Source organism: Microcaecilia unicolor, chromosome 12, assembly GCF_901765095.1.
Source record: "Microcaecilia unicolor chromosome 12, aMicUni1.1, whole genome shotgun sequence".
NCBI lineage: Eukaryota > Metazoa > Chordata > Amphibia > Gymnophiona > Siphonopidae > Microcaecilia > Microcaecilia unicolor.
The window spans coordinates 73,956,595-74,028,683 of NC_044042.1; the positions used below are offsets into that span (position 1 = coordinate 73,956,595).

The 72,089-nt window shown below is 44.9% G+C and overlaps 1 protein-coding gene across 1 annotated transcript; it reads right to left on the reverse strand.

The window, feature by feature from the left end:
• Window positions 1–2,110: 2,110 nt before the first annotated feature.
• Window positions 2,111–23,169, reverse strand: LOC115481612 (keratin, type I cytoskeletal 20-like). The gene is made up of 8 exons (XM_030220889.1): window positions 22,697–23,169; window positions 14,987–15,069; window positions 14,020–14,176; window positions 11,674–11,835; window positions 11,168–11,293; window positions 10,504–10,724; window positions 7,874–7,908; window positions 2,111–2,363 (listed from the first exon to the last, which is right to left on the reverse strand). Exons 1-8 carry the CDS (start codon window positions 23,096–23,098, stop codon window positions 2,266–2,268), a joined length of 1,284 nt encoding a protein of 427 aa, XP_030076749.1. The 5' UTR covers window positions 23,099–23,169; the 3' UTR covers window positions 2,111–2,265.
• Between the last annotated feature and the right edge of the window lie 48,920 nt (window positions 23,170–72,089).

Genomic DNA, 72,089 nt, shown 5'->3' on the forward strand with positions numbered 1-72,089 from the left:
ACTTTTAAGATGGTTAGGCAATTTATTCCACATCAATGGTCCCTCTGTAGAAACTGTTCCTCTTCTAGTTTGCTCCAAGTACACTCGATTTAAAGCAGGCACTGATTTCTCACTTTCATAGGGTCCAGATTCTCAGGTGGTCCGGATTTCTGGCATCTGGATTCTTGGACTTGTACTGTATCTAGAAGGAGCAATATGAGAATGCAGAGGAACCAGAAAAGTAACTGTTGAAGAGTAAATGATACACAGGAGCCAATGAACAGTGATCAAAGAGTGCAGAGAAACACAGGAGCTTAAGGAGTATATGTGTATGAAGAAGTCATCAGTTGAGCCACTGTGAAGGATGGGTCCCATCAGTGGTATATCATGGTGTCTCCAGCACCCAGGGGCCAATGTAAGCTGGTTCTGTTGGGAGGACCTAAGCGTGACCAAGAGGCAGTAAGGGGTCAAAAGACGAGATAGATATGCTGCTTTGCCTGCCGTATGGACCTTGTATAAAACAAACAGCAGAAGAGAGGGTCCAGACCCAACTATCAGACTGACTGTTCACGTGTCCTTTAGATTGTAAGCTCTTTGAGCAGGGACTGTCCTTCTATGTTAAATTGTACAGCGCTGCGTAACCCTAGTAGCGCTTTAGAAATGTTAAGTAGTAGTAGTAGAAGTACGCAATTCCAATAGAAGCAAAACAAAGCACAAAAGGCCCTCCAAGGCTGGAACAATGGTGCAAACTTTAATAAAAGAGACCCGACACGGTCCGTGTTTCAGTGCTCCAGGCAGTTTAGTCGATTAGCTACTATGTTCAGAATCACTCTTGATGGTTTGCCGGAGCGAGTCTACAAAGAACGCAATTTGAAATGACTGTTTTGCATTCAGGACGTGCTTTTTTGACCCCTGAGGCAGGCGCCCAGAGCACCGAAACACAGCCCATGTCGGGTCTCTTTTATTAAAGTTTGTACCATTGTTCCAACCTTGGAGGCCATTTTGTGCTTTGTTTTGCTTCGTATGGACCTTGTATACCAGAAGCAGTAGTTTGTAGGTTATTTGATGGGTCAGCAGGAGCCAGTGTGCTGCTTTTAATAGTGGGGTAACAAGATCAACATTTTAATGAGTAGTAATTAAATTAATAGCTGTATTTTGGACCAATTGCAAATGCCGGAGATCTGTGACATGGAGTCCTTTGTATAAGGCATTACAGTAATCAAGTTGACTGACTACTAAAGAGTGATTGAGGGCATTTAAGGCTGAGGGATTTTAAGAGGGTTCTTATGGAGCGAATAGTATAAAGTTTATAGAAAAAGTGTTTTATTACTGTTCTCTCTCATTGGGATGTACTTGCTACGGGTGTGCATTCATTGGTGTGCTTTAGGTTCATTAATGAGCCTTAAATATTTTAGTGCACGCAAGACTAATTTAACACATCTGTGAGCATTAAAGAGTTCAAATGCATGTTTTTAAAAAAAAAGTTATTAAACTATATATGTGAAATGGACCAAACTCCCCTAAAAATTGGGAACAAAAGCCAAAAGTACAGAAAAGAAGAAACCCAAACGTTTTGGCCAGTGCACATTCCTGGTACTTGCTATGCTGTTGCATTTCTTTCATAAAGTCTTCAGCACTGCACTGATGTGACCAGCCCTTAGAGCTAGATTCAATAAATGACACTCACATGGCGCCAATATGCAAACTCCAAAAAACAGCTTTATAATATGTGCCAAGTGTGGCAACTACTTACTGGGAGGTCCTTTTACAAAGCGTCGGTAAGCCCAACGTAGGCTTACCACACGCTAACCTGGAACTACCGTTGGTGCAACGTGGCCGCTAGCGGTAGTTTCTCCTTGAGCGCACGCCATTTCTGATACTCCAGGGAAAAATGGTTATTTTATAGCACAGCACTAACTCGGTGGTAATCGGGCATCGCTGCGAGCTGCCCAGTTACTGCTGGGTGGCGGTAAGTGCTCCCTCCCACATGGCCAAACAGCAAGCGTCATCTTACCACATACCATTGGTACCATTCCATACCATTGGACAGCATCATCTAGACTCTCACATGTAATAAACTGGGTCAGCAGAAGCATGTGGGGTTAACCATAAAGAAATAAGAGGCACGGGCAACAATTAGCAGCTTTTATTATCAGCGCTGAAAGAAAAAAGGCTGCATTGTTTCTGCGGGGAAAGCATTTTGGAAAGACACCGCATCGATTTCCCCTCTTCAGCAGAGACCGCGCTCTGACTGAGGTTTATACATCTTTATTCCCTTTCTGTTGGCTACATCTTCTCTTCAACCTCCCGGACCTGGGACGAGACGATTTTACCATCAACCACCTCTTCAATAATTGTCTTGATCTTCCTGCTTTTACTCTGTTCTGGAAGAGAAATGGCACATGAAGTTAATGTTGAGAGATGTCGTAACTAATTCAACAAAAAAGTTTAGCTAGATCTAGTTGTCTTCCCAGTTCCAGGGAACCTTCCCATGATTGGGCTGTTTACTGTTATCATCCGATAGTGTTTATTGGACTCTGATCCAAGATCTGATTCAAAAGGTTTCTCACCAGCAAAGCCACTATCAAAACAACAGGAAACTAAATAAATAGGAGTCAATATTTAGCCAGCTGCGCTCAGCGCTTTGCTGATCACCGCTGGTGCTAAACCTGGAAATTCAATGCCGGGCCGTGTCCAAGCACCAGCATCTAACACGTGGAGGGGCATAATCGAACGAAAACGTCTATCTCCATGGGCGTTTATCTCCCAGAACGGGTCCGTGAAGGGGCGGACCGAACCGTATTTTAGGAAAAAATAGACGTCCATGTGTTATTCGACAATTTGTGGGCGTTTTTGTTTTTCAGCCATAATGGAAAATGAAAGCGCCCAGCTCAAAAACGAATAAATCCAAGGCATTTGTTTGTGGGAGGGGCCAGGAGTCGTAGTGCACTGGTCCCCCTCACATGCCAGGACACCAACTGGGCACCCTAGGGGGCACTTTTACAAAAACAAAAAAAAAAGGTAAAAGACCTCCCAGGTGCATAGCACCCTTCCCTTGTGTGTTGAGCCCCCCCAAATCCCCCTCAAAACCCACTGCCCACAAGTCTACACCATTACCATAGCCCTAAGGGGTGAAGGGGGGCACCTACATGTGGTTACAGTGGGTTTGGGGGGGGTTGGACGACTAAGCATTAAGCAGCACAATTGTAACAGGTAGGGGGGGGATGGGCCTGGGTCTACCTGCCTGACGTCCACTGCACCCCCTAATAACTGCTCCAGTGACCTGCATACTGCTGCCAGGGAGGTGGGTATGACATTTGAGGGTGAACATAAAAAGTTGTGAAACGGCATATTTTTGTGGTGGGAGGGGGTTTGTGACCACTGGGGGAGTCAGGGGAGGTCATCCCCGATTCCCTCCAGTGGTCAACTGGTCATTTAGGGCACTTTTTGGGGCCTTATTCATGGAAAAACAGGGTCCAGGAAAAGTGCCCTAAATTCTCGCTAAAAACGCATATTTTTTTTCCATTATCGGCGAAAGGCGCCCATCTCTGATCGGCAGATAACCACGCCCCAGTTCCGCCTTCACCACGCCTTCGACACGCCCCCATCAACTTTGTCCGCATCCGCGACGGAGTGCAGTTGAAAACGTCCAAATTCGGCTTTCGATTATACCGCTTTATTCGTTTTTGTGAGATAAACGTCTATCTCCCGATTTGGGTCGCAATATAGGCGTTTTTCTTTTTCAATTATAAGCTGGATAGCCAGTTAAATGTGATATCCAGCACTTAACCGACTATGGGTTACTGCACAAAGATAGAACTGACTTTTATGTGATCCTATTTATGCAGTTAACCTGGATGGTTAAGTTCTAAATGTGATGACTCCACCCCCCCCCCCCCCCCAAATGTCCCCAAAATAGCCAATTTTGAGTTTGGCTCTAACTGGTTATGTTCAGCGGCGTGAACCAGTTAAGTACTGCTGAAAACGACCAGTTAGTAAAATGGGGCCTGTGTGCGAGTCAAAAACACGCGACGATGCCAACACAGGCCCTCTTTTGCTGAAGCTTCATAAAAGGACCCCTTATTTATCCAAAAACAGACAAACAAATAGCATCCTCAAAATGTATCATGTTTTATTATTCATGGGCTCAATATTCAAAGTGATTTAACCAGCCAGAAACAGCTCCAGGCCGGTTAAATCACTTTGAATATTGAGCCCATGAATAATAAAACATGATACATTTTGAGGATGCTATTTGTTTGTCTGTTTTTGGATAAATAAGGGGTCCTTTTATGAAGCTTCAGCAAAAGAGGGCCTGTGTTGGCATCGTCGCGTGTTTTTGACTCGCACACAGGCCCCATTTTACCGCAACAGGTAAAAGGCAGGTCTTTGTTTTTTTCAGGAAATGGCCGTGAAGCCATTTTGAGGGAGAGCACTTACCGCCACCCATTGAGGTGGCAGTAAGGGCTTCTGCACTAACCTGGCAGTAATTGGGCAGCCCACAGCACACATTGGCGGTTAGCTTGGCAGAGTTTTAAAAGGGGTTGGACGGTTTCCTAAAGGACAAGTCCATAGACCTACTAAATGGAGTTGGGAAAAATCCACAATTTTGGGAATAACATGTATAAAATGTTTGTACGTTTGGGAAGCTTGCCAGGTGCCCTTGACCTAGATTGGCCACTGTCAGGGACAGGATGCTGGATTCAATGGACCTTTGGTCTTTTCCCAGTGTGGCATTACTTATGTACTAAAAATAAAACTATTTTAGTAGCACCAGATATGACCCGTGCTGGGGGTGGGAACTACCATCGGGCTGTTGGGGTACCCCGGTGGTACTTCCCTTTTAGCAAAGCGGTAAGCCCGCGTTGGGCTTACCGCTGCTTTGTAAAAGGACCCCTTAATGTGGGTGCTCAGCTGTCCAGTTGAATGCACAGAAGCAAAAGTCAAGAAAATAAATGAAGCAACATGTTTTTATTGGACTAATTGAATTCATTTCTTGACTATCTTTAAAGTGCTTTACTCTCTTCGTCAGGCCAAAACAGGGGTTCTCTGTTGACTTATTTCCTAAATTTTTAAAAAAGATCTTTCAAATTTTTAAGCCTGATTTCACGTTGTGTTCCACTAAACCCCATTTGATAGTAAATAACCAGGTTTTACAGACATGATGATGTAGAAAACAAATTTTAACAAGCCCCGCACATGAATTAGTGACACTAGTCACCCAAACCTAACTTGTGGGTTAGAAGTGGGTTCTTTAAAAGAAGCACAAATTGTCAGATTAGTAGTGCTATAGAACTACTAAGTATTAGGAGAAGGGGCTAAAGTGATGGATGCATCCTCTCTTCTTTGCATTGAATGGAAAGGTATTTCATAACTGTTAGAAATTAGAAGCTGACCCATATTTATCCTATTCGGGAGACAGCGAAAGTGACACGATAAGACGATCAGGGCTGGTCCTAGGGTCTCTGGCGCCCCCCTGCAGACTATGAGTTGGCGCCCCCCCCCCCCAGCATCTCCTTTCTCTCTTCTCCCACCCTGCCCCTGTCCAGCGATTGTCCTTCGCCCCCATCCCCCTCCCATTTATGGCCACCTGCCAGCCCTCTTCTCCCCCCAACACCCCCCTTTTTCTTCTTGCCACCCTGCGTGGTTTGTCTTTTTTAATTTACCTCCGTCCCAGCGGCCGCATCATTTCAAAGCCCTGCCCGTCTCTAGCCATCCCTCCATGAGTTCGTTCCCTCAGAGTCCCGCCCTCGAGGAAATGACGTCAGAAGGCGGGACTCTGCGGAACTAACTCATGAAGGGAGGGAAGGCTAGAGACGGGCAGGGCTTTGAAATAACGCGGCCGCTGGGACGGAGGTAAATTAAAGATTTAAACCCCCAAGGGCAGTGCGGTATGGCGGCGCAGCGCTGCAGCGGCGCCTTTGAAGGCAGGCGGCCCCCTGCTGTGCTTACCCCGCTTACCAGGTTTGACTGGCCCTGAAGACGATGATGCTGTATGGTCTAGCAGATTTATTAAACAGCACTACATCTTGACTCGACACGGCCATGTTTCGGCCCAGTGACCTGCCTCAGGAGTCTTTCTGTGTTGTGTAGATAAGTTTGTCTGTGTCTCTTGTAATGATGGAATGTGTCAGATACCTGTTGTGGTAGTAAGGAAATGAAAAGGGTGGCAGGAAACGCTACTAATGGCACCAAACGCTCACTACAAACATGCTACAAGAACTTCTCAAGACTTGTGACGCATGGAGGAGCATAATCGAACGGGGTGCCTGAGTTTTCCTGAGGGCTTCCTCGCAGGACGTCCCCGCGAAGGGGCGGGGAAACCCGTATTATTGAAACAAGATAGGCGGCCATCTTTTGTTTCGATAATATGGTCGGGGATGCCCAAATCTCAACATTTAGGTCGACCATAGAGATGGTCGACCTAAATGTTGAGATGGTCAACCTTAGAGATGGTCGTCCCTGGTTTTCGGCGATAATGGAAACCAAGGACGCCCATCTCAAAAACGACCAAATCCAACTCATTTGGTCATGGGAGGAGCCAGTATTTGTAGTGCACTGGTCCCCCTGACATGCCAGGACACCAACCGGGCACCCTAGGGGGCACTGCAGTGGACTAACTGATGCACTAACTGAACGGAAAAAGCCCTTCCCTTACTGATCCCTTAGCGATTCGGAAAGGAACGGGCATGCATGAAGGAAATTGCATGCAAATGAGCTGCTCATTGTTAGCTCATTTGCACACAATTTCCTTCCTAAGGAGGGGAAGCCAGTGTAGAGCAGCCAAGTGTTATGCGTGGCTGCTCTGCGCATGCCAAAGATGGCTTCATACACGCAGACAAGCTGTGTGTATAATAGTCGTCTACAACCTTAAAAAAATACAAGTCCAGGTGAAAACGTCCAAGTGCTTGTTAGGGACGTCTTTTTTTTTTTTTTGAGTATGGGTGAAGGACGTCCAAGTGTTGGGTGCCTTTGCTATGCCTCCGTCCCTGCAATGGGCGTCCAAAATGTGGATGTTTCTGTGAGAAGGATGTCCATGCCTTTACTATGCCTCCAACACCCCCTTTATTTATTTATTTGGATTTTGGCTCACAAGTAGCAGAGTGGGATTTGAACTGGTCACCTCGGGATTGCAAGACCAGTGTTCTAACCACTAGGCCACTACTCCACTCCACTCCCTTGAAATTTGGCCATCCCTGTGGGGGGGGGGGGGGGCAGTTCAGGACGTCCAAAATGTTTGAAAGAAGGACGTCCATGCCTTCATTGTGCCTTCGCTGACACACACATATCCCCCCCCCCCCCCCCCCCCAGGGACCTGCATACTGCTGCGATGGACCTGAGTATGATATTTGAGGCTGGCAAAAAAAGTTTTTAAAGTTGTTTTTTCAGGGTGGGAGGGGGTTAGTCACCACTGGGGGAGTCAGGGGAGGTCATCCCTGTTTCCCTCCGGTGGTCATCTGGTCAGTTCGGGCACCTTTTTGAGGCTTGGTCATAAGAAAAAATGGACCAAGTAAAGTCGGGCAAGTGCTCGCCAGGGATGCCCTTCTTTTTTACATCATCGCTCGAGGACACCCATCTGTTAGGCACGCCCCAGTCCTGCCTTCGCTATACCTCTGACATGCCCCTGGGAACTTTGGTCGTCCCCGCTACGGAAAGCAGTTGGGGATGCCCAAAATCGCTTTCGATTTTGCCGATTTGGGCGACCCTGAGAGAAGGACGTCCATCTCCCGATTTGTGTCGAAAGATGGGCGCCCTTCTCTTTCGAAAATAAGCCTGTTAGTTTACAATCTAAAGAATGGCAAAAAAGACCCATGTTTATCTGCACAATAGTGCAAAAGAACAAAGAATGAGAACGTAATTCTTCAAAAAATGTTCAGTAAGAACTACTTTTTACCTTTCAATGCATCTTCTAATTCCAGGGCCTCTGATCTGTAAAAAGAATAATTGAAGTATAACAGTAAACAAATTCTATAGTTAAAAATGGGTTCTTACTTCATTCTACAATATGAGCTTCATAGCTCTATTTTAGGTTTTAACACATTTTAGGAAAATACAATTAAAAATTCACCTATGTTTTCAATTTTGTCTGTTCATCCATCTGTGAAACTGCCATCACAGGTAGACCACCAGAAAATGAAAACAAAGATTTAGGAGCTGCTGGTAAAGACCCAAAGAAGAATGCCTGGCAGAGATCTGCAGGTGCCACCAGCCAAATTCCTGGAGGAGCTAGCAGTTTTTTTTTTTTTTTACATTGTCTGTCTCAGTACTCCATCTTTCCCTGCCAACTGCAGCGTCTGTTGTTCCAGTGGCAGCATGGAGGTAGGGAAAGGGAATGGGACTTGATATACCACCTTTCTGTGGTTTATGCAACTACATTCAAAGCAGTTTACATAGTATATACAGGTACTTATTTGTACCTGGGGCAATGGAGGGTTAAGTGACTTAGCATATTTTCAAAGCTAAGTGCTTTGAAAATATGCCTCTTTACTTACTACTAGGCTACCCCTCCAATAGGCCACGATTAGAGCATAGAGGAAGAGAAGGAGGAGAAGGGAACAGAGAAGGGAGGAAAAGTGAGGGAAGTATGAGGAAAGAGCCAGTGGCGTACCAAGGGCGGGGCGGTGGGGGCGGTCCGCCCCAGGTGCATGCTGCTGGAGGGGTGCAGAGAGCAGCCGCGCACCTGTCGGCTCTGCTGGTTCCCTGCTCCCTCTGCCCCAGAACAGGTTACTTCCTGTTCCGGGGCAGAGGGAGCCGACAGCCGCGCGGCTACTCCCAACACCCCTCCAACAGCGTGTGTTAATACAGGGTATGCTGATGCGTCGGGGAAGGGGGGTGTTGATGCGGGGGGGGGGGTGTTGATGCGCCGGGGGGTGTCGTGCTGCACCGGGGGGGGGGGGTGCACAGCGGCGATCCGCCCCGTGTGGCAACCGACCTAGGAACGCCACTGGAAAGAGCATAAGAACATAACAGTTGTCATACTGAGACAGACCGAATGTTCATCAAGCCCAGTATTCTGTTTCCAACAGTACCTGACAATATACCAAAAGAGTAAAACAGATTTTACGCTGCTTATCCTAGAAATATGCAATGGATTTTCCCAGGTCCATCTTAATAATGGCTTATGGACATTTCTTTTAGGAATGTATCCAATCCTTTTTTAAACACTGCTAAGCTAACTGCTTTTACCATATTCTCTGGCAACGAATTCCAGAATATAATTACCCGTTGAGAGAAGAAATATTCTCCAATTTGTTCTAAATTTACTACTTAGTCCTTGTATTTTTGGAAAGAGTAAACAAGTAATTTATGTCTACCTGTTCCACTCCACTCAGTATTTTCCAGACCTCTATCATATCGTCCCTCAACCGTCTCTTCTCCAAGCTGAAGGGCCCCAGCCTTTTTAGCCATTCCTCATAATAAAGTTGTCCCATCTCCTTTAGCATTTTCATCACCCTTCTCTGTACCTTTTCTAATTCCACTATATCTTTTTTGAAATGCTATGACCAGAATTGCACATAGTATTCAAGGTGTGGTCGCATCATGGGGAGATACAAAGGCATTATAACATTCTCATTTTGTTTCCATTTCTTTCCTAATTATTCCTAACATTCTATTTGCTTTCTTAGCTGCCGCTGCGCACTGAGCAGAGTTTTTCAAAGTATTATCAACTATAACACCGAGATCCTTTCCCTGGGCGATTACAACTAATGTGGAACCTTGCATCACGTAGCTATAGTCTGGGTTCCTCTTTCTCACATGCATCACATTGCACTTGCTCACACTTTCACTTGCATTTGCATGGGGAGTAAAGGTGTGAGAGCACAAGGATTGTAGTTGGGGTGGGGGAAGACAGCATAGGTAAGTGAACTATGGAGGAGGTTGAGAACATGGGGATAGAGTGTGGATGGGAGAGAGAGTTCATGGAGGGAAAATACATTATGGTAGTGGCTTTGGAGTGGAGAGGGTGCAAAAAAGTGTTGGGCCTTCTATAACACTCATCCTCCCACCCCTCAGCTTCTCAACCCTTCCATATATTCCCACACACACTCCTCACCCCTTCAACATCTTTCCACATGCACCACTCAGCATTCTTCAACACACCTTGACTTTCCTCACCCACTGCAAGACACACACACCTTTCTGGAACAACTGTAATGCATACATGCAGGTCATGGAGACCTAAAATGCACTCTTGGAAGTTGAATGCTTCTAATCTGTGTTTTAGTATTCATCAGTCACCTCTAATTCCCATTACAGTGACATTTTCTGCACCAGGGCTCAAATGATATCCCAACTCAAGCTCTAATAAGAACCTACCAAGTGCATTTTTTAAAGTTTGCAAAACCCTGACTCAGCCTGCATTGCTTTTTTTCAGCTGTTTCATCCTACGGAAATCCCTGACACAGCATGTTCTGGATGCATCTCAATGGACTGACGTACTGTGGATCTAATTGTTTGAAATGGAATAGTTGAAGATGTGAATGGATACATTGCATTCTCAGTAGCCCCTGAGTTGTTTCTTACCTATTATCTTCTCCATCCAGCAGACGGCGGTACGTGGCAATCTCCATTTCCAGCCGGATCTTAACGTCCATTAGTAACATGTGCTCTTTGCTCTGGCTCTGAGCATCAGTTCGCAGTCGTGCCAGCTGTGCTTCCAGGCTTGTAATGATGGTCTGAATCTGGGCAAGCTGCATGCCATAGCGAGCTTCTGTTTCCGATAAGGTATTCTCCAAAGCCGCTTTCTATCCGTAAAAGAAAAGCATGGAATTAATTTAAAGGAGAGTCTTTCATTTTATTAATGGTTTTGTATATATGTGCTGGCACACTATTAACCAATCAGAATGCTAGTTGAATATCTACTGACTGGCTTAAAGGCTCCCTTGTACTGAGTTGAAGAAGAAAACACAGAGAATTGAGTGGCTGAGGAGGAGAGAAATTGATTAAAAATGGGAAGAAATCCTACAGATTTATGAATGAAAGTTTACATCATGGTCCTGATGCCCAATTACAGTACGTTATGATTTAGCTAGAAGGGACACAAGGAAGCAGCTAAGCTCAAAATAAATAAATAAATAAATAAATAAATAAATAAATAAATATGCATAATGAAACTGAAACAAGGGCATAACCACTGAACACTTCTGACTCTCTGGACTATGAATAATGTGTACAGTAGCATTTGTACCTTGCTGATGTCAGACTGGAGCTGGATTTCCAACTCCTGAGCTGTATGTCTTGCACTGGTGATCTCATTCTTGCTGGTTTTCGTCTCTGCCGTGCTCACCATAACCTGCGCGTTCAGCTCTTCAGTCTGAAGCACAGGATGTGAAAGGAAGACATAAGCCCAATTTTTCACAAAGCTCATCTTTAAATATTTTACATGGTAACATGGTAAATGACAGCACATAAAGACCACCATCTAGTCTGCCCAGTAAGGTAGCAGGATTGTACCTGCCATTCTGTGCAGGTTGGCCTTTCCAGGCCTTTGTTTAGGGTTCTATCTGCCTACCATACTATGCAAGCTACTCCCTCCTTTGTTTGGGTTTGAAGTTCTCTTTTATTAAGAGAGAAATGAGGACCATGTATCAAATAATGTTTATGGATGACATGAATGTTATAAAATAAGGACTGGCTAATAATGTCCTGATGAATAATGAATGTTCAGTTCAACTTACTATATTCAAACTTTACCTGTTTGTCAAACCAATCTTTGACCTCTTGACGTTTCTTCTTGGTTAACTCTTCATACTGCAATCTCATGTCAGCCAGAAGCTTTCCAAGATCTTTGCCAGGAGCAGCATCCAGCTCCACATTCACATTGCCACCTAATTGTTTACGCAGCTCAACAACCTCCTGCAAAGACCAAATAAATAAATAACAGACACTAGGATCTGAACACAACGAAGGAAATCTAAACAACTGGGAATCAACTAAGGTCCCAACCTAAGCAAATACTTCAGTGAGAGTCCTCCACAGACCCTCTCTGTCTCATTGAACTCCTACCCCCGAGACATATTGTAACCGCTCCATTGTTCCATGTAAGCCACATTGAACCTACCAACAGGTGGGAAAATGTGGAATAGAAATACAATAAATAAATAAACCCATAGAAAGTGGAAGCATTTAGGATTTTCTTTGTTTGTTTCCAGTAGTTGCATTCATTAATATCTGAAGACTTGATCACCTTAGAAACATAGAAAAAATGAAGGCAGAAAAAACCATATGGCCTATCCAGTCTGCCCATTCATGCCTTCCTCTCCCTTAGAAATCCTATGTACTTGTCCCATGCTTGCTTGAATTCAGATAGACTTCATCTCCGCCACCTTCACCAGGAGCCTCTTCCACGAATTCACCACTATTTTCCTGAAGAAGTATTCCCTTAGGTTACTCCTGAGTCTGTCCCCTTTCACCTCATTCCAGAGCTTCCTTTCAATTAGAAGAGACCTGCCTCCTCTGCATTTATGCTACAGAGGTATTTATCTCACCTCTCCTGCCTTTCTTTCGTACATATTGAGATCTTAAGTCTATTAGTGGTTCATGCCACTACGCCATATGCACAATACTTGTGCTACTTACACTGGTGTTGCTCAAACAGCTAGTCTCAATAACAGATATGTCTAGTCAGCCTGGTAGAACCATCTTTTAAAGAAGAACATATATGACCATCTCGGGAAAAAGTGAGTAAAGTCATCAGAAACAAAAAATGAGGCTATAATGAATTCTGTTACAGCAAAAAAATTTATAGAACAAGTCCAAACCCCATCCTTTTATGTGAAAAATTAAAAAAGTTACAAAAGTATGTGGCTTTTTTCAAGTGCTTATGGACTCATGATATAAAAAATCAGCCATTCTCCTTCATTTTCAATCCACTACTTTAGTTACCTTTGGATTTCTGTTTAAGGGAAAAAAAACATTGCTAATTTAGAATGGGAAAGCCCTCAAAAATAAACAAATCAATAATCAGTTTAGCTGTAGATTCATAGATGACTGTGTTAGATATTGGATATTCCAATCATCATTGTTGTGTCACTAGCATAAGCTTGGTTAAGTGACTCCTTTCAAATTGCAAAGTAGAGGGTTTTTTTCTCTTGCTAAAACCTTTACTTTCTCCTTTAAGATTAAGAGATAGAAGACGAGGTAACGGGACACTGCCTTTATAGGGGTGAATGCCCCTGCTACAAACTAGCGCATTACAGAGGTTGTGCATACTATACCTATGAAGCTGCCTCTCCAGATCACAGAGATATAATACCTATGTATTAAGAAGCAAAGACTTTGGCTACATGCCCAACCAAGCCTGCTAAAGAAACATCTGTGACCATGTTAATGTTGCAAGTTGGCTGATGCAAGACAATGAAATATGTAAGGCTCTCAGTCACATTGACCCCCAAGACTGTACAGAGGCCTGAGTTCCATGAAAGCATCCAGAGTGACGTTAAAAGACATTCTTGTGGTTTTTCAAACCATAACATAATGGGCACAGCCAATCAACTATCATGAAGAGATGTAATTATCAGAAACATTGCTGTTATCTTGATAATATATAAGAACACCCACCCTGTCAAGAGACTATCTGCTAATTTCATCTCATCTTATCATCTGAGGTCTTCATCACACCGACTAGACAGTATTGGAACATCTACAGCCATTCCCAAGGGGAAAGAGACTCACATAGCTGTCCAGGTTGTATGAGACACACTCTGTAATCACTGTCCTTTGAGTAACAACAGTAGACAACTTACCATCAGGGTGTGTGTGTTTATTCCAATAAAGAGCTGTAATTCTAATTTTATTCTGCTTCTGCAAGCATTTATATATGTCCATTATTTTCTGATTATTTTTGTATTTACTCTTGTAAATAAATTCATTGCTTTTATTATAGTTACGTGGTTTATGATCTATCAGTACTTTCTATCAGTACTTATACTGAGGGTGTAGTTAGACAGCTGCTTAGATGTGGTCTATTAATTATCCACATCATCCTACCACACCTGTGGTGAATTACTGACATACCCTAATATTACTACACTTTCTTACCTCTTCATGGTTCTTCTTGAGGTACATCAGTTCCTCCTGGAGGCCTTCAATTTGCAATTCCAAGTCGGCCTTTGTCATGGTGAGCTCATCTAGGACTCGATGCATCCCCTGAATGTCACATTCCACTCCATGGTGGATTGCAAGTTCTTTCTCATACCTCAAGAAGAAAAGCAATAATTTAAATCCCATTTCTACAAGTACAGTGATGAAGTAGGATTCTTATTATTTTGGGAGCTTGATATTTAGTCAGTGGATAAAGTTAAGATCTAGCACCAGTGCTCAGTAAATTGGATTATTGCAATGCATTGTACCTGGGGGTTTCCACTGCTTGCTGTAAGGCTTTGCAGGTCATTCAAAATGTTGCAGCACGTTTGATTACTGGAACCTCTAGGCACATGCACGTAACTCCAATATTGAAGCAGCTTCATTGGCTGCCAGAGTCTAGCAGGACTCTCATATACCAGGCACTTAATGAGACAGCTCCCTGGAATTTTCCCTGATTTTTAAAGGTGTATCAACCGGTGTGTACTTTGTGTTCAGTAGACACAAAATATTTGGAAATTGTAAATCTGGGCAGCTGCATTTTCTATTGTGGGGACCATGTTTGTGAAATAGTTTGCCAGGGTATTTACGTCTGGCCACGACTGTGACCGAATTTAAAGAAGATGTTGAAAATCTATTTGTTTCTGTTAGCATATCCTCTGGTATAATGGGAGTGCAGGTATAGTATGGAACAACTTTTCAGTTACTTTTGGTTTCATGTTGAATTTTACTGGTGTGTATGTGTAAAGTTTTTATGGATGTTTTATTGTGATCCACCTAGTATTTAGGCAGAATATACATTAATAAAAAATAATGCCACTCATGAGCCCTTCTTTGTAACTAGGGCTGGATTGCAGTGGTGCAGTCTGGATGCTCCATATGGATCGGATCACCTCTTATGATAACCATTGAACACAGGTCTTACTTTATCCTGAAGTCATCACAGATCAGTTTGGCATTATCAATCTGGAGCAGCGTCTTGGCGTTGTCTAGCCTGATGTCATGTATCTAGAAAATAAAACGCCATGAACCAGTGCTTAAGAAGCTGATCTGCTGAAAGGATCTCCCTAGCAGAGAATTTGGATTCAGTAACAATAATTATTACAAAGACGGAGCTAAGAATTTGCTGTAGAGTCTTTGAAGGAGAAAATATTAACCCTTTAGAACTTGAAGCTTTGTGAATTTCTCTTTGGCAATTGCCGTTTTCATTTGCCAGAAGGATAGCATGCTCATTTTTAGTAACAGTAACAACTGAACGTTAAGGAAGAAAGTTATCAAGGTGCAGTAAAAGGTGAGTTTTTACCGCACTTTGATTTACCATGAGACTCATCAACCTGCGGTATAATAGTCCCACAGGTTGCTGATTACTGTGGTAAATGAAAAATGCTGCTTGTGAGTCACCTCGCAAGCACCGTAATTCCAGTGGCCTGGGAGAATCAGGCCTCAAAGCTGCGGACTGATGCTCCTAACCCAGAGCTTGCAGGGACTGATCCCCTCCTCCAAACAACAAAAAACTTCTACAATCCCCCGGATCGCACTACCCCACCCACCCTAAAGGGTCCCCACCATCATAGAGGGCCTACCATAATTTCCCTGGTGGTTCCATGGTCTTCTGACAGGAGCAATCCCCAGTTGTTCCTGCCCTGATGGCACCATCTCAAAAATGGCACCCCTAGGGGTAGTCTTGCTTTGAGGCCTGATGCTTCAGGCACAGTAAAATAACCCCAGCTTTTGGCTGTCATTATTTTACTGGGATTTTTTTTTTTTGTCCATAACTCAATATGTGGTGTGCACTCAGTACACACCACAAGTTGTGTTTTGGATTTTACATAGTAATGAGCTGCTTTACGTGCCTTTGCAAGTTTTGCATCTCATTACTATGTAATCTGCGGAGATCTAAATATCACAGTAGGGAAGCACAAGCTGCATTAGAGCCCTTCAAGTCATATTAAGGGACAAATAACATGACTTAAGGCCCTAACACAGCTTGAGCATGGAAAAGTACAATATCCTATTGTATTATTTCACCTTCTTATTCAGAACCACAGAAATGTGCTTCCTATGTTGTTCAATGCTCTCTTTACCCAAATCAAGTAGCCACATTCCCCCGGATTCTATATAGAGCACCTAGAGATCCACACTGATATCCAAGCGTATTCTGTAACAATGTGCGTAACTTAATTGGCTTAACAAGCCAATCAGCGTTGATAACAGCTCTTCACAAGCAATAATGAGCTCTAATTGGGAATAATTAGAATTTACACGCACAACTCGCTAAGCATATTCTGTAACGTAGTGTAGTTATAGAATATGGCCCAGTGTGCCTAAATCTACGTGCCGGGATTTAAACCATGTTTTTGTTGGTGTAAATGGAAGTGTGTAGTTTTAGGCGCTGGAATATCAACTGAGCGAATTCTACATACCGTGCCTAAATCTAGGTGCCGCTTATAGAAGACGCTTAGGCAAAAATGATTTTTGTGTGAATTTTTTTAGGTGCCATATATAGAATCCCCCCATTATGTAGTAGGGATCCTATGTCATTGCATGCCAATTCTAGAAAGGTCTTTTCATGCTAAGCAACCTTTATTGAATAGTGCTTAGCATGAATTCATGCACCCAGCTTTGGGCACAAGGACTAACACCTGCCAAAAGTTGGTGTAAATCCTCACGGCCAACTGCCAAAAGTTAGGCACATAACTTTAGTATTCTATAACACTGTGCCTATAATTTTGGAATGCCCCTGACCTGCCCATCAAGGCAGCAGAGAGGGGGGGGGGGGGAGATTCCCCAGGCCCGGCCTCCAAGGGGGGCCCGGCACCAGGGTCTGTCTTTCTCTTGCTCCTGTGTTTCAGGACCTGGGTGATTGCATTAACGCGATAACCCGGGTCCCGGCAACCAGGAGCAGGAGAGTGACAGACTGAAGGAGGAGCAGATGCAGGAAGGTACGGGGGTGGCGGCCCGAGTTGGGGGAGTGAGGGGCAGCAGCAGCCCGAGTGGGAGGAGATGGTGGTGGTGGCTACAGCGGCCCTGCTACCCATGCCTCTCCCCTGGCCACACCCTTCGCCCAGTGTTATAGATTAGCACATAGGCAGATCTGTGTGGAAGTCCTAGGGGTCCTTTTACAAAGGTGCACTAGTATTTTTAGCACGCGCTAAACACTAGAGACACCCATAGGAATATATGGGCGTCTCTAGCGTTTAGCGCGTGCTTATTTTTTAGCGCACACTAGAAACGCTAGCGCACCTTTGTAAAAGTACCCCCTAATTAGTGCCAATTAATGTCAATAAGTGTTAAAAGCTCATTAACTAATTAGTTTGCATGTGGACCTGGGATCTGCACCCAAATTTAGGTGACCTTTATAGAATCTGGGGGTATGTGCATAAGTACATAAGTATTGCCACACTGGGACAGACCAAAAGGTCAATCAAGCCCAGCATCCTGTTTCCAACAGTGGCCAATCCAGGTCACAAATACCTGGTAAGATCCCGAAAAAGCTCAATACATTTTATGCTGCTTATCCCAGAAATAAGCAGTGGATTTTCCCAAGTCAATTTAATAATGGTCTATGGACTTTTCCTTTAGGAAAAAGGGCACACTATTTCAGAAAGAGTGAATACTTTTTCCTGGTAGTTTCACCACCAAGCATGTGTGAACTACAGTACCGTACATCAGTGGCGTAGCCACAGGTGGGCCTGGGTGGGCCAGGGTCCACCCACTTAGGGTTCAGGCCCACCCAAGAGTAGCACATGTTTAGCAGTAGCTGGTGGGGATCCCAAGCTCTGCCAGCTGAAGACTTCCCCCTGATGGTAATGAAAACGCTACTCTCCATGATACCGGCATCTGCACATGCTCAGTTTTCAGCACATGCCTGCTGCAGACTGCCAAGGAGGAAAGAAGCGTTTTCCCGCCAGCTGAGATATTTTTTTGGTGGGGGAGGGGGAGAACACTTGGTGCCCACCCACTTCTTGCCTAGGCCCACCTAAAATCTGTTGTCTGGCTACGCCCCTGCCGTACATGCACAATCTTGTGCACCCAGGTTTCTCCATCAGGAAAAGAGTGTGCCATCTTTCTGAAATAGTACACCCTCTTTCCACATAGTGCATATTATTTCCGAAGAGTTTGCACTATTATTGGAAACTGACAAACCAACAAAATGGCCAGAAAAACCTGAACAAAACAAATATTTCCATAAGTGACATGGAATTGACATGAACAAAAAAATTTCTGACTGTCCATCCCTACCGTGCAGCAGGACAGTAGTATGTGAGAGATGAGGACAAAGTGGTCCTCATGGGGGCAGGGGGGCCTCAGCCCCCTCATTATAGGCTCAGGCCAAAATTGTGGCACCTGTGGAGTGACTAGTGGGGATGCCCAAGCCCCACCAGCTGAAGTAGTCTGCTTTCCAACGACTTGCTTCAGACGCTGATGCCAGCACTCCCATGCATAGGAGCTGGCTTTGTGGGCGCTGTGGGTGCACGGGTACCCCCAATACTGAGAAAATTCCTTGTATGTGTCCAGGGAAGGGTTATTTCCATTGGGCTTAGCACCCCCAATAATTTTGAAAAGTTGGCTCCTATGCTCCCATGCGTGCTTAGTTCAGCAGCATGAACGGAGCATATGCAGAAGTGCCAGTATCAGTGGCTGAAGCACACCACCGACTTCTTTGCTGCTCAGGCAGCACAGGAGTGGGCTTGGCCAGCAGACTGCTTTGCAAATGTAGGATTTAATGCCACCAGGGTGGTTGGGGGAGAAGAAATGGACTTCTGCCTACTCTTCTGCAAACGGGAGAAACATAGGCAAAAGTATGAGAAAGGTGCAGGAGGAACTTGCTTCTATCTATAATCTCAGAGCAGTTTCTGTAACCACAATCCTTCTGTAATGTTTTCTCTTCAAGGATTTAAAATTCTATTTTTGAGCACCTTTAAGGGTAGGCTGAAAACCTACTCCATCAAATTTATCAAAGTGTCATGTATATTCACTGCTATACAGTTTCAATATTGTCTGATGTGCAGCACCTGGGATCTGTTTTATGAGCACAGACAATATTCACAATGGAAACTGCAATTAACGTGATATGAATAAATTAAAGTGTTCCACCTCACGGGTTACAGTTGGAGACAGAATCACCAGTTCATTCCTCCCACCAGTTCAAAACTACTCTCTTTTCATCTCATTTGGAAAATGACCATAAGCAGGAAAACAGGTGAAAATTTGCCATCAGTCAGCGCAAGTTACTAAGATTCTGTTTACTAGTTATTTAATATTGACAATGGGGTGTGAAGCAGAATAAGAGATTAGATTGTTTTGCAAAGGAAGGAACAGAAAGCCCAACCTGTAGTGCAGTATCACCAGAATGTTTAAAAGAAAGGGCCGTGTTTTGTTTCTGATTAGAAAGTGCCAGAAAGGTCTGAAAGTATCACAAAGGTGGCTGGGAAATATGCTGAGAAAACTGAGGCGTGTTCATGGCTGTCTTGATTTGATCATTTTGGATTCGTGGTCCAATGTTTGATATTATTTCAGTTGGACTACTATAATGTGGTGTATGTGGGCTGCCAGGAGACCTTGCACAAGAAATTGCAAACTGGACAAAATATTGCAGCCTGTTTGCTGTGCTTGGCACAAAAGTTTGAAAGAGTTACTCTAGATTTTACAGGGATGCCCCCCTCCCCCCCCCCCCCCCCCCCATACATGTATGATATTATTATAACATCTGGTTGGTGTGATGTACACTCCCTTAAATTTGGTTTAAATGTTCATTTTTCAACCTTTAAGGGATAAGTCTATGCAGTGTGTTTCTTCTAGCAAAAAAGGTGCCGGTACTCAAATGCCAGGCCACCCTTCAGGGATGGGTTGATCACTGAGGGACCCACCCCACAATAGCCAGACCCCCTGCAACCAGTCACAGAATCTATGACAAGGCAGAATTGGTGTGTAGAGCCTGAGCTCTTTCATTAAAACTTGGGGACCATGGGCCAATTCAGCACACAATGGAAAAGGTGCCGGTACTCAGTACCCCCAAGTACCCCCTCAAAAAAAAACCCTGAGTCTATGTTAACTTTATCATTTTCTTATCAAGCAGCTAAATTGTAGGATGAGTTGCCGATTGAAATTAAATAATCATCTCATAATAGATGGTTACAGAAAGTTTTGAATATGTTTTTATTTCAGAAATTTGTATTGCGTAAGTCTTAATAGTTTATACTAAGGTTGTTAATTCCTAGTATTCCTCGCATCTTTTTTGTAACCCACATTGAACTTTTTAGGTATATGCGGTATATAAGGGGTAAATATCCAGCCGGTGGCACTGAGCATTCTGCTGACTGCTATCGTTATTATTCTTGGATATTCAATGCCAAGTCGTGTCCAGGATTCGGTATTGAATATCCAGGTTTTGCGGTCGGTAGGTGAAGGACTCCCGCTCAGCTCAGAGGGAACAGTGCTTGATACCACAAATGGGGTTCTGTCGTCAGTCAATGGATCACAGATTCAGTGTTGTGTCTCTTCCCTCTGGACTTCCATTATGATTGTTGAGTGATGGTGTAAGGTTCTTGTTGTATATTTATTATTCTGTATATTTTTGTTTTGTTTTATAATGAATGTTTTTATAGAAACCACCTAGTTATACAGTGGGGGAAATAAGTATTTGATCCCTTGCTGATTTTGTAAGTTTGCCCACTGACAAAGACATGAGCAGCCCATAATTGAAGGGTAGGTTATTGGTAACAGTGAGAGATAGCACATCACAAATTAAATCCGGAAAATCACATTGTGGAAAGTATATGAATTTATTTGCATTCTGCAGAGGGAAATAAGTATTTAATCCCTCTGGCAAACAAGACCTAATACTTGGTGGCAAAACCCTTGTTGGCAAGCACAGCGGTCAGACGTCTTCTGTAGTTGATGATGAGGTTTGCACACATGTCAGGAGGAATTTTGGTCCACTCCTCTTTGCAGATCATCTCTAAATCATTAAGAGTTCTGGGCTGTCACTTAGCAACTCGCAGCTTCAGCTCCCTCCATAAGTTTTCAATGGGATTAAGGTCTGGTGACTGGCTAGGCCACTCCATGACCCTAATGTGCTTCTTCCTGAGCCACTCCTTTGTTGCCTTGGCTGTATGTTTTGGGTCATTGTCGTGCTGGAAGACCCAGCCACGACCCATTTTTAAGGCCCTGGCGGAGGGAAGGAGGTTGTCACTCAGAATTGTACGGTACATGGCCCCATCCATTCTCCCATTGATGCGGTGAAGTAGTCCTGTGCCCTTAGCAGAGAAACACCCCCAAAACATAACATTTCCACCTCCATGCTTGACAGTGGGGACGGTGTTCTTTGGGTCATAGGCAGCATTTCTCTTCCTCCAAACACGGCGAGTTGAGTTCATGCCAAAGAGCTCAATTTTTGTCTCATCTGACCACAGCACCTTCTCCCAATCACTCTCGGCATCATCCAGGTGTTCACTGGCAAACTTCAGACGGGCCGTCACATGTGCCTTCCGGAGCAGGGGGACCTTGCGGGCACTGCAGGATTGCAATCCGTTATGTCATAATGTGTTACCAATGGTTTTCGTGGTGACAGTGGTCCCAGCTGCCTTGAGATCATTGACAAGTTCCCCCCTTGTAGTTGTAGGCTGATTTCTAACCTTCCTCATGATCAAGGATACCCCACGAGGTGAGATTTTGCGTGGAGCCCCAGATCTTTGTCGATTGACAGTCATTTTGTACTTCTTCCATTTTCTTACTATGGCACCAACAGTTGTCTCCTTCTCGCCCAGCGTCTTACTGATGGTTTTGTAGCCCATTCCAGCCTTGTGCAGGTGTATGATCTTGTCCCTGACATCCTTAGACAGCTCCTTGCTCTTGGCCATTTTGTAGAGGTTAGAGTCTGACTGATTCACTGAGTCTGTGGACAGGTGTCTTTCATACAGGTGACCATTGCCGACAGCTGTCTGTCATGCAGGTAACGAGTTGATTTGGAGCATCTACCTGGTCTGTAGGGGCCAGATCTCTTACTGGTTGGTGGGGGATCAAATACTTATTTCCCTCTGCAGAATGCAAATAAATTCATATACTTTCCACAATGTGATTTTCCGGATTTAATTTGTGATGTGCTATCTCTCACTGTTACCAATAACCTACCCTTCAATTATGGGCTGCTCATGTCTTTGTCAGTGGGCAAACTTACAAAATCAGCAAGGGATCAAATACTTATTTCCCCCACTGTAGGTGGTATACACATTTTTAAAATAAATAAATACCCAGTAGTGGCAGTCAGCATGGGTCTGTGAATCAGTGCATGTCGTTAACAAATAAAAATGAAGAGATAATAGTGCACACTCTTTTGAAAGAGCAGACACTTTTCCCCCAATAGTTTGCCTATTGGAACCACTATATATGCGCAAACCATCACGTATGTGTTAACCATTATGCACGAGCACACTATCGGGGGGAAAAAGTGTGCCTTCTTTTCAACTAGGGCACACTCCTTTGACAGAACATCACTCGTGAGAACAAAATGGCCAAATGAACACAAGCATGATGAAAACTCCCAGAAAAGACACACAACGAAAATGGTTTGGCTGCCCATCTCTGCAAAAGAGCAAAGAGCTTCCCATCATGAGGAAACAGGAAGCCCTCCTACCTTAGTCCGGAGCTCTTCAATCACTTGGTAATACTGGCTATAGTCACCACCGGCAACAGGAGCTCTCTTCTCATACCACTCTTTGATCTGGAGTTCCAGTTTGGAGTTTGCCTTCTCCAGGGAATGCACCTTGCTTAAGTAACTGGCCAAGCGCTCATTCAGATTCTGCATGGTCGACTTCTCATTCCCACTGAATGGTAAGTCCTTAGCACTGGTGCTAAACTGAAAACTGCCATCGGCACCACCAGTAAAGACAAGTCCAGTGTTATAACTAGGGACGGAGATCCGAGTACCGAAGCCACCAGCTCCTCCATAGGCACTAGGTGGACGGTGCCTAGATCCTGACATCTGACTGCTGTAGGTCACACTGCCTAAACTCGGGATCCGTCCAGAGAGTGCCATGCTGTTTGAGGTAAAAGACTGAAGGAGCACACGGTGGATTGTCCAGCTGGAATGTAGGAAGCTTGGCAAGTTATGTTTCTTTATATGTTTTAGTAGTGAGAGGCCACGGTATCAACTCCACCCATGTGTTTCAATTCCTTGATATCTTATTCTTAAACAGTTGATAACTAAATACACAGGAACTGCCTTTCTAGTCATTTTTAGGAACAGGGAGATCTCTTCGGGCATGTAGTTCCCTTTGCACGTCAAACTTGGAGAAACTGACTGAGAAAGTGAAATATTTTAGGTTTATGGAGTTTCTGGATGTCAAGAGAAGCATCCATGAGTTTCAATCAGGCTTTCATAAGGGATATGGAATGGAAACAATCTTCTTATCTTTGTTTAATGATATACATATGTTCCCCAAGAGGGGTGAATATTCCTTGTTGTTAATTTTAGATCCATCTGACACTTTTCATACAGTGAATCATGTTATGTTACTGCATTGCTTAACCAACACAAATCCAAATATGCAGCTACCCACCAGTACAAAATAAGATAACAAGTATCAATTCTATGGCCCTGCAACAGAGATTTCACTGAACCAGCCTGCACTTCAGAAAACAGCAGTGGCGTAGCCACAGGTGGGCCTGGGTGGGCCGGGGCCCACCCACTTAGGGCTCAGGCCCATCCAACAGTAGCACATGGTAATGAAAATGCTGCTCTCCTCAATACTGGCAACTTTGCATGCTCAGTTTTCAGCGCATGCCTGCTGCAGACTACCAAGGTGCAGACTGGAGAGAAGCATTTTCCCACCAGCTGAGATATTTTTTTGATGTAGGGGGTGGGGGAGAGAACATTTGGTGCCCACCCACGTCTTGCCTAGGCCCACCCAAAATCTGCTGTCTGGCTACGCCCCTGGAAAACAGGAAGTTACATCAGATGGGGGTGGGACAGTTCAGAGAGAAAGCCACAGTGCAGGATGCAGGCATAGTAACATAGTAAGTGACGGCAGAAAAAAGACCTGTAATACGGTCCATCCAGTCTGCCCAACAAGATAAACTCATATGTGCCACTTTATATGTATACCTGGCCTTGATTTGTATCTGCCATTTTCAGGGTACAGACCTTAGAAATCTGCCAGCCTATGAGAGCTGCTGCCATTGACACTGCCTGGGAAAAGGCTGGAGGTGATTTTAAAGCACAGGGGGACTGGGGGGAGGGAGGGAATCTCAAGATCTTTGCAGAGCCAGGAAGGGAAGGGAAACATGTAGTGGGAGGAACTGACAGGGGTTGAGTACACAATACACTCACTTTGAATGGATATGCCACTGGTGCAGCCCCTTCCCGTTGGCCATGAAAAGTGATGATCCCACAATAAAAAGATGAAAGCAGATTAGACATTTATGGCATTTACAATAAAGGGCTAAGTAGGTAACCTTTGGTGTAATCAGCTGGCCTAAGGCAATGGTAAAGAATAAAACCAGCCCTGACAAATGCTGTTCGCCTTGCTTACTATATCTAATCTCCTTTCAGCCCAAATCAAATATGACACTTCTCTTTTCTCAGTGGGCCAAGAGAGGCACCATTTTCCATGACATATTGCCTTCTTCTTTTTGTACCATGCCCAAGTTTTCAGGTCTTGCAGAATATAATAAAGTAGTCTGACAGCACATATTAATCCCATCAAAAGTGCTGGGAGAGATGGACAATCCAACCTAAGCTGAAGACCAGCCATGGGTTGTGGCTTCACTTTGTGCATCACAGAGCAGGAGTCAAGAAAGGACAGAGACAAGGAAAGGAGGACTTGTGCTAAAAGAGTACAAGTTAGTGATAAAATAGCACATCTTGGGGGAAAATTGATCGTTGTGACTGGGCCGTTGGGCTTTTTGGAACTGCGTCGCCTGGTAGCTGCATCCATTGTCTGAGGAGCTGGAGCAGACAGTTGAGGAGCAGCTTTCAACTTCTTCTGCAGCCTGCTTTTTCGACTTGGCCTGTTCGGTCGCTCTCATCTCATCCTGCCACGGTTGGGTGGCCGGTTGCCACTGTTCAATCCAACTGAATTAAAACCTTCTCTACCATCAGAGACTGGCACAGGCAGCAAAAGGGGGCTCAGCCTATACCTCGGCCTCAAAATATCACCTGAAGTCCTTCCTGCCAACATATTTATGGATCATTTTGGACTTTTTTCACCTTTCCTTATTGTCTATTTTTCTCTGTTTCTATCTAATCAATTGCTGATTTCATTGTACTTGTATCTCCTCTGATCTGGCCAAAGCCTTTCAGTGCATTTTTTTTGTTACATTTGTACCCTGTGCTTTCCCACTCATGGCAGGCTCAATGTGGCTTATATGGGGCAATGGAGGGTTAAGTGACTTGCCCAGAGTCACAAGGAGCTGCCTGTGCCAGGAATTGAACTCAATTCCTCAGGACCAAAGTCCACCACCCTAACCACTAGGCCACTCCTCCACTCCAAAGTTTTTCCTTCCCTTCCCTTCTTCCTCTGATCCTTCTACCCTCTCTACTGTCATTGTAATTGTTTCCTCAGTTTATTGTAAGCCGCTTTGAGGTTGCTTTAAGTGGTATAAAGCGGGGTATAAATGTTCTGAATAAATGTCGACTACCGTGTTATTTCACAATTAACCCCACTTACTTGTAACTAGTTCTCATTGCATAAAATGGGACCTTTGCTAAAACAGCACGAGTTGGTGGTAAACTAACACATCTTGACGGTGGCCCATGTTGACGACTTCCCTCTCCCCTCAAACACCTTGTTCCTGGTGCAGGTCTCCTTATTGTCTTGGCTGCTTAGTTGGGAAAGCTATAGAGAATACAGAATTTTATTTATTTTTATTTATTGGGATTTTATTAACCGCCTATATGAAGAAAGTCACCCAGTGTAGTGGACATTTAGCCCATGGCAGTAAGTGGCTGGTAAGCAGCTTCTAGCGGTAGGCTGAACTAACTCCACATGACTTATTCTTGCAGAACACCAGCTTGAGTGAATTCCTTCAAAAAGGTGGTAAATAAATCCTAATAAATAATAATAATAAATATTCAATGTCAGGGCATGAATGGCTCCCAGCATTGACTATCTGGGTATGTCCGCTGACCAGAAAGTTAACCGGTTACTAGCTGATATTTAGACCACTGCCCCGTTAACTCGGTGCATAAAGCTGTTTTGCTGTCCTAACCTTATGCAGTTACTTAGCCAGCTAGTGGACTGAAAATCACCACTAACCGGCTGTTGATGCTTCACCCTAACTCTGCCCCCAACCCACCCCTAACCCATCCGGTTAGGAGATGGCTGGTTAACAGACATATTCAGCAGCATTAACTGGTTAAGGACTGCTGAATATCGGCTGCCAGCTTGCTTAGTGAGGTTTAACTCCCGCCGGCCCCACAGCCTTCCCTCTGGCGTGTTCCTGCCTATGCGAAAACTGGAAATAGCGTCAAAGTGAATGTTCTGTGGCTGGTGCGAGCAGTGTGCATCAGTCACTGGCTACTTGTGCTCGCTGCCGGTGAAGAACTGCTGTTTTAAAAAGTACATGGGGTGTGGGGGGGGGGGGGGGGCTCAATTTTTACAAAAACAAATTGGCCAGCACTAGCTCTGGGCCCACCTTGGAGGCCAAGCCTGGGGAATCTTGCCCCTCTGCACCCCCACCCCTCTTGTGACCCTGCGTCTATGTTCACTGTGGCTTTATGTATTAGTAACCACTAGATACGAACTCAGGAAGCAGATGGTAATGATAGGCTCTTGTTTAGACAAGCAACCTGGTACAGCCCCATTTGCCTATTGAACAGGCCGTATATTTTTAGAACAAGTCCCCAGGGACTGAATGAGCCCAGTATGGCAGAAGCGATAAAAGATGGTATTTGTTATGGAAAGTGGAGCATATTGTAATACGGAGAGAATATCGTCTGTGAATGACTTTGAAACCCATATGGCAGGTGTGCTTATCTCAGAGTGCATTTTCCCTGGGGGGAGGGGGGGGGGGTATAGAAATTGCTTTCACTCTCCTCTTTTTATAGCCCTGGATTCAAATAACACAGAAAACAAAGCACCAGAGCATCCTGGATTCGATCAGCATCAACAGACGCTGCTATGTTTTAAAAATACAGTGTATTAAGCTCAACTGATAGAATCTGCTAGTCCTCAGCATTGCTATCCTATAGATATACACCTAAGTAGATATGAGCTGTTAAGGGGTAGATATTCAAAGAGATATAAATAATGGCTCTTGGCCATTTAAATCTCATATTCAGCAGCACGTAACCCATTAGGGTTGTTGAATATCCCTGTTAACTGACCAACTGCTAACCAGCTAGGTTAGGGTCGGGCAAGCGGCAGAATGTGGGCGGACCATGTACTTAGTCATTCAATGGCAATATTCAGTCTACTAACTGGCTAAGTAACCACATAAAGTTGGGATAGCAAAACAGCTGTTCTAGCTTTACACCACGTGGCAAGATAACCGGGCAAAGGTCTGAATATCACAGTGGCGTAGGAAGTGCGGGGCGGTGGGGGTGGTCCGCCCCGGGTGCACGCTGCTGGAGGGTGCAGAGAGCAGCCGCGCGCCTGTCGGCTCCACTGGTTCCCTCCTCCCTCTGCCCCGGCAGAGGGAGCAGGAAGCCAGTGGAGCCGACAGGCGCGCGGCTGCTCTCTGCACCCTCCAGCAGCCATGAATGCACCTGGGGGGGAGCTTGATGCGCCAGGGAGGGGGTGTCACGCCGGGGGGGCTTGATGCATTGGGGAGGGGGTGTCATTGCGCTGGAGGGGGTGTCGTGCTACACCCTGGGGGGGGAACGCCGCAGCATCCAGGAGGGTTGGGCAACGGCGATCCACCCCGGGTGGCAGCCGACCTAGGATTGCCACTGGAATATCATCCAGTTCCTGATTAACTTCTGGGTTGGCGGAGATAGCAGGATATTCAATGCCAGGAGCTGCACATGCCCCAGCTTTAATATTTGGAGTTAGTGCAGCCCGTGGCTGGAAGCGGCTTGCTAATCACTTAGGGCTAGATTCAAAATATGGTGCCAAAAAATTCAGCACCGAAAAAACTGGCTTAAGCGTTATTTTGTAAACCGTGTCTAAAGTTCGGTGTGGTTTATAGACTAGCACTTAAGCATCATAGTTGTGTGCAAATTTAGGCTCAACCATTTGGATCAATGAAAATATGGTGAAAATGCCTGCACCTAAGTGTACATGTGGAGCACTATTATTCTGTAATTACACGTGTAACTCAAAACCACACTCTTTTTTTGCGAGATTTGCTTTCAGAATCCCTGCAAGCGTCGGTTTACTAGCGTTCAGTGCTTAGATATATTGACACTCCACTTGTATACATATGCGCAGAGCGGAATACCCGCGCCTTCATCCAGAGTTGATTACCTTGACCCCTGACATAGGCGCCAAAACACGGACCGTGTCAGGTCCTTTCTTCATTTGTATAAATAAAAAGACTGTTGGACAATATCTCCAGTAGTGATTCGTCTTTGATCAGCCTCTACTTTTGCCTGCTGTGACTCTTTGTTGTAGAGGGATCCCCTGCTTTTTCTACTGATTCCTTATTAAATTAAACTGCACACGCAAATTGGAACCACACCTAAATTTGCATGCACAATTTTTGATGACCTTTATAGAATCAGGGGGTTACCCCATCAAACTGAATATCGGCCCCTGTGTTTTTACTTCACTCTCTAGTATATGTTTTTCCATAAATATTTTTTATATTATTGGCAGTCACAATACCTGCACTAATGACACATTATTCAGCGTATGTGTGGCTCCATAGAGATTCATAAATAATTGGTCACATGATGTAGACTACTTGAGTGGACGTGTGTTTGTGGAGCTCCAGAAGGCCCCCATAAAAATCTGCTAAATTTCTGTGACTATCCCCCTTCTGGATGTATGTGTCCTTGCTGAAGTGCAGTGAGCAGAGAGTCAGGGGTGCAGTTCGGACAGCTCTCAGAGGTGGCATGCCCCTAAAAACTCCAAGAGTGCACCAAAACCTTTTGTGGCCAAGATGGCAGAGGAACTGGTATCTTTCACTGTGCCCACAGGAGATTGGATACAGGAGATCACCCATTCCATGTCTGCCGCCCTAGCGAATAGTTTGAACAAATTGCAATCTGCAGTTGACAGGCTCAATGAAAAATTTGATTCCCAGGTTGGCAGAGGTGGAACAGCAGCTTTCTAATCAGGAGGATGCAGGGCCCGTATGGTGCAGCACATTGTAGACTTGAGAAAGGAAACCGTTGACGTGCCTGACTAGCTAGAGAAACAGGAAAACCGGAGCCGGCGTAACAACCTCCGCCTGGTGGGCCTGCCAGAGACTGTGGGTGACGCTGAATTGTACTGAATCTTTAGCTACTGGTTGCCTGACAAGTTGGGCCTTCACCTGGAGCCAGCGTTTTTTTACCTGTGAGCAGGCGCAGAGAATAGGGCCCAAACACCAGGAGGCACGCAGGCCCCGCATGGCGATTGCCCGTTACCTTAACTGATGGGAAAAGATGGCCATCATGAAAGCATTTCACAGAGCGAGACCCCTGGAGTGCTTCTGTTTAATGACTATTTGGGGCAAGTGGCCTCCCAATGGAACATTACAGCGCCATACTGCTCAAAGCTCTACCGCAAGGAGATACAGTTTGCATTGGTGCCCCCTGCTCGGCTTTGGGTGTGTCATGATGGTAAATCCCTGTCTTTCCAATTGACAGAGGAGGTCCAGACATTTCTGGACAAGCTGAACATCCCAGGCTAAAATAGCTGCCAAGAGTGTGTTCCACGGGACTGGAGCGTGGGACTGCTTTTTGCTGTTCGGCTGGGGAGCATTTTTTGAACAGTTTGGATTGTGCTAGTTTGGAGTGAAATGGCCTCGCTCAGGACTACTGGGAGGTCGGGCTTGGTTCCTGGCTGGTTGGCACTAGTTAGTTTGATTATTTTGCCTGCTGTTCCTGTGATGGGGGAGTTGGTTTGTCTCCTTCCCTCAGATGGGATCCAGAGAATCGGCTGCGATCCAGGGAACAGTCCCCAAGTTTACCTACAGTGGGAGCCCACTGCAGATTTCGGAGATGTTGGCAGGGGCAATGGCCCACACAGTAGACTAATTTGATGATCGCTGGTGGAGCCAGGACTCCTCTTTGTTGAAGACCTGGGTGGGACCTTGTCAATAATCTTACGAGATCACATTGGGGTCTTTTAGAATGCTGGAGGGTGACCGAGGAGAAGTGATGAGATTTCTACAGTGGGATCTTGGTTCTCTGAGATTTAAATGTAGGCAGCCCCCATACCATTGTTCTATGTTCATGTTTATTCATGCTGCAACAGAAGGGGAGTTTAAAGGGAAGCAGGAAGTTGGTGGCGGCTTCATGGGGAGGAATAGAGTGAGGCTGTATGGTGAAGGGCACCCAAGGAGGGGATGAGCATGAGTCTGTTGATGGGGAAGATGGGGGATGGGCAGGGAAGGAGGAGGGGTGGATTGGGGGTGTGAGCAAGTGTGTGTGCACAAGTGTGTGAGTGTAGAATTGCATTGACACAATGATGGGATGCTGGGTGAGTTCTAGGTGACACATTAGAATTCACAAGAGGTGGTATACAGAAGTGGTGTTCAGAAGATCCTAGCTGGGGGGCTCGCTCTTGGCACCTTACTGGTGCTTCATTGGTTTGGTACCATAAGTACATAAGTATTGCCATACTGGGACAGACCAAAGGTCCATCAAGCCCAGCATCCTGTTTCCAACAGTGGCCAATCCAGGTCATAAATACCTGGCAAGATCCCCAAAAAGTACAATACATTTTATACTGCTTATCCCAGAAATAGTGGATTTTCCCCAAGTCCATTTAATAATGGTCTATGGACTTTTCCTTTAGGAAGCCGTCCAAACCTTTTTTAAACTCTGCTAAGCTAACCACCTTTACCACATTCTCTGGCAACAAATTCCAGAGTTTAATTACACGTTGAGTGAAGAAATATTTTCTCCAATTCATTTTAAATTTACCACATTGTAGCTTCATTGCATGCCCCCTAGTCCTAGTATTTTTGGAAAGCATAAACAGACGCTTCACATCTACCCATTCATCTCCACTCATTATTTTATAGACTTCTATCATTTCTCCCCTCAGCCGCCTTTTCTCCAAGCCGAAGAGCCCTAGCCACTTTAGTCTTTCCTCATAGGGAAGTCAACCCATCCCCTTTATCTTTTTTGTCGCCCTTCTCTGTACCTTTTCTAATTCCACTATATCTGTTTTGAGATGTGGTGACCAGAATTGAACACAATATTCATTTACTATGGGTTTTTGCCTCCGACGTAATCTTTTTTTCGAAGTCCCTCTTAGCCTTCCTTTGCATTTGACTTCACATTCCTTATGCTGTTTCTTATTATTTTCAGTCAGTTCCTTCTTCCATTTTCTGAAGGATTTTCTTTTAGCTCTAATAGCTTCCTTCACCTCACTTTTTAACCACGCCGGCTGTCATTTGGTCTTCCGTCCTCCTTTTTTATGTGCGGAATATATTTGGCCTGGGCTTCCAGAATGGTGTTTTTGAACAGCATCCACGCCTGATGTAAATTTTTGACCCTCGCAGTCGCTCCTCTTTTTTTCACCATTCTTCTCATTTTATCATAAAGTTAAACGCTAACATATTTGATTTCCTATGTATACTTACTTCAAAGCTAATATCAAATCCGATCATATTATGATCACTGTTATCAAGCGGCCCCAGCACCATTACCTCCCGCACCAGATCATGTGCTCCACTAAGGACTAGGTCTAGAATTTTTCCTTCTCTCGTCGGCTCCTGTACCAGCTGCTCCATAAAGCTGTCCTTGATTTCATCAAGGAATTTTACCTCCCTAGTGTACCCCGATGTTACATTTACCCAGTCAATATCGGGGTAATTGAAATCACCCATTATTATTGTGTTTTACTCTAATGCTCATAAAGTATTTGCAAGATTGGATTACATCCTGCTTGATAAACATCTTTTCTCCGCAGTGAGAGATGTGGAAATTGGCACTCCCACAGTGTTGGATCACTCCCCAGTGGCATTGTCTCTAAGTATAACATCGGTTAAGAGGGAGGTCTCAGGGCATTTGTCTCCCTCAGTTATATACTGACCACGATTTTTGGATCTTTTTGTGGGTTAAGTGGTTAGAAAATGATACCCCTCATATTGGCTCGGTAAGCTTATGGCAGGCGTCCAAGGCAGTGTTGAGGGGTCATGATACAGGCGTTCAAATATTTGAAAGGTATTAATCCGCAAACATACCTTTTCTGGAGACGGTAAAGTGGTAGAACTAGAGGACATGAATTGAGGTTGAAGGGGGGGGGGCAGACTCAGGCGTAATGTCAGGAAGTATTTTTTCACGGAGAGGGTGGTGGATACGTGGAATGCCCTCTCATGGGAGGTGGTGGAGATAAAAATGGTAATGGAATTCAAACATGCTTGGGATAAACACAAAGGAATCCTGTTGAGAAGGAATGGATCCAGGGGCGTAGCTACGGAGGGGCCTGGGTGGACCCAGGCCCACCCAATCTCAGCTCAGGCCCACCCAGATTTACAGCAGCCGAGCAGCCACACTGTTTCCACGGCCTTTGTTTCTTCCCTGACGGCGGCCCGCTCAGCCACCTCCCACATGCTTTTCTCATCAGTCGGCACTCACTGGCAGCTCCTCCTCCTCAGCCAGCGCGCGATGCCGGGCGGGGCCTCATGTAATCTCGCAGAGACGTAGTCTCGTGGAGTTGCGGGTGGCCACTGTTATTCTTGAAGCAACCAACTTCAGCTGCACGCGCCATGCATGTGCCAGCACGCCACCACACACTGTTGTCTCTCCCCCCCCCCCCCCCCGGGCCCGTCCGGGGCCCGCAGTGCGCAGTTTTGCATGGCACAATGGCATCATGCCGGCACACACAGTGCTGCATGGGAAAGCTCGCCGGTGCAGCTTCAAGTCCACACTGTGCCTGCCTGTGCATGGTGCCCTGCCGGCCAGGTCTATGATTTGAAGTCGGTTCTCTTGGGGAGTTAATTGATCGCAGTGCAGTCACAGTAGCAGTAATAGCAGTAGCACTCTCCCGTGGCCCCATACAACTACAGGAGCCAGGTAGTAAATACATATATATGTTTTAAAAAACTTTTTTAACGTGTCATGTAGCAATTGTATTTGTATTCAGAATGCTGGCTGGTGGTGGTGGGCTTCTGGGTGGGATAACCACTTCACTGCCTAGGATAAAAAAGGTATATTTAATGATTAAATATACCTTTCTTTTTTGCCATAGAAAGTGAAAAGCCCACCCTCACCCAGAAGCCCACCACCAGCCAGCATTTTGATTACTCTGGTCTGGCGTTGGGCTTCTGGGTGAGGGGTGGACTCTTCACTGCCTAGGGAAAAAAAGAAAGGTATATTTAATCATTAAATATCTGTTTTGCCTTAGGCAATGAGGAGCTCATCCTCACTCAAAAATTCACCAACAATAAATTTTAATAGTACCCAGGTTCATTTTTAAAAAGTTGTCTAGTTCTCTCATTTTGGTAGGTTTTTGGGTGGGGATGGTCTCTGCAGTGCCTAGGTTTAAAAAAAATGTAGGCAGTTTTCTCTGGTGGACCAGTGCGGAGGTGGGCTCAGCATTACCCAGGATATTAAAAAAAGTATTTTATATTTAATGCCATGGGGGTGGGTGGGTAGGGATTAGGACAGGGCTGAGCTAGGCTACAGGGAGGGGTGGGGTGGTAGGATACGGCTTATGCTTAGCTATGGGATGGATGGTGGGGAAGGGAAGATACTGGACTACAGGGATGGATGGGTGGGGTAAGGTAGAGAAGGGAAGGGCTGATGCTGAGCTATGGGGACGGATTGGGAGTAGGAAAGGGAAAAGCTGATGCCAGGGGCTGCTGGGATGAATGGGGGGGGGGGGGAGGTAGGGAAGGTCTTTATGTTTTTGTAATATGTTTTAAAATTATGTGTATTGAATTGTGATCTGCTTAGAAATTAACTCAATAAATTTTTGGTTCTGTATTCTGTAATTGATGAGGGTTGGTCTGTTGTCTGCGTGTAACTGAGCAGGTGAGAGTTTCTGCTGGCATGTGGTTTGTATAGGGATCTATGAGTCTGACTTGTCTGGCTTTTCCAATGGTATGCATACTGCTGTTGTATATATTCACTGATTCCTTTTTAAAGGTACTGTTATTGGAACTGGTGTTATGGTTTGCAATATAGGCTCTGCAGGATTTAGTGTTACTTCACAAAATACCTGGCAGTGATGGGATTTTATTGCTATTATTGAGGTGCTACCAGAATTTGAATACATTTTTATATGTCTGCTGTAATTATAATGCAGGATCCTGTCATGTGCATTGAGATGTTTGCTATTATAGTAGGCTTATGTCTGGTCAAGTTTGATATGGTATAATGTAACTATATTTACAAATATTGTTTTTTTATGTATGTATGTTGTTTATGTTGATGCAGGGCAGCTGTTGGGCAATCCAGGGGAAGGCAATTGCTAATTGTTTCAGCAAGGCAACACAGTTCTGCCAGAGAGGCAAGAACTCACGAGATAAGTGTACAGTTTTTTTCACCTAGTATATGTAATCTTTTAAACAAATGAATAAGTGATTTTATAGCACTGTGGTGATTGGGATGCAAAAAAATATGAGCAGAGGTTGCTCTTTACCCAAAAAAAATATAGTAGGAGTTACCCAATGAAAGAAGTCCTATGCCACGCTGTAGCAGTATTATTGACTGCAGTCACGGTGGTTTATATCTGAGGGTACTCTACACATAAAAATTATTGATCACATACGGGTGAAATAACTGTTTATTACTACACTTACTCGCAGTAGGTGGCTTTTGAGTCCTGGTTTGTGGTTATTAGCTTATGGGCAGCATTCTAAGGCATTATTTTGTAGTATCCCGAGAAACACTACTCATACCTATATACATAATGCCCACCCATATTAGCTCTGGGCCCACCCAAAAAGTCAGGTCTGGCTAAGCCACTGAATGGATCCACGGAATCTTAGCAGAGATTGGGTGGCAACGCCAGTAATTGGGAAGCAAAATCAGTGCTGGGCAGACTTCTATGGTCTACGCCCTGATCGTGACTGAATAGATATGGATGGGCTTGAGATAAATTTTAAGGGGCTTCGACATTAGCTTCAGAACTTTTAGTACAAGAACAGTGCTGGGCAGACTTCTACGGTCTGTGCCCTGAGAATGGCAAGGACAAATCAAACTCAGGTATACGTATAAAGTATCACATACCATGTAAAATGAGTTTATCTTGTTGGGCAGACTGAATGGACCGTACAGGTCTTTATCTGCCATCATTTACTATATGTCACTATATATATATATATTATTTATTTTATTTATTTATTTATTGCATTTATATCCCACATTTTCCCACCTATTTGCGGGTTCAGTGTGGCTTACAATACATTGTGAATGGTGGAAATACAGTTTGTTACAACTCGGTTATGGATTACATTGTGAGTGGTTATGCAAAAACAAAGTTAAAGTGTCGTTAAGGGAATAGAACAATGGAGAAGAACAATGGAACAATGGAAAAGAAACAACGGGAACTAATAGGGCAACTGAACAGTAGTAGAAGAACAATTCGGTATAACATTTTTCTATGAGTAGAGGTATAAATGTGATAAAAATTACGGGGGATGGGAATTCAGAAGAGAATGTACTGTTGCATTACTAATAGTGTGTGCGTATCATATATCATTTCTTACGTGTCTCATAAGAAAAAAGATAGTGAAGTGGAGTTGTTGAAGCTTACTAGACAATTGCAAGCGGGCATCTGAAAATTTTTTAAAAGCTGAGACAAAATATTGCCATAGCCGGTTAACTTTAAACCGGCTAAAAATAGACTGGATATTCAATGCCAGTCTCCAGAAATGGCTCGGCATTGAATATCCGGACTGACTGCCAACTGCATTAATATTGGCCTTTATGGATTTTGCTTGCTTATTTTTGTAGAATACCGACTTAGGACAGCTACATGCATAACTGCTAATTAGCGCCAATCAGTGCCAATTAACACCAAGTATAGCCAATTATTTGTTGTTAACACCAATTAGTGGCTAATGTAACAATGAAGTTACATATGTAACTGGGACTACTCTGTAACTTGTATGCATGCAATTTTGTGCATTATTTATTTATTTATTTTGGTGCATTTTTACCCCACATTTTCCCACAAGAGCAGGCGCAATGTGGCTTACATTAATTCAAGAGGATACAATACAATACATAGAAGGCACAGATATGGAATGAGACAGGAGGGGAAGGAACATGGGATAACATGGGGAGAATATCAGGGGCGAAGCAACCGGCAAATAACCTGTACAGTCAACAAGAGAGAGAGGTTAGACAGTGGAGCGTTAACTCCCTAATGCTATAAAAGTTGCCAAAAATTGTATGCACAATTTAATTAAATGATGAGCCAATTAGTGCCAATAATTGCCTTTTTAACAAGTAACTATGGGTGCTAATTGGAATAAATTAAGACAAATGTGCATAAATTTAGGCGCATGAGCCACACCTAAATTTTATGCGTGTCCTGAAAAAGGGGGTGCGGAAATAGGAGGGTCATGGATGGTTTAGGGCAGATCATGGGGGTGGTTTTGAGTTATGCATGCAATTATAGAATAAGGGGGTTCCATGTGTCAATTTAGGTAGGGGCATTTGCTAGTGCTGGGCAGACTTATACAGTCTGTGCCAGAGCTGGTGGTGGGAAGCGGGGCTGGTGGTTGGGAGGCGGGGATAGTGCTGGCCAGACTTATACGGTCTGTGCCCTGAAGAGGACAGGTATAAATAAAAAGTAGTAGACTGGATGGACTGTGCAGGTCTTTTTGTGCCGTCATCTACTATGTTACTATATGTTGGTGAAAATGGACGTGCCTAAATTTACGCACAATCTCCAGGACTTAAGTGCTAGCACGTAAGCTTTTTTCAGTGCCAATTCTTTAGACAAGATATATAGAATTCACCCCAAGTGTCAAATTATGCGAACAAGGTTATAGAATTAGGAGGTGGATGTCCCCATCTTTCTACCACCAGCTGACTTACCAGAGCAGAAATCTGCCTTGAGAACCATTACGTTAGCACATCTGAGAGAGTCACTCCTAAACATTTAGACCCAGAACAGGGAATCACATGTAGCCCTGTACAGCTTTAAGTGTTTATTTATCTATTTATGCCATTTGATATGCTGCATGTTAGCCTCAGCATAGGTAACACAGAGGTTTACTTAAGATAAAAGGAAGTACTAGACAGAATATAACTGAGCAGAGACCTAGGTAGTGGAGGAGGGGAAGGACTCTAGGAAAAGGTAGGTCTAAAGTAGTTTCTTAAAAGAGGTGAGGGTTGTTTGGAGAGGTGCAAGTCATTCCAAAGTTTGGGTCCTATGTATCTAAAGGCGGAGTTCCTCGAGACTTTGAGATGAAGGACCGAGGGTTGGGAGAAGGGCCAATAGGTTCTGATCCACAGAGTGTAGACAGCGGAGAAGGGTGTAAGGAATGATGAGAGAAGCAAGATAGAAGGGGGCAAGATAGAAGTAGACTAGGTATAACAAGTGCAGGAATGAGGGGGGCGTAAGTGTGAGGATGAAATAAGAGGATGGACAGCACGGAGGCAGTGAAGAGCAAAGAAGGAGGTGCAAATAACCAAGTCTATTTGTGATTTGAAAGTGGGAGCCACATGTGGTTCTTCAGGCCCTTATTCTTTGCTCATTCTCCATTGTAGCAGCACCATGCCGTCCTTTTCTATGGGCAATATTCAATTGCAGCAGAATCATAATGGGCTGCATATTTCTGAAATCCAGGTGAGCTGTACTAATCAAGCATTTTGACACACGTTCCTAAAGTTTATTTATTTAGATTTAGCTCAAGATGAGTTACATTCAGGTACACTAGATATTTCCCTGTCCTTAATGTGCTCTCAATCTAAATTTGTACCTGAGGCATTGGATGGTAAAGAGGGGAATAATCGAACGGTGCCAGTGAAATTGATGGCCGGCCATCTTCGGGCCCGGCGCCGTAAGCGGGCAGAGCCAAAAGTATTTTCGAAATGCGCTGGCCAAATCGCTCGCCGGGTTTAGATGAGATGGTCGGCTTCGATTTTCAGCCATAATGGAAACTGGACCTGGCCATCTCAAACCCGGTGAAATGCAAAGCATTTGGCTGTGGGAGGAGCCAGCATTTGTAGTGCACTGGCCCCCCCTGACATGTCAGGACACCAACCGAGCACCCTAGGGGGCACTTAAAAAATCTTTAAAAAAAACAAAATTAGCTTCCAGGTGCATAGCACCCTTCCCTTGTGTGCTGAACCCCCCAAATCCCTCCCCAAACCCACTGCCCACAAGTCTACACCATTACCATAGCCCTAAGGAGTGAAGGGGGGCACCTACATGTGGGTACAGTGGGTTTTGGGGGGGTTTGGAGGGCTCAACATTAACCACCACAAGAGTAACAGGTAGGGGGGAGGGATGGGCCTGGGTCCACCTGCCTGAAGTGCAGTGCACCCACTAAAAAACGCTCCAGGGACCTGCATACTACTGTCAAGGAGCTGGGTATGACATTTGAGGCTGGCATACAGGCTGGCAAAAAATGTTTTAATTTTTTTGTGTGTATGTGGGAGGGGGTTGGTGACCACTTGGGGAGTAAGGGGAGGTGATCCCTGCTTCCCTCCAGTGGTCATCTGGTCAGTTGGGGCTCTTTTTTGGGACTTGGTCCTAAAAATACATGGACCAAGTCCGCCCGGCGAAATACTCGTTCGAGCTGGCGGGGTTTTTTTTTCATAATAAGGTGAAGCCAGTCATCTCGTAACTCCGCTCCGCCCCCCCTTCCCGCCTTCGCTACCCTACCAACACGCCCCCTTGAAGGTTGGCCGGCGTCGCAACGAAAAAGCATTTGGGGCCAGCCAAAATCGGCTTTCGATAATACCGATTTGGCTGGGATTGAGAGATCGCCGGCGATCTCCCGATTTGTGTCGGAAGATCGCCGGCGATCCCTTTCGAAAATAAGCCTGAAAGTGACCTGCTGAAGACCACAATGAGCAGCAGCAGGCTTTGAAGTGGGCTCTCCTGGTGGTCAGTTCAGTGCTCTAACTACTGGCAACTCCTCTTCATGAGTCTTGATACAAGTGCTCTGAGTACAAAGCCCAGCTGGTAAAAAAAAGTGATTACACAAGTCTTTAACTTTTCATCAGTACTTCATCAAAGTAAGATGGTATTGAAAGACCGGAGATGATGACATCATCTATGTACACCTAAAAGGGCCACATATGCTTAAAAACGACTTCATAAAATTACCATCATATTGTTTGAAAATCCATCCCACCTCTAGGTTTGCTTACAGAGGTTTAAAACAACAAGCAAGTGAATATTTTTCAAAAATTGATGGTTTGTGCACACAAGACAATACAATAGTCGAAACCCATGCTGGTTGTGCGCACTTATCTCTGGATCTAGGAACTTCGTATCAAAGATGACTCCCTTTCCGTTCTTTGTGAGCAACCAAATCCCAGCCTTATTCAATGAACACTTTTCCCAAAGTCCTTTCGGAAAAGGCTCTGTATGAAGATCACACGGTGACAAAAGGAGTGGGGGGGGGGGGGAACACAGACAACACAAAAATAATCAGGAAAAAAAGTTTCAAAGAATTATAAGGGGGGGAGAGAGAGAGAGATGGATGGATGGATGGATTTTTGTTTAAACTAAATTAAAGATGTATTTGAAGATGAAATCCCAGTGTAAGATCTATTTCTCCTCCCAAGGCATAAACAAGGTAAGACAAGTTTGGGAGGGACACACGGAGGATAACTTATTTATCAGAGCTTTGACAAATAAAGCAACCGTGATCACCTTACAAGGGATTTTCTTACAGACCATATGATATAATGGAAAAAGCAGAGCATGCTATCTGGTTATAAAGTATTCAGAGTAGCTAGCCCATGACAAGAATCTGGGCAAGACTTCAAACCAGGTGTGGCCTAATCGTTGCTTGTACTGATAGAGGTTGTATTATCTCACATAGTGTAGCTCTGACTGTATCAGACCCTGCCCTCATATCAAAAGGGTTTATTGTGCTGCCCTATTCTCAGGTGTATTTTTCCACCCTTCCTCATGGTGGGCTCCTGTAGGACTGGGAAGAACAAGGCATTTCAGCTTAGAACACTCAGCAGCTGTCCAGCTGTTAACACATGTTTGTATAGTGGAAGCTGTTTTCTCATAGTAGTGGTTATCAATAGAAATCAAACAAAATAAAACATGGAAAAGAAAATAAGATGATACCTTTTTTATTGGACATAACTTAATACATTTCTTGATTAGCTTTCGAAGGTTGCCCTTCTTCCTCAGATCGGAAATAAGCAAATGTGCTAGCTGACAGTGTATATAAGTGAAAACATTCAAGCATTACTATGACAGTAAAATAGATACCATTGGAGATTCTACATGGAATGTTGCTACTATTGGAGATTCTACATGGAATGTTGCTATTCCACTAGCAACATTCCATGTAGAAGGCTGCGCAGGCTTCTGTTTCTGTGAGTCTGACGTCCTGCACGTACGTGCAGGACGTCAGACTCACAGAAGCAGAAGCCTTCGCGGCCACATTGGTGAATCTCTAATAGTAGCAACAGTGGAGGAGTGGCCTAGTGGTTAGGGTGGTGGACTTTGGTCCTGGGGAACTGAGGAACTGAGTTTGATTCCCGGCACAGGCAGCTCCTTGTGACTCTGGGCAAGTCACTTAACCCTCCATTGCCCCATGTAAGCCGCATTGAGCCTGCCATGAGTGGGAAAGCGCAGGGTACAAATGTAACAAAAATAAAATAGATACTATTGGAGATTCTACATGGAATGTTGCTACTATTGGAGATTCTACATGGAATGTTGCTATTCCACTAGCAACATTCCATGTAGAAGGCTGCGCAGGCTTCTGTTTCTGTGAGTCTGACGTCCTGCACGTACGTGCAGGACGTCAGACTCACAGAAGCAGAAGCCTGCGCGGCCACATTGGTGATCTACAAGGGCTGACTTCTACATGGAATGTTGCTAGTGGAATAGCAACATTCCATGTAGAATCTATAGAAATCAAACAAAATAAAACATGGAAAAGAAAATAAGATGATTCCTTTTTTATTGGACTTAACTTAATACATTTCTTGATTAGCTTTCGAAGGTTGCCCTTCTTCGTCAGATCGGAAATAAGCATGTTTTATTTTGTTTGATTTCTATTGATAACCTTAAGAGTGGACTAACACGGCTACCACACTCCTCTACTCATAGTAGTGAAATGAGAAAAGACTGTTGATCCAAATCAGGCCCATTAAAGACTCTTTTATCCCTAGCCTTTTTAATTCCAGGGTACAGCAGAAACATGTAAGTTCACAAACACAGACTCCTGTAGGCTGTCTCTTCAAGTCTGACTCAGTTTAATAATGATTGTTGAGGGATAGAAGGCTATGCAAAAAAAAAAAAAAACCTTATCCTAAACCAATTTTAAGGTGAACTTGCACAAAAAATGTAAAGGCATTTTATTTTTCCATTTGCTTTGCTTCCAGTGTCTCTTTTCTGATTTTCTCTTGTCAAGGTCTCCTGCCCATTGCACACTTCATCTCTCTCTGTGTCCACCATCGATCTTCATTCTATGTCCCTAATGAGTCCAATCCAGCATCTCTCCTCTATGTCTTAAGAACATAGCACACACAGAGTGTTGTCAAGTTGGGTTCAGCGTCTCTGAAGGAGGTAAGGCCCATGTGGCTGTGGGTAGGTAATGTGGAAGACCAGAGCAATAAGCTTTGGGTGAGGCTGCACAGGTCTAAGATCAGAAGGGCAAAGGGATACACCTAATTCTGAGAGGAACCCAGCTGGTCACCTGTATGCTGACATGAGGAGGGGGGAGGGTGAAAATGAGGATGGCTTACCTTTGACCTGGTTCCAGTTTACAGTAGTCCTAAAGAAGGCCATTAGGCACCATTGGGCTGGATGCTGGTGTATTCAGTATGTGTTTAATCTGCACAGGGGTGGAGACTGAGGTAGCCGAGGGGGGTGGGGGGATGGAGCTTCTCAGGACCACAATCTATATGACTGGTAAATGAAAATCCTCTTCTTATGCATTCCAGTGTCCTGACAAGGAGAGGACCCCCTGCTACCCCTATGTCAATAATGCCATTTTTATTGTTTCTATTCAAGTGTAGTGCCAGCCAAGGAGGCTATGAATTATGGGTCACTGTTACATTCTATAAACCAGTTGGAGAGCATGTATCAGAGTATATGGACCGCAACTCTCCCAACGTTGACAGCATTGATGGAGAGGTGAACCCAATGTGGTATGGTAATCAAAGGAGAGCACTGAGCTGCAAGAAAGCAGAAATCTGACAATACCGCATGTTCAGTAGGGGAGTGCAACCCCCAAATTTTCATTTTCCTACATTTCCAATGTCATTTATAGTCATTTTCATTTTTCTTTTTACATTTTTTCATTTTGGGAACAAGGAAAACCTCGTGCTTATTCTTTGTATTAGTTATGCATGCAACGTATCTCCTTGTCGCTGTGATTTTGAACCAGCGACAAGGAGATACATTGCATGCATAACAAATATAAGGCACAAGCACAAGGTTTTCCTTGATAAAGCTGACAAGGCAAAACGGGACCCCGTCAGATGGACAACACAGATAAGTGCTATATGCTGAAAAAATAACAACATTAATGATACGTAATAACAAATAGGATTAAAAATTAAAGTAAAGAATATGGAGAGTTTTTAGCCAATGAAGAGTTGGAGCTCTTGGAGTCACAAAAAAAATTGAAATGGTGATTGGGAACATAAAGAGGCTTTTCTTCCATAAACCAAAAGAAATGGACAGCACCATAATATAGAGACCACATGTAAGTTGTTGTCAAGTAGTCTTCTTGATAGCGTGGTTGAGTCCTTTCAATTAGAAGTGTTCTATATATATATGAATTATCACATGCCATATATAATAAGTTTATCTTGTTGGGCAGACTAGATGGACTGTACAAGTCTTTATCTGTTGTCATCTACTATCCATATGTTATATAACAACAACTAAAATTATGTTACACGTACATAAACGGAAATACAATGTCATTTAAATGCAATTGTCATAAAATAACAAATTAGGACCTTGAAAATTCAGCAAACAGAACATTTTTATTTGTGACACCTTCTTGACCTCCTCTTGTGGAGTGCAGGGAAGAACCAGATGCTTGTAAATGGTGCCACCATACCAGCAGGCCTAGCTCCAGACAAACTCCTGTGTGCAAGTCCATCCAGCTATGCTACTTGTATACTGTTCTGACAGACTTATGTGTGAATATGCAGATTTACATGAACTAGATATTTATAAATGACCTAGAGATGGGAGTAACTAGTGAGGTAATTAAATTTGCTGATGACACAAAGTTATTCAAAGTAGTTAAATCGCAGGAGGTTTGTGAAAAATTACAAGAGGACCTTACGAGACTGGGAGTCTAAATGGCAGATGACGTTTAATGTGAGCTAGTGCAAAGTGATGCATGTGGGAAAGAGGAGCCCCAATTATAGCTACAGTGGGGGAAATAAGTATTTGATCCCTTGCTGATTTTGTAAGTTTGCCCACTGACAAAGACATGAGCAGCCCATAATTGAAGGGTAGGTTATTGGTAACAGTGAGAGATAGCACATCACAAATTAAATCCGGAAAATCACATTGTGGAAAGTATATGAATTTATTTGCATTCTGCAGAGGGAAATAAGTATTTGATCCCCCACCAACCAGTAAGAGATCTGGCCCCTACAGACCAGGTAGATGCTCCAAATCAACTCGTTACCTGCATGACAGACAGCTGTCGGCAATGGTCACCTGTATGAAAGACACCTGTCCACAGACTCAGTGAATCAGTCAGACTCTAACCTCTACAAAATGGCCAAGAGCAAGGAGCTGTCTAAGGATGTCAGGGACAAGATCATACACCTGCACAAGGCTGGAATGGGCTACAAAACCATCAGTAAGACGCTGGGCGAGAAGGAGACAACTGTTGGTGCCATAGTAAGAAAATGGAAGAAGTACAAAATGACTGTCAATCGACAAAGATCTGGGGCTCCACGCAAAATCTCACCTCGTGGGGTATCCTTGATCATGAGGAAGGTTAGAAATCAGCCTACAACTACAAGGGGGGAACTTGTCAATGATCTCAAGGCAGCTGGGACCACTGTCACCACGAAAACCATTGGTAACACATTACGACATAACGGATTGCAATCCTGCAGTGCCCGCAAGGTCCCCCTGCTCCGGAAGGCACATGTGACGGCCCGTCTGAAGTTTGCCAGTGAACACCTGGATGATGCCGAGAGTGATTGGGAGAAGGTGCTGTGGTCAGATGAGACAAAAATTGAGCTCTTTGGCATGAACTCAACTCGCCGTGTTTGGAGGAAGAGAAATGCTGCCTATGACCCAAAGAACACCGTCCCCACTGTCAAGCATGGAGGTGGAAATGTTATGTTTTGGGGGTGTTTCTCTGCTAAGGGCACAGGACTACTTCACCGCATCAATGGGAGAATGGATGGGGCCATGTACCGTACAATTCTGAGTGACAACCTCCTTCCCTCCGCCAGGGCCTTAAAATGGGTCGTGGCTGGGTCTTCCAGCACGACAATGACCCAAAACATACAGCCAAGGCAACAAAGGAGTGGCTCAGGAAGAAGCACATTAGGGTCATGGAGTGGCCTAGCCAGTCACCAGACCTTAATCCCATTGAAAACTTATGGAGGGAGCTGAAGCTGCGAGTTGCCAAGCGACAGCCCAGAACTCTTAATGATTTAGAGATGATCTGCAAAGAGGAGTGGACCAAAATTCCTCCTGACATGTGTGCAAACCTCATCATCAACTACAGAAGACGTCTGACCGCTGTGCTTGCCAACAAGGGTTTTGCCACCAAGTATTAGGTCTTGTTTGCCAGAGGGATTAAATACTTATTTCCCTCTGCAGAATGCAAATAAATTCATATACTTTCCACAATGTGATTTTCCGGATTTAATTTGTGATGTGCTATCTCTCACTGTTACCAATAACCTACCCTTCAATTATGGGCTGCTCATGTCTTTGTCAGTGGGCAAACTTACAAAATCAGCAAGGGATCAAATACTTATTTCCCCCACTGTACGTCATGCAAGGTTCCACGTTAGGACTCACAGACCAAGAAAGGGATCTAGGTGTCGTCGTTACACATTGAAACTTTCTGCTCAGTGTGCTGCTGCGGCTAAGAAATAGAATGTTAGGTATTATTAGGAAAGGAATGGAAAACAAAAATGAGGATGTTATAATGCCTTTGTATCGCTCCATGGTGCGACCGCACCTTGAATATTGTGTTCAATTCTGGTCGCCACATCTCAAAACAGATATAGTGGAATTAGAAAAGGTACAGAGAAGGGCGACGAAAATGATAAAGGGGATGGATCGACTTCCCTATGAGGAAAGGCTAAAGCTTGGAGAAAAGGCAGCTGAGGGGAGAAATGATATAAGTCTATAAAATAATGAGTGGAGTTGAATGGGTAGATGTGAAGCGTCTGTTTACGTGTTCCAAAAATACTAGGACTAGGGGGCATGTAATGAAGCTACAATGTGGTAAATTTAAATTGAATCAGAGAAAATATTTCTTCACACAATGTGTAATTAAACTCTGGCATTTGTTGCCAGAGAATGTGGTAAAGGCGGTTAGCTTAGCAGAGTTTAAAAAAGGTTTGGACGGCTTCCTAAAGGAAAAGCCCATAGACTACTTGGGAAAATCCACTATTTCTGGGATAAGCGGTATAAAATGTTTTGTACTTTTTGGGGATCTTGCCAGGTATTTGTGACCTGGATTGGCCACTGTTGGAAACAGGATACTGGGCTTGATGGACCTTTGGTCTGTCCCAGTATGGCAATACTTATGTATTTATGTAGATGCATGGACAGGGGTACAGAAGGACACAGTCTCCCCTTAATGCATTCCTTACCACTTACATAGTAACATAGTAGATGACGGCAGAAAAAGACCTGCACGGTCCATCCAGTCTGCCCAACAAGATAACTCATATGTGCTACTTTTTGTGTATACCCTACTTTGATTTGTACCTGTGTTCTTCAGGGCACAGACCGTATAAGTCTGCCCAGCACTATCCCCGCCTCCCAACCACCAGCCCTGCCTCCCAACCACCAGCCCCGCCTCCCAACCACCGGCTCTGGCACAGACCGTATAAGTCTGCCCAGCACTATCCCCGCCTCCCAACCACCAGCTCCATAGGTTAAACATTATGTTAGGATTAAGGATTTGGCTTGAGCAAGGGATTAGGATTAAAACTTGGGTTCTGGTTAGGATTTGTGAAAGACTGAGGGATGAGGGGATGGAATTAAGGCTTGGGTTTCTGTAAGGATTTGTGTAGAGTTAGAATTGGGGAGTAGCTTTTGGTTAGGAGGGACCAGAATTAGATTCGACATCCTACAGAGCCAATTCTACAGCTTTCTGCATTTTTCATAGCAGTGTTTCTAATGCCCTCTTCTTTCCTAAGGTCTCATCATTCATGCTTTCTTGATACATAAAAGAATTATCAGGGTATTCTTATCCTTGCTTGGGAGACTAGGTTGTGTACTACCAACCAGTGTACATGTGCACACAGTCAGGACTCCTTCAGTGTTATTGGTTAAATATTCTGCTGCTGAAACCCCTGAAGGCTGGGACTGAAGGTACAGTTTGTCTATAAACAGGCCAAGGCCAGGCCCTGTTTTCAAAACAAATGTTCCACAGAAACAGAATAGAGGAGCAAATCTTTGCAAGGTGCATCCCGCTATCCCACTGAGTGTTATCGTCACCAATTCTCTGGCAGTGCCCTTCTTTCTTCATGATGCTGCTGCAGCCCCCAAATATCCCCTGAAAATTGAGACTGGCAAGCACATACTGGTCACGTGTTAGGTCATGAAAGCTTGTATGCGAGCAAAAGACTCTACGAGGATGCTTCCAAAATACAGAAACTCAGTTCAAGTCCAAGAGAACTCTGAAGACCTCGTATCACATTCATAGCACAAGGGACTAAGGCAAAGATGACTTTTCTGTAGGCCAGTTTAATTTATTTATTTATTTGTTACATTTGTACCCCACATTTTCCCACTTATTTGCAGGCTCAATGTGGCTTACATAGTACTGTGAGGTGATAGCCACTTCCGGTGAAGAAACAAATACAGAGTGATGTTATTGTCAATGAGACGAATATGTTACAGACACATTTGAAATCGTAGAGAGGGAAGTTATATAGTGTTCACTACAAGTTTAGGTTTCTTTGTGTTGCTGGGTTCAGGCACTTATGTTGGGTCAGTGGAGTATGCCTTTTCGAACAGGTTGGTCTTTAGTGGTTTCCAGAAGTTGAGGTGGTCGTACGTAGCAGGGGCGTAGCCAGACTTTGGTGGGAGGGGGGTCCAGAGCCCGAGGTGAGGGGGCACATTTTAGCCCTCCCCCCCCGGCGCCGCTGATCCCCCCCCCCCCCCCCGCCATTGCCGACACCTTTCATGACCTCCTGCCCTCTCGACCCCCCTCCCGCCGCGAACCCTCCCCTGCCGCCGCCCTCCTCCACCCCTGCCGGCAGGGGACCCCAATCCCTGCCAGCCGACGTCCTCCCCATCCCGCAGTCAACGTAAAAAGTTCCCGCTCCGCTGCATGCCGACGTCCCGCATGCCGCATGCGCAGGACGTCAGATCCAGAGAACAGGCTCAGCATCCTCAGCCACTTGTCATGGAAAAGCTGCATTATATACTCATTGCTGTAACATGTTTGCGGTGGTTGAAGGGAGTAGGCAAGGACCTTTGAGATGCATTAAAAAGTAATTAACTTTTGTGCTTTATTGCTGACTTATAATCAGACAAAAAAAAGAGCACAAAGGGCCTTTAAAAACCGAGGGAGCACAGTTATTTCATTAAAAAAAAACTTTTAATAGTAGAATTTGATTGGAGGAAATCCTGAGTGGTGTAGAACGAGTAGAAGTAACTCGATTTTTTTACTCATTCCAAATGTACAAAGACTAGGGGACACTCAAGGAATTTATATGGAAATACTTTTAAAGCAAATAGGAGGAAATATTTTTTCATTCAACGAATTGTTAAGCTCTGGAACTCTTTACTTGAGGATGTAGTAACAGCGGTTAGCGTATCTCAGTTTAAAAAAGGTTTGGGCAAGTTCCTGGAGAAAATGTTCATAGTCTGCTGTTGAGACAGTGATAGGGAAGCAAATTGCCTTGGGATTTGTAGCATGGAATGCTGCCACGATTTGGGTTTCTGCCAGGTACTTGTGACTTGTCTTGACCCCTATTGGAAAGAGGATACTAGACTAGATGGACCATTGGTCTGACCCCAGTATGACTATTCTTATGTTCTTATCCACACCAATTTGGTCTGCTCCAGTTGTGCTCTGATTATCCAAACCCCCCAGTTAAAATAAGCTTCAGATTAATGCAACATGACATAGCAAATGACAGCGGAGAAAGAGTAATTGGCCCATCCATCATGCCCAGCTATTCCTGTCTGCACTGTTGAGGAGGTATCTGACCGGCCAGTCTTAGAAGCTTAGGGGCCCTTTTACAAAGGTGTGTTAGGATCTACGCATGTGCAGCATGAGCCAAAATGAGACTACTGCCAGGCTACCATGCCCCTGGCGATAATTTCAGATTTGCTGCACGGCCATAATACCTGGATGATTTTTTAATTTCCTCCCACACATAGTGTTTCTAGCGGTTTTAGTCAGTTGGCTTGTGTCGACCGGTCAGTGCACGTGTAGCACATGAGCCCTTACTGCTAGATCAATGGGTGACGTTAAGGGCTTAGGCCGGTTTTAGGCATGCACTGGTTTCATTTTACTGCATGCCCTTTTCCCGTCTCATTAAAAAAAGCGCCCTTTTTTGCAGACGCGGTAAAAACTGATCCGGCGCGTGCCCAAAACACGTGCCTACACTACTGCAGGCCACGTTTTACCATGGCTTAGTAAAAGGACCACTAAATCACTTGAAGGACTTATATATGAGGAGTGAAGTCCTTCAAGTGATTTAGTGGTCCTTTTACTAAGCCATGGTAAGCCATATATGTCAGCTCTTTTGTCATCTTTCTCTGGTTCTTTCTCATCCTGGAGAGATGGGTATACGCATTCTAGAGCTTATGCTAACATTTATTCCAGCCCCCTGTCTCTTACTCCCAAGTTTTGTAATAATCTATATGGTCAGCAGCAAAAAAAGAGGAATAGCACTAACACATAAAGGTCCAAGGAAGTTCCAGATGGACTTTATTCAACAAATAAATACCCTTGTCTGAGAAACACAACACCCAACCTGACACGTTTCGCCCAAAAAGACTTCATCAGGGATTAGTGGACATCAAGCATCAATTTATGCGCAGCTTTCTTACAAAATACTAATTAAAATATAGCTGTGTCTCCCTTAATGCCACAACAACAGCACATTCCCCTAGGAGAGATGTCATGCTCAAATGTTTACTGCCGCACAGAACTGCCGTGCATAAATGGATTTATTTATTTATGAACATTTATACCCCACTTTTTTCCACATAAAGCAGACTCAAAGTGGCTTACAATGTACAGATGATTCAATTACATTAGATAGGGTAGAAGGAACAGGGTAAGAGGTAAAAGGGAAAGGGAAGAGAGTCTAAAATGGACTGTGGAAATCCAGATGCTGAGATGGATCAGAGTGGCTTGAACAAATTGATGTTGGATGGCCATTAATCCCGATGCAGTCTTTTTGGGTGAAAAGTGGTTGTGTCAAGCATTTTGTTCCCAAGTCAAGGGTACTTATTTGTTGAATAAAGTCCATCTGGAACTTCCTTGAACCTTGGTGTGTTGGTCCTATTCCTCTTTTTTGGTTGCAAACATTATAGCACCTGCCGTGTTATCTGTTTATTTATTTATTTATTTATTTCTTACATTTGTACCCCACATTTTCCTACCTATTTGCAGGCTCAATGTGGCTTACATAGTACCGTAAAGGCGTTCGCCAAGTCCGGTAGAGAACAAATACAAGGCTATATTGTGGTCGAATAAGGTCGGTGTGTTTCAGGTACCATGAGGGTCGAAGGGAGGGAAGGTTGTATATTGTCCAGTATGATCATTGGTTTGCTGTGTTGCCAAAACTAATGCCCACAATTCCAGACTCCTGGGTCTCCATGGTCTGTCTGGACAACACCCCCCCCCCCCCCCCCCCCCCCCCACTGTCAGTCTGGCAACATTAACCTGGTTACATTCAGGAGAGTTTGAATCCTGCTGATTTTAACGCAAGCCAGTTCACCCTCCTCAACTATGGCTAAAGCACTACACAAGACATTACAGACAAAACTATCATTTCAGTAGGAGTTCACACAAAAGTCCTGATCCTCCCAAGTTCAATCATTTATGGGTTCAAGTTTCTAAAATCTTGCACCATATAACTAGGGTCTAGCATGCGAGATTGTCCTTGTGCAGTCTAATGGTGCCCAGACGGGAGTTTCTGAGTACATCCCTGGTTATCTACACTGCTCATGTATTAATTTGTTTCTTGAAGTTATTGTAATTTGGTTTATATTCTGTACATTATTATGTTTTATTCACTTTATTGTTTGTTTGTAAGCCACATTGAATTTGAGTCTATTTCAGGCTAATGTGGGGTATAAATGTCATGAATGAATGAATGCATCATTTCAAGGACATGGAAAACCATTCATTCTCCATTTCCTGTTCTTTGGTAAGGAATTCTCATTACTTGAACTGACAAGATGGAACTGTACCAATGGTCACGCAATTGGTTGTGTTTCTGTAAAACCCTTTGTGATTAAAAAATAATAATAATTACTGTCATTTGATAACTGGTTTTTCTGGAGCAAGCTGCAAACTGGTTGAGCTAGATACTTCCAAGAGGAAAGGCCTGCAGACTGCTTCTTATAAAAGAGAAGAGCAAGCAGTAAAGAATTTGTTTAATCACAGGGGGAACAAAAGGCTGCAGAGAATAAAGACAATATGACGCTGCAAGAAAAACTAATTAAAAGTAAAGAAGCTCCTTAAATCAACACGGCTTTAATCTAGCAGATTGCTGAAAGACATCAGAAATGTTAGAACAGATGGTCCTGGCTGAGAAAGGGAAGGAGGGAGCCCAGAAAACGTGGTAATGATGTTTTGAGACCTGAGCAGGTTCAAAAATGAACTAAGGGATACAGAAATACAAAGAACTGTTTTGATAGCAATGGGTAGTTTTCACATCTGTGCTGCGGCAGCTGCATTATTGTCTTTCCACTGCTGATCGGCTGAACTAATTTATTGTAAAACATTGAGGGGTCCTTTTACTAAGGCGCACCAAAAAATGACCTGCGCTGGTGTAGGCGCGTATTTTGGACCCGCACAGGTCCATTTTTCAGCATGCCTGCAAAAAAGGCCTTTCGGGGGGGGGGGGGGGGGGGGCTGAAAGTGGACGTGCAGCAAAATTAAAACCAGAGCGCATCCGTTTTCAGCCTGAAACCTTACCGCCACCCATTGACTTAGTGGTAAGGTCTCACGCGTTAACCGGGCAGTAATCATCACTGCCAATTACTGCTGGGTAAGCGCCACACAGTAGAACATTTCTACCACGTGTTTTGGACGCACGTCAAAAATTGAATTACTGCCGAGGGCATGTGGTAGCCGGGCGATAGTTCCAATTTGATGTGGGTACAGCTTTTGCACCTTAGTAAAAAGGCCCCTGAGTGTTAGTAACAACCCAACAAAGATGTAACGTGGAGGGGCATAATCGAACGTCGCCGGCGAAATAGACTGCCGGCGATCTATTTTGGCGGCGGCGCTACAGCTGGCTGGAACCGTATTTTCGAAAAAGATGGCCGGCCATCTTTTTTTTCGATAATACGGTTTAGCCCGGCCAAATGCCAGAGTTCGCTGGGTTTGAGATCGCCGGTTTTGTTTTTCAGCGATAATGGAAAAAAATGCCGGCCATCTCAAACCCGGCGAAATCCAAGCCATTTGGTCATGGGAGGAGCCAGCATTTGTAGTGCACTGGTCCCCCTGACATGCCAGGACACCAACCGGGCACCCTAGGGGGCACTTCTAAAAATGTTTTAAAAATATACAAACACCTCCCAGGTGCATAGCTCCCTTACCTTGGGTGCTGAGCCCCCCAAATCCCCCCCAAAACCCACTCCCCACAACTTTACACCACTACTAATGAGTGGTGTGGAACAGGTGGATATGAAGCGTCTGTTCACACTTTCCAAAAATACTAGGACTAGAGGACATGCGATGAAACTACAGTGTAGTAAATTTAAAACAAATCGGAGAAAATTTTTCTTCACCCAACGTGTAATTAAACTCTGGAATTCGTTGCCGGAGAAAGTGGTGAAGGCGGTTAGCTTAGCAGAGTTTAAAAAGGGATTGGACGGTTTCCTAAAGACAAGTCCATAAACCACTACTAAATGGACTTGGAAAAATCCACAATTCCAGGAATAACATGTATAGAATGTTTGTACGTTTGGGAAGCTTGCCAGGCACCCTTGGCCTGGATTGGCTGCTGTCGTGGACAGGATGCTGGGCTCGATGGACCCTTGGTCTTTGCCCAGTATGGCATTACTTATATACTTATGTACCATAGTCCTTATCGGTGAAGGGGGGCACCTACATGTGGGTACAGTGGGTTTTGGGGGGGTTTGGAGGGCTCAACACTTACCACCACAAGTGTAACAGGTGGGGGGGGGGAGTGGACCTGGGTCTGCCTGCCTGAAGTGCACTGCACCCATTAAAAACTGTTCCAGGGACTTGCATACTGCTGTCAGGGAGCTGGGTATGACATTTGAAGCTGGCATACAGGCTGGCAAAAAAAGGTTTTTATTTTTTTAGTGTGGGAGGAGGTTGGTGACCACTGGGGGACTACGGGGAGGGCATCCCCCATTCCATCCGGTGGTCATCTGGTGAGTTGGGGCACCTTTTTGGTGCTTGGTCGTGAAAATAAAAGGACCAAGTAAACCTGGCGAAATACTGATTAAAGCCGTTTTTTTCCATTATCCGTGAAAGCCGGCCATTTGGTAGCCACGCCCATGCCCGCCCATATCCCGCATTCACTACGCCGCCGACACGTCCCCTTGAACTTTCGCTGGCTCGGCAACGGGGAAGCGGCGATGCTATCAAAAAGCCGCTTTCAATTATACCGATTTCGCCGCTTTTGAGAGATCGCCGGCCATCTCCCGATTTATGTTGGGAAATGGCCGGTGATCACTTTCGAAAATAAGCCTGATAGTAACATAGTAACATAGTAGATGACGGCAGTAAAAGACCTGCACGGTCCATCCGGTCTGCCCAACAAGATAAACTCATATGTGCTACTTCTTGTGTATACCTTACCTTGATTTGTATCTGCCATTTTCAGGGCACAGACCGTAGAAGTCTTGCCCAGCACTAGCCCCGCCTCCCAAACACCAGCCCTACCTCCCAATCTCGGCTAAGCTTCTGAGGATCCATTCCTTCTCATCAGGATTCCTCTATGTTTATCCCACGCATGCTTGAATTCCGCTACCGTTTTCATCTCCACCACCTCCCGCGGGAGGGCATTCCAAGTATCTACCACTCTCTCCATGAAAAAATACAGTGGGTCTGGGTAGAGAGGGTGGCTGGAAAGCACAGCGAACTTGTCCAAGGAAAAATAAAGAAAAGTTCATCCTTCTTATTTTGTTTCAGGCTTCAGTAACATATCACACTGACCACCCTTCAACATCTTCTGTCCTTCTGTGACTGTTCTCTTGTGCTTGACTGCTTAAATATTTTAAATTTAAATGCTTTACTTTTTGTCTATTAGATTGTAAGCTCTTTGAGCAGGGACTGTCTTTCTTCTGTGTTTGTACAGCGCTGCGTACACTTTGTAGCGCTCTAGAAATGTTAAATAGTAGTAGTAGTAGTAGTTTCAGGCTTCAGTAACATATACAGTACTAAGAATAAAATTTCAGATACTTCAAAAACTTTCCATGAAAACATGTTTTTATAAAAACTTTTTTTTTATGAAGACATGCTCATACGTTTCCAAGGGACCCATTTTATTCTTTTCACCTAGCAAGTTAAATGACAATTTAAATATAAATTTTGCACAAAACATGCTATTTGGCACGTCTGGGCACTGAGGGAATCTTTTAGCTCGGGTTATCTGCGACAGGGCCCATTTTATTCCTATGGTCCCTGCTGCAGATAACTCAAGCTAAGCTTTAGTAAAAGACACCCTAATTTATGGAAGAGCCGTGCTATGATTATATGAGGAACATACTTGAAGACCAGTGAGTCTGTGACTGTCCCTTGGAAACGTATGAGCACATCTTCATAAAAAATGTTTTATAAAAAAATGTTTTCATGGAAAGTTTTTGAAGTATATGAAAGTTTATTTATTAGGATTTATTTACCGCCTTTTTGAAGGAATTCACTTGGTGTACAGTCAGAATAGATCAAACATGAGCAGGAGGCAATTAGAGCACTAAAAATATTCAAACGTCAGACGGCATCAGAAGGGAGCAAGATGGCGTCGGGAGAGGTTGTGCGCTCCTGAGCTCCCTACCCCAGCAAACGCCGACGAGTGAGATTCCTCCTGCCCCTAGAGAATATGGGCAAGAGGAAGGGGAAAAGGGCGACCAGTCTCCTCCACCCCCGAGGGTCCCGCTTACCGTCAGCAGACGCTGGAAGATTGTGGAGTTCGGAGGCAGGAACAACAAACACCCGCGTTAGTTGGATCCGAGGTTTACTCGGATCACAGCGTTGAAGCGGCGTCATTGAGTCCGCCCCTGCTGGCCATTCCACCGCAACCCGGAAGCAAACCGAGGATGGCAGAACTGCTGCAACAAACTATGCCTGAGGAGCTGAGCTTGATTGCAGCCGGAGGAGGGCCTGCTGATGCCTCAACCCCTGTAACATCGATGTTGGGAGGTGGAACGGTGAGTGATCCGATTCCTGCCACTAACATAGGGTTTGTTTCTTCGGGGGCTGGAGGACTGACAAAACCGGCTATAGTTACAATGGACAATCTGTGGGAGGCAATCCAGGGATTGAACTCCACCTTTTCCCAAGCTATAAAGACTTTTACCGAAGAAGCTTCTTCATTAAAACAAACACAGGATTCAATAATAGCAAGAGTACATGAAAATGAAGGAAAGATTCTATCATTAAGTGGAGAGATTAAGGATTTACAGAGTCAAACAGGAACAATTATCAGAGACAGGGATATTCTAGTGAAAAAACTAGAATATCTTGATAACCAAGCCAGAAAGAATAACTTAAGATTCTTAAACTTTCCTCAAATTCCAGTACTGTCTCCAACTGATATGGTGAAAAAATATTTTAGAGAAATCTTGCTAATTCCAACAGAAGCTATTCCTCCTATTACTCGAGCCCATACTATACATGGAATTAAATCCAGAGGCTTGGAACTTCAACCTGGACTCAATATAACCGATCTTTTGGAAAGTTCACTGGAAGTTGTTACTCATCGATCTACCTTATTAGTTTCATTTGCATTTGAATCCGATCGCAATAACGTTTTCAGATTATATTTTAAACATTTGAATGACAAGTTCTTGGGTGAAAAGATATAAATTTTTCCAGATCTAAATAAGGACACGCAGAAAAGACGAAAAGAATTTATGATGTTAAAACCTAGAGTGCTCGCATTAGGGGGCACCTACGTTTTAAAGTTTCCATGCAGGTGTCTTACATCTATTAATAATGTTAATTACCTTTTCTTAGACCCAAAGAAAATGTCAGAGTTTATAATGTTAAAGGAAAAGGATGTAGTTCCAACCTGAATTCTAACACAGATAACGCTGTGTATACTGCTAGCGGGTTGATTTTGTGTTCTCCTCTCTTTTTTTTCACTTTTTATTCTTCTTTTTTTTTTTCCCTTTCCAGATCTTGCTCCCAAAAATTGTGGTCAAATATAAAAAATTTAATTTCCATTAATCCCTCTTGGGAATTGTTTTTGTTAGTTTCTTATTGATTAATTTCTAATTCTGAGCATTTATATGATATGAATGTAAAATTATATAATGGAATAAATAAAAATTAAAAAAAATAAAAATATTCAAACAACAATACAAAGTATGGCATTATCTGCTCTTCAAGTTTCTTTGATTAAGATTAGTTAATTAATACTTTCTATTTTCCTGGTACTTGGATCAATGAATAGTGGACAAAGTTTATAGAGAACTTTATTGCCTTATAATTTTGTTTTTTCTTTATTCGTATTTTCTGTATTTCCCTTACATTTATACCATGATATAAAGAATTTAAAAAAAACAATACAAAGTATGGCATGGTATACTTCTTGCAATGACTACACAATATGTACTAGAACATTATAATTGGTAGTGAAGGGTAAGGCAAAGTTCTAACATATAGATGAGTAAGAAAGCAGGAAGAATTAGAAAGTAAGGTGATTGATTTGAAGAGAGATGGTTAAATATTATCTCAGCTAGGGTAGGAGTGGATAAACATGTCCCGCTGCAGTATGTGCAGCCCAAGTCAATCCTTGTGTGTGTGCTGCGTTCGGCACCTAACCCTTACCGTTCAGTGAATCCAGACTGCCCCAATTTGACTGCCCCTATCGGACCGACCGTTCACTTGTCTATTAGATTGTAAGCTCTTTGAGCAGGGACTGTCTCTCTTTGTTAAATTGTACAGCACTGCGTAACCCTAGTAGCGCTCTAGAAATGTTAAGTAGTAGTAGTAGTAGTGTGTGAGTAAGACTAACAAGTTAGTTACTTCTTCCATTAAAGGCTTGGTTGAAGAGGCAAGCTTTCACCTGCTTCATGAAGTAGAGATAGCCTTGTGTTAAGCGGAGTCTTTTTAGGCAATGCATTCCAGAGTATGGGGGCTACTCCGGAGAAGGCTTGCTTGCTGGTATCAGATCGTGTAATGTCTTTTGGAGAGGGTGTAGTTAGTGGGTTATTGTTAGTACTGTGCATTAAATGGGAATAAGAACTGTATAGTTTTGTTACCGTTCTCATCTATTGAAAGGAGTTCACCCCAGTTTGTTTTCAGTAAAACATAGTTAGGTTAGCTCAGGGCTCATCAGGCTTCATCACATGATGGTGTAGAATTCTCTGCTACTCCAAACCATTCCGTTCATTCATTGGATGTCCCCACCACCACCACCACCACCACCACCACCACCACCAAAAAAAAAGCTCTTTATGATTCAACAAGAAACTCTGCTTTTATTCTTTTTGGCATCCAAGCTCTGGAATGATTTACCTCCTGTTACTTGATCTAAAAACTAAGGGCCCCTTTTACCAAGTTGCAGCAAAAGGGAGCCTGCGCTAGTTTCGGTGCATGTTTTTGAAGCGCGCTGAGGCCCCCTTTTACTGCAGCAGGTAAAAGGGTAGGTCTTTCTTTTCTGCGGGGAATGGCCATGCGGCAAGTAAAGCACTTTCGCACAGCCATTTCGGGTGGAGCCCTTACCACCACCCATAAGGGAGTTTCTCGCTTATATGGTGTTAAGCCCCACCCAGCGCATCCCAGGATGCACTGGACAGGGCTGGGCACCGCCATTTTCGAGGCGGCACCGATGAAAAAGGAGGGAAGCCAACTCCCTCCTCCAACAAAGGTAGGGGGTGGGGAAGTCGGCCACTAGACCACCATGTCGGGGGGGATTGATTTGCAGACCACTGGGCCACCAGTGCTCTATTTGAGGGGATGCTAGGGTGGGTTAGTGGGGCTGGAGACCCAGCGGATCTCCAGCCCCCCTTGAACTTGTGTTGGGGGGGGCAGAGGAACTGGAGGTCTGCCGGACCTCCAACCCCCATGTTGCTTGGCTCAGGGTGGGGGTACTAGGCCCAGACCTGTCAAACAAGTGCGGGAGGATTGTGCCTGAGTGCATGCTCAGGCACAACCTTCCCGCACTTTTCCCTATGATCAGAGATAATAGCGTGTGTAAATTTGCATACTATTATCTCTGATCGTAGGGGCAGTAAAGCCCCACGCTGTTCCAGCGCTATTTTTAAAGCACTGTTTGGAACAGTGCGGGGCTTTCGATCATCTGCCCATGAAAGACTGAATTTTGTTCAGGGTCATGTGCTTCTACCACATAGGGGGTTCCAGTTTTGAAGATTTTAATTGGACCTGTTGTTGGAGTTTTTTCACTACGTTCCTGTTAGTAATGAATCTGGGTGTTTGAGTGGATTCTTTTTGAGACTGTACCTAACCCTCCTCCTCCTCCAGCCTTCCAGGTTCTAGCCCGGCCCTAGCCTGTGCCCAGCTCATCAGAGACAGTGAGCGGGACCAGGGTTACATACACATAGCTGAAAATACTAGAATGCCTCTGATTATTTTAAAGCAGTTATACTGTACGTCAGCAGAGTGGTGAGCCTATAACTGCTTTCTGAAAACTGACCCGAGTGGCTCCACCTGCTACCAGAATCTGGTCCTTCCTATCCTACGATCCTAGAATTTCAGCTGTAACCAGGCCAACTGGAGTGTGCAAATTTTTTCTGCTGTTGGATTTTGTCTCTTACAAACTCTTCAGTAAAGTAACTTTTCTTTAGAGCAGTCTAGCCTGTGTCTGTCTGGGTTTTTCTCTTTTCTGATCCTCAGCTCAGGATTTGTATGGGTGGGATGTACTTGGTCAGAGCCCTGGAATATAGCTTTCACTCCTTTACCCCCTCCCCCCCATCCCCATTGCCCTTACCACAGCCGGTGCTACAAGGAAGAGTATCGTAGGATTACACCAGCGTTACCTGAGAACTCAAGCAGGTGTGCCACTGAACAGCCATCACTCTTGGTGTCCCGTTGGGCTGATACACAGAGCGTGTCTTCCAAGTAAACCACTTTCAGGGGTTGGGTGAGTATGTAAATAATTTGAAAAGCTTGTGAAATGCCTTGAGCAAGCCGAGATGTGTGGGTAGCAAATAGTAGTACAAATATTGTGATGACTTGATTGTTGATGTCACAAACTCAAGAAAATCATACAGCAGCGGACTGGGATGATACCAGAGCAGGGCGGTTGATAACATTGTCCATACTTTATAACATCACAGCATTTATTTTGGATCAGGAAGACCATCCGTCCATCCTTCTGTATTTCTGCTATAAGAAAACTGAGAGACAGCATTCTCTTGATTTTCACCAGGTTCAGGAAACCTTTAACAAACAGATAAACAGCAGCAATTTATCTCGAAACGTTTATCAGCGAAAGTGAAAGCTACTTTGAACCTGATGTTCAGCCACAGCAGCTCCCATACAAAGTCCAGCACTGGTCCTGAACTTAAGGGGACGATATTCTAAGTGATTTAACTGGCCAGAAACGACTCCTGTCTGGTTAAATTGCTTGTTTGGGTCTCTCTGCTGATATTTAGTGGCACGTAACCGGTAAGCGCTTTGAATATTATCACAGACTGCTAAACTGAGAGCCGGCTATTTTGTGGGCAGTCCGGGGTGGAGTCGACACTTGTACTGTTAAATGCTGATATTCAGCAGTTAACTGCCTAAAGTTAACAGAAGGGCAGACTGACCATTCGGGCAACTGGGCAGTGCCCGAGGGCCCAGAGGTTCTAGGGGGCCCAGAGGCACTGCCTGGTTGCCCACTGCCAACGCACACTAGAGCCCTCCCCTACGGTCCTACCCTGAAGGGCCCTGGCGGTCTAGTGGCCTCTGCGGGGGCAGGAAAGAATCCCACTGTTTCCTGCCCACTACCCTACTCTGCTTGGCACTGCCATGTTTTCAAAATGGCTGCTGATACTTCTTGTGGCAGTCTCGCGAGACTGCCGAGACCCATGAGACTGATGCAGGAAGTCTCAGTAGCCATTTTGAAAACATGGCAGCGTGGCCCCGGGCACAGTAGTGACAGCGGGCAGGAAAGAGTGGAATTCTTTCCTGCCCCCCGAAGAAGTCATTAGACTGCCAGGGCCCTTCAAAGTTGGACCCCACTTTGGCTCAGGCAGGGGTCTGTAGTGTGTGTGGGAGGGGGCGGCAACTATAATGTGCTGGAGGGGGGTGGCAGTGCAGCGGTGGGGCGGCGGGGGTGACAGGGGCAGCGAGCATTGGCTAAGGGGGACCCAATGATCCTTACTGCCCAGGGGCCCCGACCACTGTTAGTCCACCCCTGGTTAACAGTCAAATCAAACCACATGAAAGTCAGTCCTATCTCCATGCAGTGTCATTTAGGCGGTTAAATGCTGAATATCACACTTAATCACATGAAAGATAGCTGGCCCCATAAACCTGGATATCCAATGCTGGTGCCTGGACATGTTGGGCAGGGGTGGCTGGACCATTAGGCCTCAGCCTCAGACGGCATTCTTTCGGGAGTGGCATCTCCTCCTTCCTTCCTCCACCCCATTCCCTGAGTTTACCTTCTTTCTTCTTGTTTCAAAAGCCGGCAGCAGCAGCAGGCACAATTTCCATATGCTGCCCTGCTGCCGGCACCCACCTCTTCTCTTTACTGCGGCCACCTCTCTGATGTAACTTCCTGTTTCCTCAGAGGCGGCCGCAGTAGAGAAGAAGCCGGTGCCGGCGGCAGGGCAGTGTATGGGAATCGCTGCTGCCAGCCTGCCACTGACTTTTGGAACATGAAGAAAGAAGGTAAACTTAGCGAATGGGGTGGAGGAAGGAAGGGGGGAGATGAGAGGCGGCATTTGGGTCCAGGTGGGCGGCATCTCCGCCATGCCTCAGGCAGCATCTTGCCTTGGGCTGCCCCTGATGCTAGGCATCGATATTTGTCCCCTATCCCCTCAATTAGGGTTACCATAATTGCTCCCCTATAAAAGAGGACCCATGCCCCCGCCCCCTTTCACATCCCACCCCGCCCTCTGTCACATACCGCCCCACCCCTTTCACACGCACCCTCGCCCCCATCACACACCCCTAAGGGTGTCCTATCCTCCCCTCCCCTTACCTTACTGTACTGCCCTGGCAGTCTAGTGACCTCTTCGGGGCAGGAAAGAGCCCCCTCTTTCCTGCCCGGGATGCCTGCATACTGTTCCATGCTGATGGGTCCGGCGCCAATTCAAAATGGCAGGCTGGCAAAACCCAACCGGTTACCCGGTCATGACCTCAAAAAGAGGACATGTCTGGCTAAAACCAGACATACGGAAACCCTACCCCAATATTCCAAACTAATTAACTGGCCAGGAATGACTCTGTCATGTTCCCTGCCTGCATAGGTTGGGCATCTGAGGAGATGACGGCCATCTTGGATGTGGGCATCTCCTGGATTGGGTGGCCATCTTAGAGGTGGGCGTCTTAGGATGGGGCGGCGATCTTGGAGCTGGGCAGCTCCAGGAAGGAAGTCCATATTTGGGCTTGAGGACGTCACTGGTGGGGGCAGCCATCTCCTCAGCTCGAAACCTTGGGGTCATCTTTGACTCTTCTCTCTCCTTCTCTGCTCATATCCAGCAGACCGCCAAGACCTGTCGTTTCTTTCTTTACAACATTCGTAAAATCCGCCCCTTTCTTTCCGAGCACTCTACCAAAACCCTCATCCACACCCTTGTCACCTCTCGTTTAGACTACTGCAATCTGCTTCTTGCTGGCCTCCCACTTAGTCACCTCTCCCCTCTCCAGTCGGTTCAAAACTCTGCTGCCCGTCTCATCTTCCGCCAGGGTCGCTTTACTCATACTACCCCTCTCCTCAAGACCCTTCACTGGCTCCCTATCCGTTTTCGCATCCTGTTCAAACTTCTTCTACTAACCTATAAATGTATTCACTCTGCTGCTCCCCAGTATCTCTCCACACTCGTCCTTCCCTACACCCCTTCCCATGCACTCCGCTCCATGGATAAATCCTTCTTATCTGTTCCCTTCTCCACTACTGCCAACTCCAGACTTCGCGCCTTCTGTCTCGCTGCACCCTACGCCTGGAATAAACTTCCTGAGCCCCTACGTCTTGTCCCATCCTTGGCCACCTTTAAATCTAGACTGAAAGCCCACCTCTTTAACATTGCTTTTGACTCGTAACCCCTTGTAACCACTCGCCTCCACCTACCCTCCTCTCTTCCTTCCCGTTCACATTAATTGATTTGATTTGCTTACTTTATTTATTTTTTGTCTATTAGATTGTAAGCTCTTTGAGCAGGGACTGTCTTTCTTCTATGTTTGTGCAGCGCTGCGTATGCCTTGTAGCGCTATAGAAATGCTAAATAGTAGTAGTAGTAGTAGTAGTTGAAGACAGCTGTGCATGTTTTGGCCTAATTCCTGTCCTATTTAAAGCCCTGTCTCCAGTCCTCCCATGCTTCGGCTTCTATTCAGTTTCCTGGGTAGTTGCAGTGCTTCTGGTTTTTCTTCTGTTTGCTCAGGGTTGCCAGGTGGAAAATTTTTTTCCAGCCCACTGGAGCCCAAAAAACAGCCCAAAAACCGCCCAAACACAAACCCCGCCCCTGACACCCCCGCCCCCGCGTCATCACCCCCGCCCCCGCCGTCATCAACCCCGCCCCCGCCGTCACCGGCCCCGCCTCCCACGTCACCGGCACCGCCTCCCCGTCATCGGCCCCGCCTCTTACGTCATCGACCCCGCCTCCCCGTCATCGGCCCCGCCTCCCACGTCATCGGCCCGCCTCCCACGTCACTAACCCCGCCCAAAACGTCATTAACCCCACCCAAAAACGTCATTAACCCCGCCCCCCCGCGGCCGAAAAAAACCGCCCGAAGCACAAAAACCAGCCCAAAAAACCGCAACCCGCCGCGGGCAAAAATTTCCCGCGGCGGGTCGCGGAAAACCGCCCAATTGGGCGGTAAAACCGCCCACCTGGCAACACTGTGTTTGCTGCCTGGCATAGGCGGCGGTGGGTAGCCCAACTGTTTGGGGAGGCTAAAGGGGGCGGTGTTAGGGGTGGGACCAGGGGTGGAGCTTAAATCCATAATTGTCTGGTAATACACAGAAAAAATAAATAAATAAAAATAAAAGTCACAATTAATACCTTTTATTAAACTTAGATATTAGATATGTATCATATGTCAAAGAATAAAGTGGTTGCTCAAAGCATATTCTAACCACAGTCACTCAACTGCAAAACACTATGCACAACTTTGTACAAAAACACACTCAGAACCTTACTGTACCATAAATATTACACTGGGCAGAACCTAATACACCAACATACCATGACCCATATGGAAAATGCAGACCATCAACAATATGAAACAAGGGATCATAATATCACAATTCTCATGTAGAGCCACAAAACATCATAATTCATGTTTAATGTGGGATAAAATACCATACATAAGTAAATAAATTGAGACTCAGGTCTCAACATTAAAAGTTTATATTTATTTACTTATGTATGGTATTTTATTGGACATATTCCAAACACTATAATGAAAATAAAATGATCTTTCAAATACTTTTAAAACTTATTTTTAGCACTTTTAAAATTTCAGGGGTCAGTGCAACTCTCTTTGGTATGAAGTGCCCATGTGCAGGAATTCAGCCTAGTTAAATATCTCCATGGCAACCCAGGACAAATCCAGCCAACCCCCCCTGCTCTGCTCTCCCAGCAGGTAATCAAATTACAACTGGTTACAAAAGGCTACAGACGGCTTTCACTGCAGCTGCTGTTATTTAAGATTGGACTCACCGGAGAACTACTACTACTACTATTTAGCATTTCTATAGAAACAGCTGATCCATCCTGCTGTAGCTGGGGAGGTGTAGCCTCCCCAAGCCTCTTATACTGGGCGCCTATGCTGCCTGGTATCTACTACTACTACTACTACTACTTAGCATTTCTATAGCGCTGCCAGGGTTACGCAGCGCTGTACAAGTTTAAACATGGGGAAGGATGGTCCCTGCTCAAGAGAGCTTGTATCGACCCCTGCCTGTTCCTGGATTTGCTACTGATTGCTGCCTGGTACTGACCACTGCCTGTTCCTGGTTCGTCTACTGATTGCTGCCTGGTATTGACCTCTGCCTGTTCCTGGATTTGCTTCTGTTTGCTGCCTGTACTGACCACTGTTGCTCCTGGACCTTCTTTTGCCCGCGGCTTGGCCATGCCCCGTGGACTTTGTTCTGGACTCAGTTCCTCCTGCTGTTGGCTTCTCGCACCTGGAGGCTCAACCCCTGGGGAACGGAGGGAGACACAGGGGGAGCTCGGGGTTGGCCGACAGCTCGGTAGGGAATCTTCCTCCATCGGGCACAAGGGCTCACATCTCTACTGGGCAAACCTGACAGGCTCCTGACTGGTTAAATAACATTTAAGTAACTAACCACAGATATTCAGCAGAAGATAATCAGTTATCTCCCACTGAATATCCCGGTTAGTGGCTAGCCACTAACCGGCTATATTGTGTGACATAGCCAATTAGGCACGAATATTCAGCACCAAACTTGCTATGTTGAGCAGTTAAAAGAGGCTGTTTAAATAGCAGGCCTATCTTTGACCACTATCAAGTTAACCGGTTAGTGCTGAATATCGGCATAGCTGGTTAACTGTTTGGCAGCCAAAATAAACCTGGATATTCAATGCCAGTCACTGGAAATTGCACGGCATTGAATATCCGGGGTCAGCATCGATCATGGCACTTACGCGGGGTGCCTTCCGCGGACTGAATATTGGCCCCTATAGATTATACATTTGGCTCAGACATGATACAAACAGGTATTATTATTATTTGGGCTGTCAGAACCAAATGTATAAACTATACATAAAGCATTGCTTAATATAGGGATAACTTGAAATGTCTAGCTTAGATGTTTCCAATTTGTCCCCAAACGTCCTGCTGAAACTGACCTCACTGAAGCCTTAGATCTTCTCTTCTCCAGAAGAACCCCACCTCCTGAGGATAATCTAGACACCTGAATATAGACAATCGGCTGCCTCTATGAGATCAAAGGGCACCAATGAGTTCCAAACAGTCTCACAAAACAAAACCAAAGAAGCGGAAAAAAACAACCAAAATGTCCAGGATGACCAAAGTTTATTCTTCACAAGAAATGCTGATAGAACAACCCAACACGGGCCATGTTTCGACAAACACAGTCTTCGTCAGGGGTATCTGTCAAATCAGCATATAATATGTTGTCTTTTATGGAATTGCCATAACAGCATTTTTTATGAATGCTTGGTCAGTGATTTCACCTTAGCATGGTGCTCCTTTGCATCTCAGGACCTCATTCAAGAAGACCAAGTACTGTGTAATCCTGCAGAAATGGTGTTGTGTTGTGGTAGTACTTCATCTTCTAGCCAGCATGCTAATAAGAGCAACAATCTCGCAGCTTTCCTTCTCCGCCGGTACCTGGACATTTTGGTTGGATTTTTCCACTTCTTTGGTTTTGCAATCTGCTGCCTCTTCCAGGACATGGCCCGGCGTTGAATATCTGGGAATAACTCCACAGATGGCTAAAAAATGCTCACTGCTGCCGGCTGAATATCTACCCCTAAGTTTATATGTGTATTCAGAGGCATGCCAGCATTCAAGGAGCACCTGCATACAAACAGAATACCAGCACTTCCGCGGGCATGCATACCCTCACATGCATAAGCGCTAGCAATGCAGTTAAGCGCTATTTTATTAGGGCATGACCAAGTGGCATAGGGCCTTAGTCTACAAAGGTTATGCTCCTAAATTACGAGCATAATCTACTTAGGAGCATAAATTTTAGGAGCGTAAATTTAGAAACATAACAAGGGGCAGCCTGACCATTAGGCCACCTGAGGTGGGGGCCTCAGGCAGCACTCTTTAGGAGTGACATCACGGGGGGCAGCTTCATAGCGTTTTACCTGGTCACGGTGACTTTCCAAACCTGGCAGCAGCAGCGATTCCCATACACTGCCCTGCTGCCGCTGGCGCCCGCCTCTACTACGGCCGCCTGAAGTAACTTCCTGTTTCGCTCAGGCAGCCGCAGTAAAGGGAAGAGGCAGCTTCAGGCAGTGGCAGGGCAGTGTATGGGAATCACTGCCGCTGCTGGGTTTGGAAAGTCACCGTGACCAGGTAAAATGCCCAGGGAGGCGGAATTTCGGCCTGGGGGGTGGTATGCAAGCTCCGCCTCATGCGGCATCTTGCCTTGGGCTGGCCCTGAGCATAACCTTTATATATGTTTTACTATGCTATCCCCTGCTGCCCAAGAGGGAAGCTGCTGGTTGCTGCCAACTGAGATCCATCAGGGGAGGAGCCAAGAGGTAAAGTGGGTGGGACCTTTATAGGCCTATAGTGCAGAAATGCAAGGGGGCGTTCACATGGGTGAAGCACGAGCGCATCTCCCACTTAACACGTAACTTGCACAATACTGCAAGTGATGCATCCCTTGTTGTATTTAGGTGCCCGTAGTTATGCCAGGTCTATGGCTGGTGTAACTGTGGGTGCCTAGATTTTTGGTGCACAGATGCAGGGTTACATTAGTGTTCTATAATGGCATCTGGGCACCCAGATGTTATAGAAGGAAGAGGATCTCACCACGCAGCATTGGGGCATCTATAGGGAGGTACCCAGTGGAGGAGTGGCCTAGTGGTTAGGGTGGTGGACTTTGGTCCTGGGGAACTGGGGAAGTGAGTTTGATTCCCACTTCAGGCACAGGCAGCTCCTTGTGACTCTGGGCAAGTCACTTAACCCTCCATTGCCCCATGTAAGCCGCATTGAGCCTGCCATGAGTGGGAAAGCGTGGGGTACAAATGTAACAAAAAATTTAAAAAAATTATGAAATTGCCCCTATTTGTTTACTTAGTGTTATTGAATATTCCCCTGATATTCAGCGCCACGGGCGTAGCCAGACCTCACGGTGGGAGGGGGCCAGAACCCGAGGTCAGGGGCACATTTTGAGCACCGCCCCACTGCCCCCCCCACTGTCACGCCTCACCTCCTCACCCCTCCCACCGCCTCGCCTCCCCTCGACTCCTCGCCAACAAATACCTTTGCTGGTGGGGGTCCCCAGCCAGCCAAAGCCTTCTTCAGCGCCATTCGCTGCCTGCCCCCTGCTCTTCTTTCTTCTTGCTCCTCCTGTGCACACTGACACTCAGCGTCAGCATGCACAGGAGGAGCAAGAAGAAAGAAGAGCAGGGGACAGGCAGCAAATGCAGCTGCACCAGAGACTGGCGCTGAAGAAGGCTTCAGCTGGCGGGGTTTGGGGACCCTCGCCAGCCAAACCAGGGGCCCGGACGATATTTGCAGGGGCCCGTGCCCCCCCCCATAGCTACGCCCCTGCATCAGCGCTATTTAACCGGCCAAAAATGGCTCCTGGCTGGTTAAATACCTGGCTCAGCGCTAATATTCAGTGCATAGTGGCTAACCAGCTATATCACGCGATGTAACCAGCTAGCCGCAAAAATTCAGCACTTTGCTGGCTAAGTTTAGCGGCCAAATCAGACCAAATAAATAGCAGTCCTATCTTTGGCCGCTATACACTTAACCAGTCAATGCTGAATATTAACTTGGTTGGTTAAGTTTAAACTGGTCAAAAAACCCAGATATTCAAAGCCAGTCACTGGAAACAGCCCGGCACAGTACCGATCACAAGACTTAGCCAGCCCTGCCTCCTGAATATCAGCTGGTATGTGTCCAAGTAGTGGAAGGCACTGGTGACTATCAGTTTAATTTAGGCCTGCAATTTGGCAACTGACTGTCACTGCTAGTTCCTGGCATCACTTCCACCTCTCTTCTAACCCTGCCACTTCTTATTCGAATGATATCAGACCATTTAATTTAATGAGTTCAATGGCCCAATATTTTCTATATAAATGTTAAAAATACATGGATAGACAAGTACTGCATTCACCACCTGCTGGTGAATGCCAAAGATTAATTTTGTTAGATTACCCAAAGGGACTATTTTACTCTTCGATTTCCTGTTCCTTGAACTGCTCTGTACAAAATGCCCCACAAGAGGTCACTCCATGCCTGAAGAAAAAGAGACTTTACATTCCCACCAGAGAAGGGAAAGGCACTACAGAAAAAGGACAGGAGCAAGACTGGCAGTTAATTGCTGTCTGCCTGCGAGTGTTTTCTGATCCCTTCTTATCACAGAAATAGAGACTCTGACTGTAGTTGAAACCCACACAGCCCATCCAGCCTCTGCCTCTTTTCTCTTCCTATTATACTATCACAGACTCTTCTTGACCTTCAGTTTTATCTCTTGCTGATCCAGTACTAGACATCATTCAATCTAAGTTGCATAGAGCCTCTTTCCTCTGCTCTTATCTTGTAAACCGCCCAGATCCATTGGTGACAACCGTATATAAAACTGTTATGTTATGTTATGTTCTTCCTGCCCGTGAGGAAGGTCCATCCATAACACATTTTCAATAGCAAGGTGCAGCTACCTGAAGTTCAAAGAGGGACAATCTGCAAGCAAGCTTTGGGGCCCTCTCCCTAGCGTCTGCCCTGGGCCCCATCATGTCTAGCACAAGAGAAGGAGGCTGCTCAGTACGAGATCGCCGCACCTTGAGTATTGTGCTCAATTCTGGTTGCCATATCAAAAATCCACATGAAGTTCAATGGATAAGACATAAGTTGAGCTTTATGTGGCGGCCATTGGTCTGAAAATTGACTCCTACATATTTGGACTGAATTCTGAAGAATTAGCAGTCCTGAAATTAGCCGAAGGAGCATCTGAAGTATAATCAAAGATTACCTCTCTTTATCATGCCCTAATTACTTGTCTTTCTTGATTTTCACAGCATGGGAAGTGCCATATCATTTCAGACTGCATCAGACCCCTAGACATGAGTCATATGAAAACAAACCACCCACCTTGTTTGCATTGAGTCACACCAAATCTTTTCAGAAGCACATCTGAAATTCTGTAGAAAAGAAAATGAAGGTGTTTTTATAAGTATGGTTAGCAGTGTAGGGATGGACTTTGAAAAATCCTGTGAACAAAAAGGATAGCTGGGTAAAAACTTATGATCTTAAGCTGAATTTTTAGCTCAACCTATCCCATTAACCATTCAGCTGAAAATTTTGCTAATCTAACCCAGGACTGGCCCTACCTTTGAGCGACTGTGTTTTCCACACATGGCTTCACTGTTCAACCCCTACTGACTTGTGCAAATGATGCCCCACAATGAGTCTGTACACATGGCTCCGCATCCCTAACCTACTCCCCTGTCTGAATTTGCCCCACCTACTTTTTAGGCATCTAAATGTAGGTGCTCGACAAGAGGAAGATTTTCTCTTTGGCAGATCTAGACGCTTTACTCTCCAGTTGGGCATCCAGATATTTTGAATATCATCCCCTTTGTGTCTCTGCAAATGTAGCCTGACCCCTGGTGAACCTCTTGTTGAAAAGGTGGATTTGTGAGGCGACAGAAAAGTTTTTCTTGTCATGGATCTTGACAATATGGGGGAGAGAGGGAAGACTTTTCTCCAAGGCCCTACATCACTATTCACGCAGCATTCACTCCAATTTGGGCATCTTAAATCTCCATTCGGGCAACTTATGCCTTCTTGGTTTTTCCATTTCCCACACCTCAATGACGGGGTAGTTTATCAAAAATGAATCCACAGACACGGTGAAGTATACTGAATTCCCATGTTTCTGAAACATCAGTGAGCTTTGGTTACAATATCTTCAGAGAAAGAGAAAAATATGTGCAGTTATGGTAACAGGTTTAGCTAAACAGTCTCCTTTATTTGCCTTTTGAGTTTCTCTGCCCCATACTAAATACAGCCTGTACCCCTCTATCAATCCTTTTTCATTGAAGAGGACACCATTTTTTCCCTACCCAAAGCTGGTTCAAGCTCCACCTGAGTCTCATCATCCAGTGGTTTCCAGTTCTATACCACTGGACTCCTCACAAGCCTCTGGCAACAGAAACTTGTCTCCAGTTCTCTTCCTAGATCCCTTATGTCCAGGTACTCTTCTCAAGGCTTCTTTCCGCTCTGGAGTCTGATCTTGGCAGTTACCTTACTCCTAGTTCCTTTCCTCCATGTCGGATCAAAGTACTACCTCCACGAACACAGCAGCTCTCTTCCCCAATGAGAGCGCAGACTGATTCTGGGCAGAAATATGGGCTTTGCCACCTCCTTTGCTCATGGTGAATCTCCTTTTCTTTTGCCCTGAGACCTGGGTATATAGTAAGTTACAGCAAGTGCATAAGAGGAATAGAAAAATCACATAGATCAGTAATTACTCTGGACCCATTTGCTAGGGGTATGAACGCACTCTTAGGGCTATTACTGGTTCAGCACTGACCAGTCTCCAAAGAAGAAATATGCCAATGTGGAAACATATATTATTTATTATTAATAATAATAATCAAACTTGGAAAACAAGCATACAAAAATAAACATAACAAGATTATACCAAAGAACTGGCTAAGTATTTCACAAAAATAGATATCTGCATAAATTCTGTTACCATACTAAGAATTACTCCTAAGAAGAGACTACCAGAGCAGTATATTAGACTAATAAACCAAGCTCCTGGGATCTACCACTAACCTTTACAAGCAATAACTCAGACTAAATCCTGACCATAGAGGTACCCCAGATGTTCTCAACCTAAGACAAGCTGCTTCCCTTAGAGCGTTGTGCACATGGTGAGGGATGGGATTCCTGCTCCTAAGCTCGAGCTGGCTTACCAGCGAGCCTTTCCAGCAACAGCTGTAGCATGTCAGAAACTTGTCCAAAAGTTCCTACCTGCCACAGGTTGCTGGCTTCACCCAGAGTGATAATCCTTAAGTATTAGCCAAGGTTTCTCTGTATGGGAGCCATAGGCAAAACAGTCTCTCTTCTCAGACAGCCATCAGATTTTTCTCCATTCTGCTCCCATGCCAAAACTCTTGTTCTCTTTCCTTCACCAAGTCCAGTACCAGCCTGATGGCAATGGTGCTCAGGTGACTCTTTTGGACCAATCTGATCTCACATTCTATCAGTCCAGCAGGTGAAATGCAGGCTGGAGAACAACGGGTTCCAATGTTTGTTTAAGACATCTTCCCAACAGGGCAGGTGCCTAGAAAGGATTATTGGTAAGGCTTATCTCATTCTTGTGTCAGTGTAAATCTGCCCTGTTATTGACTTCACACCAGAGAAAAAATGCAGATGTTCCTTGGAATGTCAGGGTCCTATGCTGGCAGTCAGAAATGGAGGAAGCACTGGAGCAGCCATGACAGTTTGGCTCACAAAAGATGGATCCTGGCCTAGGTAGGCCTCGGTTGTACAAAAAGGTGATGCACAGGGCAGGGACACTCCTACAGGTGCTACTTACACCCTGTGTTACAAGCCTAGACAGCTTGCGGCCAGCTGGCAGAAAAGAATCTAAGAAAAAGACTCTTTACTTGCAAAACTGGGGCCTTCATAATCTAAGGAAACCTACCTAGCTCCTGCCCTGGGCATATCCCATCTAGGTACCCAGCTAGAAAACTGTTGGGGATTATCTCTTTCTCCCCCTGAAAGGCATAAAAAAGATCATCCATATGTTACCTACAGGGCTGTAGTGACACCAGGCTGGGACACACAAGTCACTGTCTTCATTGTCTGAATTTTCTCTATTATTCTATTCCCTAATGGGTATTTTGTTATCACATTAAGGAGGTCATTTTATAAAGTCATTTTCAAACATATGTGGTCACAGATGCGTGTAAATGGCCTCTTATAAATATTGACCGGTGTAAAAGTACACACCATGACATGATGGCGAGTATGTTGCTGGTAGACATGTACAGGGGAGGAGTTTGTGCTGAATATGAGTGGAGTTTGGAAGAAATCCATGAAGTACATAAGAATTGTAGGTACAGATATTGACACCTGCTCCAGGGCAGCTGTAAATATCCATGTGCAATTTCTGCCACTTACTGTAGTATTTTATAAAGAAAAGTAGGCGCCTCTCAAACCAGGTACCCTGTTATAAAATTACCCTCCATCTCCTCTCCAGAGATGTCCACATCATTGGTTTGCAGTCTACACAAGGATACACTTTCCTCTTGTTTTGCATGCTTGTACGATCAAATGTTTCATCATTTATAAAAATTTGTTGAGTTTAATGGCAAAGAGCACAGATCTTAAAAAGCGTATAGGGGCAGACTTAAAGATCTCAGTATGTAAACTCTGGAAGAAAGACAGGA

Coding starts and splice junctions, on each gene's coding strand:
- LOC115481612 (XM_030220889.1), bottom strand. CDS start 23,098: ATGGCACTCTCTGGACGGATCCCGAGTTTAGGCAGTGTGACCTACAGC. Junction 10,725..11,167: donor TCCAGTCTGACATCAGCAAG/GTACAAATGCTA, acceptor TTTTACGGATAG/AAAGCGGCTTTGGAGAATAC. Junction 2,364..7,873: donor ATTAGAAGATGCATTGAAAG/GTAAAAAGTAGT, acceptor TTTCTCTTCCAG/AACAGAGTAAAAGCAGGAAG.